The 72,089-nt window shown below is 39.9% G+C and overlaps 2 protein-coding genes across 6 annotated transcripts; both read left to right on the top strand.

The window, feature by feature from the left end:
• The first annotated feature begins 29,967 nt into the window (after positions 1 to 29,967).
• Positions 29,968 to 46,741, top strand: LOC127509665 (uncharacterized). Of its 3 annotated transcripts, XR_007929339.1 has the most exons (9): positions 29,968 to 33,153; positions 36,026 to 36,160; positions 36,277 to 36,360; positions 36,726 to 36,824; positions 36,954 to 37,034; positions 37,455 to 37,550; positions 43,198 to 43,296; positions 44,978 to 44,994; positions 46,025 to 46,741. XR_007929339.1 is itself a non-coding variant. In XM_051888547.1 (8 exons), the coding sequence occupies exons 2-8, from the start codon at positions 36,354 to 36,356 to the stop codon at positions 46,127 to 46,129; spliced, it is 504 nt and encodes a 167-aa protein (XP_051744507.1). In that variant the 5' UTR covers positions 36,012 to 36,160; positions 36,277 to 36,353; the 3' UTR covers positions 46,130 to 46,741. The 3 variants fall into 3 exon arrangements, 1 of the variants encoding a protein (XP_051744507.1); XR_007929340.1 differs by lacking the exon at positions 44,978 to 44,994; XM_051888547.1 differs by lacking the exon at positions 29,968 to 33,153 and having other exon boundaries at positions 36,012 to 36,160.
• A 1,592-nt stretch (positions 46,742 to 48,333) lies between these two features.
• Positions 48,334 to 54,676, top strand: LOC127508432 (histone acetyltransferase p300-like). Of its 3 annotated transcripts, none has more exons than XM_051886331.1 (5): positions 48,334 to 48,476; positions 53,373 to 53,447; positions 53,666 to 53,765; positions 53,875 to 53,992; positions 54,119 to 54,676. In XM_051886331.1, exons 1-5 carry the CDS (start codon positions 48,431 to 48,433, stop codon positions 54,206 to 54,208), a joined length of 429 nt encoding a protein of 142 aa, XP_051742291.1. In that variant the 5' UTR covers positions 48,334 to 48,430; the 3' UTR covers positions 54,209 to 54,676. The 3 variants fall into 3 exon arrangements, with proteins under 3 accessions (XP_051742291.1, XP_051742289.1, XP_051742292.1); XM_051886329.1 differs by lacking the exon at positions 48,334 to 48,476 and adding an exon at positions 50,700 to 50,885; XM_051886332.1 differs by lacking the exon at positions 48,334 to 48,476 and adding an exon at positions 51,535 to 51,679.
• The last annotated feature ends 17,413 nt before the right edge of the window (positions 54,677 to 72,089 follow it).

Below are 72,089 nucleotides of genomic sequence, written 5' to 3'. Positions count from 1 at the left end.
TTATTAAAGATGTCTTAAGTCTTCGCTACACTTACTGTTCTGATCCGCAAAGGATGCTTTGAGCGGTTCGAAACAGTGAATCGTTTGTGACTCAATTGATTCGTTTGATTCTGAGCTTCACAATGCTTTGTGTCCCCATCAACAGTTCAAATCAAAATCCCTCCTAAAAAGGATCCCAAAGTCTATAAAGTCTTTGGTTTGAATGCTTCACGCTTGCACGTGTCTAGATGCTAGCAGGGTGCTAGCAGCTTTTAGTCGAGGTAAAGGGTTTTAACTTGCAGGGTATACGTGTAGGGTTGCTGGAGAGCTAGATTTGGCTACACGTGGTTTGTTGTTTGCACAACAGTCTGTGATGTGGGTGCTGTTATCAGACTTTTAGAGGTGTCTGCTCTAACACGCTCTGTTGTCATGTGCCGCCAGGAGAACAATGCCAGCTTGCAACACAATCAGAATAGAGCAGAATTCTAACCGTGCTGCAAGTCCGCATTGAGAACTCCAGTGTGGCCACGCATAACTCACAAATCACAACAGCACATCACTTCACAGACAGTGGTGAATTGCTAGGTAGCTAAGCTAGAATTTACACCACAAATTCATTGCGTGTGTTTCATATGGGCGGTCCAGCGCATTAATATGAATACAGTGACGTGACGAATAGTAGAAAGGTCTTAATTGGTGACTGAGGAGCATCGCCCAGAACACCATTACAAACGCTGTAGTGAGATTTCTTCGTCACACAGGTAAATGTATGCTGCTTAATCTGGAATTCCGTCATCAGAAAAAGGCTTATGCATTTAAAGCTGAAAGTGGGGATTTCTTCGCCCAAGATCAGGTTAATTTATTTTAATACCCTTTGTACATGCTGCTAATCTGAGATTCCATCGTCAGAAAAAGACTTATGCATTTAAAGCTGAAAGTGGGGATTTCTTCGCCCAAGATCAGGTTAATTTATTTTAATACCCTTTGTACATGCTGCTAATCTGAGATTCCATCGTCAGAAAAAGACTTATGCATTTAAAGCTGAAAGTGGGGATTTCTTCGCCCGAGATCAGGTTAATTTATTTTGGTACCCTTTTGTTCGCGCTGCTAATCTGAGATTCCGTCGTCAGAAAAAGTCTTATGCTCGTTTAGCAACTGAAATTATGATTTCTTCGATAATTTCAGGTTAGCTTCTTCGTACAGTTTAAACATGCATTATAGCATAGAGGAACTTTCTGCCGTTCAAGGGAACGTGCATACAAGCCATAGTTTTGCTGATTTTATCAGCAATTTCTATGAGCATGTATAAGATGTTAATAAAGATTATGTAAAAACACATGATTGATTACTGGGTCCGTCTGCAAACAAATGCTTAAAATGATGCCTTTCATTCTCCACCAAAATGTAGCGAATTAACTCAAAGGGGAAATATTAATAATTATTCATAACTCATTATGATTATAATTATGATTAATTATGAATATGTAAATCAGTTAATCAGATTAACTGGATGTAGCTACATTAATATTACAATCAATTAACCTGTTCGTCCAGTGAACACTCAGTGTTGATTGTTTATTAATTCTAAGAAATGTTCATTTCCAGGTCATGGAAAAACAACATTCGTATTGTACAGTACTACTCAGAGCATGTAGTCAGGATCTAAATCACTTAAGAGGCAATTTATTAGCAGACGGAGTCAGAACCAAACATGTATTGTGCACAATCTTTATTAACTAACTCACAAACACATAACTAAACTAATAGACACATAACATACACAAAGGTCACACACACATACATTGGTAAGAATGAGCAATGATATGATAATGAGAGTTGAACCGGAAGTGAAACTGTTGATAGAGCTATAGGAAAAAGTCATAGACAATCTGGAAAAGAATCATCAGTTTCCTCAGTAATAAAACACCTTTGCTGACAAAGGTAAGTTTTACAAATTATTACTAAATCGCTGTTTAGTGTTCAAATGTACGATACTTGCAAGATGCCTTTAGGCTGAGGAGCATCGGATCTGCCGGCTGGGTTGTAATCTTGATGGTTCGGTCCGAAGTTGTTGCCAGTATCTTCTGCGTTAGATGAAGTACTATGAAAACTTACAGATGAGCACATGGCTGGGTTGTAGGCCGAGGCCTGCAGGCCTAGGCCTACAGGCCTGTAGCAAGATGGGGGTCTCTTCAGTCGTCCAAGAAGCAAGGAAAGAGAGGGAGTGGCATTGTTCACTGGCTTTTAACCTCTGGTCAAAGTCACACCTCTTAGTTGTTGACCGGACCAATGAAGATGTTGTATTTCCGGGGCGATAACACGCCTCCTGTCAGGGCTTTTATGATCGAGCAAGATTTACTGGCTGAGTTTTGAAGAAGAACTATTAAAGATTCTTGTAATACTGATGTGCTGCACAGGTATGGACATACCGCATACACAAGCATTTAAATCTTCTCGATACGAACCCATAGACACTAAACATGGCATAATTGAAGTTACCTTAAATGTATCATAAAACATGCAAATACAATGAGTGCAATACAACAACAGCAATAATGGATACCATTTCCTAGGGATGTGCATGTTCATTTATAGAACGGTCTGTCTATAAATGAATTCAGGAAAGTCTGTGTTCTGTGGGGAAAATGCAGGAAAGATGCACGTTTCTGTGTCTCTTCTCTGCTCTTCCATGTGGCAACCACATTCTTTAGCGCAATAAAACTTGTAACTGAGAACTTCTCAGGGGATGGGGGACAGGCCCCAGAGTGCCTTAAACAATTATTGGTTACCTATAACAAATAATTGTGTCTGATTTGTCTCAGTCGTTACAGTGGCCTGCACAATATATCGTTCTAGCCAACCTATCAAACTTCAGTTTGCCCAAAAACCCCTTACTTTTTATGATTACATACTCAGGAAAAACTATACAGGAACACAAGGTCAACATATTTAGAAATATAGACCCTTTTCTCTTTCCTGCGGCTTGAAGACCAAAGACTCCTTCTCCCATTTTCTTTAACAAGGAGGGATGGAATCTAGGGTTCTTTAACCCTTTAGAACCTAAAGCTAAAATAGCCCGTTTTCACATATTATGTTTTTTTTATTATAAAATTCTCAAACAATGTGCTATCTTCAAGTGCAAGGTGTCATTTTTTTCAGAAAACAACTGGCTTTCAATAAATTACAGTTATCGACCATTAATATATATGGCGAGTTTGTAAATAGAATTTAAATAGACTAAAATAAAAAAAAAAACAAGAATAAATTTTATGATTTTTATTTAGAAAAAAAGAGAAAAATGATGATCGAAAGAATCTAACACTTCAAACTTGAACATTCAACTATATTACATATATACAAGTCTTTTTGTGACACTTGGTTGTACAGTTTTCATTCAGGAGAAATTTTTTTCATACACGCATACATATAACGTTACTACATATGCATGCATACATGCATGCATACATTTACTGCACGGACACATTATACAGATGCACACACCAAATGCGAAATGCGAGTCTCACTTAGCCTCCTCCCAAGTCTTATCAAAAATCATCCCAATCGACTGTGTACTCCTTCGCCATGTTTTTGTTTGTTTCTTCTATTATTTATGCGATCCAAAACTCCCTAAACTGCCGCGCTCCATATCTCTCCGTTCAAATCCTCCTTCCACCTGCTCTCCCCGAAAGCGGCTGCCATTTGCTGACGTAGGCACGAAATTACCGTAATAACCCATATATTGCCCATATATAAAAGCCCATGTTGTGAACTGTCTGTAGCAATTTGAATTATTACGATAGCGCAAACAGTTCAAGAGTTACGGTACCATGAATACAGCTTGGTTGGATGTGTCGCCGACAACACATCCGGTTTTAAAGGGTTAAAGCCTAAAAGAGCCTCTTACACTATCAAGCCAGAAGGCGGGCCTTAGAAATTATTAACAGAGGCCCAGCCGCCAGCCTGACTGTTAAAGAAGCACCTGAGTATGTTAAATTAAACCAAAACCCAGGAGGTGGAGGAAGAAGGGGCGAGGGCAGATGTAAAGTTGAGTCCAGCCGTCTCTGCGCCTTGCTCCGAAAAGGATATACTGGCCATACTGAACCTCTGGCCCTGTCTCAGAGCCTCAGCTTGAGATGGACCAGCCTCCTGACTAACTACATGCTCAGAAAAACTATACAGGAAAACAAGGTCTTATTTTAAAAATAAAATATAGACCCAGCTTACTTTCCTGCGGCTCAAAGACCGAAGATTCCTCAAACTCCTTTTTCTCTACATGAAAGGATAGAATCTAGGGTTCTTTTAAGCCTAAAAGATCCTCTCACTATCAAACCGAAAAAGCGGGCCGACAGAAATAATCAATATGGGCCCAGCCATCAGTCTGACCATAGAAGTATCTGAGCATGATATATATCTATAAAATATATATACATGCATATAAATAATAAATATATATAGGAGGTGGAAGAAGAAGAGGAGAGGGTAGATGTAAATCGCCCTTTTGCAGCTGGGGAATCGATTACAAACGCAGCGGTGTTTACAATCGATCACTCTCACTCACAATCTCACTCTCGCTTCTTCCCCCTCCCGTCTGTCTGGGCTCAGATACAAATCTGAACGGCTAGGGGTTTTTCCATGCCCTCTCGATCTAAAACATAAAGACCAGGAAGGAATGAAAAGCTTATGGGAGCTGCAGCGTTCATGGACAGAAAGAAACCACTCGTCGAGCCGTCCGTGTGCGGTCCCTTTCTTAACGCGCCCTTAACAGACGTCACTGTCATCCAACAACTCATCCTCATCAGCACCGGGGAAGCCGAGAGAGAATACAACTCTCTCAAGCTTCCCAAACAGTTTTCTTACTGTTTTGCTGTCATTTATTGATAAAAACTTATGTTTAAACGTTTAAGGAAACACAAGACAAAGGTTTAACAAGTGTAATATTACAGGATACAAGAACCAACAGGATGTGTACATTTTTGTATTTTTGTGTTTTGATTAAACTCGCACTTGTTTATGGATTTTTGACTGACTTCTGTGATGAGTAAGAACCCATTTTTCCTGCCACTGTAATACCAGTGAAGTTAATACAGGACTTTGCATCTACATAAAGTAAGAAAACTTCTCTTTTTCGTCCGAAACGATCAATATTTTTGTTTTTAACGAGAGGATTAACGAGTGATTCATGCATCATCAGACACGATATTTGGAATTTAATGGACTATCGCTGCTGAGATTCTCCGATGGCATTTGGATTATACACACTTAGCTGATCGGACTCTGCTGAACTTTCACAGCTTTTTGGACATTTTGGGGATATTATTGAACTTAGCTGCATCATGGACCCGCCATGTTTGCGCCGCCACACAGCATCGCAAGAGGGCGAATTGAAGCTGAAAGGGCAGAGTTATTGGCACAAGCTTATGCTTTGAAGCAGAAACAAGAGCTTGAGAGAGAGAAAGCTGAGCTCAAAGCAAAGAAGGAAAATTTAGAGCTCCAAAATGCTATTGCTGCAGCTGAAGCCAAACTTCAGGTTTTGTCCATATAGAACCAGCTCGTAGTGTTTCTGATGTATCTGGTAGTGCAGCAAAGGCTGCCACAACTGCAGAAAACCATAAAGCTACAAAGTAGTATGGCCAAAAGTTAGCACCTGACGCTGATGCAGTTCCAACAGTCAGTGATGGGCAACAGGACTTTGCTAAATCAGAGCAACCAAGGACAGATGTGAGCATTCCTGCACATGTTGATACAGGAAGTTTGTTCAACATCATGCAACGTCAAAATGATATTGCTGAGATTTTTATAAAACAGCAGTCTTTATCTTCTCTCCTGCCTATAGATATTCCAGTCTTTAGTGGAGACGCACTTGAATTCACATTCTTCATTCGAGCCTTTGAACATGGAGTAGAGAACAAGACAACAAATAACAAAGACAGACTGTACTTCTTAGAGCAGTTCACCATGGGGCAACAAAGGTACTGGTACGCAGTTGTCAACACATGCCTTCTGAAAGGGGCTACAAAGAGGCTAAGAGACTACCAACATTTTGGCATTGAGTACACAATCGCCACCGCCTATACAGAAAAGGCTCTGAATGGCCAGCTTTAAAGCCTGAGGATAACAAAGCTTTTTGATAGATTTTGCTCTTTTCCTTACTGGTTGTCGCAACACGGTTGACTGTGGAATATGTTGAAGAGATGGACAGTCCAAGCAACATGTGTGTGATTGTATCAAAGCTTCCTTTCAAACTAAGAGAAAAGTGAAGGGTAGTTGCCTGTGAGCTTCAAGAAAGGACTGGCTTAAGAGCAAGATTCTCTGACTTGGTTAGTTTTGTAGACAAACAGGCAAAGATTGTTCCCATCCACTGTTTGGTAATATTAAGGATAACAAAATGGCAAAAGACAATCACAAATTCAAAACAAACAAATCAAGTAACTTTTGCAACAAGTGTGACACCTGTTCCAGAACTCAAAAAACAAAGAACAAAGGAAAAGGATGGAGCAAAAGCAAGCCATGCAACCCTCTGCTTATGCTGTAATAAAGACCATGGATTGGATGTTTGCAATGTTCTGAAGCATAAGCCACACAAAGAAAAACTTGACTTTCTGAAATCTAAGGGCTTGTGCTATAGTTGCTTATTACCAGGTCATATGAGTAAAGGTTGTATGCAAAGACTAACATGTCAGAAATGCTCACTAAAGCACCCAACCATCCTCCATCTCCCAGAAAAGAAGCCAGCGCTTCCAGAATCTCAAGATGGAGAAAGCTTCACAACTGTCACCGAATCATGTACAGTAACCAGCGAAACTGTGGCTGTACTGGGGCTGGTCATTTAGTGTGCTTATTGGCCACTGTACCAGTTAGGGTTAAGTCCAAAAAAGGCATTCACGTGGTTACGACCTACGCCTTCTTAGACCCGGGAAGTTCTGCGGCATTTTGCACAGAACAGCTTCAATTCAATTTCAATTTCACATTTATTTGTATAGCGCTTTTCACAATACATATCGTTTCAAAGCAGCTTTAAAGAGAATGCATTTCAACATTTCAATTTGGAGAATGCAGTTAGCTAATAATGTAATAATTTAGGCAATTAATATACAATCACTGTTAGCAATTTAATTGAAGGTAGAAGCAAAGAGCTCCTGGAAAAATTATTACATATTAACAATAATTAGGATATATAGAAATTTGCGAATGTGCGTGTTGATCCAGATGTTGCATCTTCTGAAGTCCTCGCAGGAGTTGCCGCTGTCTCTTCAAAAGTATTGGTCATCTGAGGTCTTCTTAAGAGGCTGGATCCAAACGGGCGTCCCGAGGTAAAACGGAAAAGCAAATGGAGAATAATTAGCATAGCTGCTGTTCATAACATTAAGCAAAGATAGTCATGTGCAATTGATCTGATATGAGATGCATTATGTGAATGCTTGGCTGAAGAGATGTGTCTTTAATCTAGATTTAAACTGGGTGAGCGAGTCTGAGCCCCGAACATTATCAGGAAGAGTATTCCAGAGTTTAGGAGCCAAATGTGAAAACGCTCCCCCTCCTTTAGAGGACTTAGCTATCCTAGGTACAACCAGAAGTCCAGAGTTTTGTGATCTTAAAGAGCGTGAAGGATTGTAGGGCGATAGAAGATCGGTTAAGTACACAGGAGCTAAACCATTAGAGCCTTATAGGTCATTAGCAGTACTTTATAATCGATACGGAACTTAATAGGTAACCAGTGTAGAGATGATAAAATTGGTGTTATATGATCATATTTTCTTGACCTGGTAAGAACTCTAGCAGCTGCATTTTGTACTAATTGTAGTTTGTTTATTGAGGAAGCGGGGCAACCAGCTAGTAAAGCATTACAGTAATCTAGTCTAGACGTCATGAAAGCATGAACTAACTTTTCTGCATCAGAAACAGCTAATGAAGACACTAAGGCTAACTGGTAGGAAAACAACATCCTGCTGCGTACTATGGGACAGGAAACGTCTGTTAGTACACATATTTTCACCGAACTGAAAATACCTTGAAGAGGTGCGTCTTCCTCAGATTGATGCAGGTATTGGCTTACTAATAGGAACAAATGTACCCAAGATTCTTGAGCCTTGGAAAGTCATCAACAGCAGAGGAGATGGGCCTTATGCTGTCAAGACCATCCTGGGCTGGATTGTAAATGGACCTTTTTCTATAGAGAGAACATCCAAACTAACAAAAACACAGGATGGCCACAGGTGATGGAAAACAGGATTTCAGTGGTAAGCCTGGAGAACCTAAGTCAGCAGCAAATGAGTTATGATTTTCCTGAGTGTAAGCAAGCTGAAAAATTGGAAATGTCTATAGAGGATAGGCAGTTTATGGAGTCTGTATCACAGTCCATAGAGCTTGTTGATGGACATTACTGCATAAAGGATGTAGCATTTCCCAACAACTATGCTGTTGCTTCTCTGCGTGCTCAATTTCTAAAAAGGAAATTTAAAAGAAATTCAGCTTTCCACAAATTGTAGTTTAATGGAGGACATGTTACTCAAAGGTCATGCTGAAAAAATCCCTTGCAAGTGAAACTGAAGGAAACCCTGGCAGAATCTGGTACATCCCACACCACGGGGTGCATCACCAACAAAAACACAAACTTCGAGTGATGTCTGACTGCGCAGCTACCTACCAAGGAAAATTGCTCAACTCTCAACTGTTACAAGGACCCAACTTGAATAATTCTCTCATTGGTGTGCTGACGAGATTCAGACATAAGCCAATAGCCCTTGCAGCAGATGAAGAAGGGATGTTTCATCAGTTCCTGCTAAAGACAAAGACCTGTTGAGATTCCTTTGGTAGCCTAAAGGTTACACTGCTCAGGAATTGGAGAAATACAGAATGACTGTTCACTTATTTGGTGCCACATCCTCCCCAATTGTGCAATCTACGCTCTGCAAAGCTGTGCAAAAGGTATCCGTGCACAGCACAGACCAGAGGTAATTCAGACAGTCCTTATGAATTTCTACGTGGACGACTGTTTGATGTCTGTGGCTACTGAACAGCAGGGTATTGCTCTAATGCATGAATTAAGGGAGGTGTGTGCATCAGGAGGATTTAATTTGACCAAGTGGATGTCCAACAGTCGTACTGTACTTGCATCTATAAGTGAGGAGAACAAAGCAAAGACAGTGAAGGACTTGGATCTGGAGAAGGACAAGTTACCATTGGAAAGAGCCCTAGGGGTTCAGTGGTCTGTAGAGATGGACACTTTGCAGTTCACAGTAACCCTACAGGAAAAGCCTCTTGTCCACGGTCAGCTTCATTTATGATCCCCTTGGAATACTTTCTCCAGTTATTCTTCCTCCAAAACAAATACTGCAAGAGCTTTGTAGAACAAAACATGATTGGGATGACAGTATTCCAGAAACTCTCAGACAGAACTTAAATGACTTTCAGGTTGAGAGATACATAAAGCCACTTAACTTTGGTGAAGTCACTTCAGCACAGCTGCATCATTTTGAGCTGGGTTATGACACTGTGTCATACTTGCTCATGGAGAATCACAAAGGTAACCAACATTGTGTCTTTGTTATGGGTATCCCTTACAAAAAAGAACTGCAGTATAGTGAAGTACAACTGCAGTACAAAGTAGTATAACTGCAGTATAATTAAGCACAACCATAGACTTGCAGTATAATGAAGTATAATCACAGTACAACTACAGCACATTGAAGTTCAACAGCAGTAAAACTGCAGTAAAAGTTGTCTTAATCTAAATAACATGAGATTTGGTGACTTTGTGGACACTTGATGTATTAAAGGCTCCTTTAAGAGGGGCTTTTATTTTGAAACCTGTGTCGTTGTAATTGTTCTGGTAGTGAGCTGCATAGTTAGTTGAGCTGCTGTGTCTGTGTGATCTGTAAGCAGTAAAGACGTAAATTCCTGTTTGTTCGTTATCATTGCTGCAGATGTAACATCAAGATGTTAGTCACTGGCCCCAAAGTAAGCCTTTTTGATTATATTTGTTTTAACTGCGATCTGAACAATGTCATATGCATCTGTATCTGTATGCGCCACGATTGGATCCATATATGGGCACTGAATGTAATTAATGAAAAATGATCGCTTCTGGCTTGTATTGCAGCACCCGAAACTGTCAAAATCCTCACTGGAGAGCAGTCCAAAAGTCCAAAAACACACAGAAAAAAACTCCACAAGTGAGGCGGCAGTATACACCAACAACAGTATGGTAATAATCCACAAGTGCGGTGAAACCCGGGCAAAAATGTGTGAAGCAAACACAGACGCTGCTAGACGCCGGTAAGCCAGCTACCTACATAGCAAAGAGTTCTGTGTTATTGTCACGTGATGACTAGGATGCACAGAACATGTGGAATCTCGCGAGACTTCATTCATACGGGGACTCACACACACACCAAGGCAACAGTACAGAAAACGGGGCGACAATTAAAATAAATGATCAACTATGCATGAGTGTTAATCAGACAAAAGTATAAATGTCACCCCCTTATGTAGCACTGCTACAAGTGGCAACAATATAACCAATGCATAAAATATGTAAATGGTGTGTGTGTGTACATTTACATGGAGTTCTTACAATTCATTAAGGGTAAACAGACACAATGAAATTTTACTATAAATTTTTACCATAAAAATTATTTTCCCAAAGCATTCATTTTCTCCTCCTCACATATTACACTGAGATAAGGTCACAATAAATCTGATCTAGTTCATACATATTTGGTATGGGCAAAACAACAAGCCCATATGAGTCATACTGATCAGTGGAGTAGAGTGTCCCATCACAAACAAACCTCTGAATGTACGCGTCTTGATTTTGTTCTGTATGCATTCCAGAATTCTATAGTAAGATACGATGAGACAGTGGTAGCTCTTTCACATGACCAGAAATTAGGTGGTAACAATATAACTGATGCATAAATGATGCAAATTGTTTGTGTGTATGTGTGTGTGTGTGTCTACTAAAGACGGTGAAAAATTAGCTCTGAAAAAGCGTGGACACAGATATTTTTGCAGCTGACCTTATTGCATATGCATTTGTTGGAGTTTACTTTTTAGATGTAAAAGTCTTAAACCAGATGCTAATTTGCGCTTCTCTTGGTAGATTGCATTGGTCATTATGGAATTGATCCGGCTGCGTCAGTGTGTTCTTTAATTTGTGCTTTATCAGTAGATCATGCGCTGAACTTTCCACTACCATCTGAACTTTTATGGTTTTGTGCTCACACTATTTTTCCCTGTTTAGTAAATCTGGCCCTAGATCTCCAAAGTCTTTACAGTGTGTTTGTGATAATAAGAAATGGCAAAGCAACTAAACAGGTGTCATACTTTACCATCCTACAGGGGACCAAAGGCATTTTGTTTAACAAAATCACTATTCACTGTATAAAATGGTGACCTGCAATTGTTACCTTAAAGAGCTATTTCTGCTTGATTTAACCCATAAAACTTTTTTTGGTAAAAATGTATGTATTTAGGTTGGTTCAGTAAGGTTTTTATTGACTTGAACAAAATTAGTTAGTTTGTCATTACAATAACAGGTTAACACAACAGGTTACCATTTTTTTTATTCATCATTCCATGCCCATTTCCACACAAGTTAAATGGTAAAGTTAAACAGCAGCAAAATGTGCATGTTATAGTGATTTCATTACACAAAAGGACACTGGTCTCCTGTTAGATGTTGTAGCGAATCAGTACAGGTATTTAATTAATTTATGGGTGAAATATATGAATATAATAAATCATAAAGCTTTATGATTAATTATAATACATATACCGACCCGAGAGGGAATTATACATATATTGTGAATTAATTACAACGAATTATAATCAATCACATATATGATTAGTTCTGGTTTGATAATAATTTAGAGAAACTATTAGTTTGTCCAGCAAACCGTTAGCTCCTCATAGCCGATTATAAAAGGAAGGTTTTTCTCTGGCCACGAGAAAGACTTCCTATTCTAGCATCAATGCGTAAAGCAAGGATACTGGATCGAAACGTTAAAGTGACCTGGGTTTGTTGCATGAGCAAAAAAAACAATCGAGCATGAATATAATGTATTTAGATATATCGAAACTACGGATACAGAGACTATACTACTAGACATACACAACCAATAACAATATATAGAAAGCGAAAGTAAAGTCAAGAAACAGAGTTGATCAAAGGAATGGCAACTACTAACAGTTAAAACCTTTGAGAGCCCCCCAGCAAGGAAACCTCAGCTTACACATCGAGCTTAAAACGCTTTGGAAAGAATGGTTCTATACTTGCATAGGTTCAGGTGCTGTGGTCGTTTCGTGTTTCTGCAGGAGTTTCGGTGCGTGCGGCTGAAAGCGATTGGGTCCTTTTCCGAGAAGGTGTTCTTCGGCGGGATTTTCAAACAAGGGTTTAACTTAAGAGTAAGATAACCGGAAAGGAAAGAAAAAGAGTCCGTCTCCTAGGAGATGAAGAGTGAAGACTTAGGGCGAAGGATGAAGAGGGTTTGACAAAGAAACTGGTTGCCAAAAGATGGTCGTCCCGAAGAGAGGGGGCGCGTGAGGGAAGCGCGGTCGCCCGAGACGTCCGGAGAGACGGTGTGTTAAATGGCGAGAGGACAATCGAGAGACAATGAGAGATGCGTGGTCGTTGTGTTTTAAGGGACAACAGGCCAGAACGCCTCCTGGGATACATCAGCCAATGATGAGGGTGCGATTTTGGCGGGCAAACTCTTTCTTTGTCTCCATTTATGACCTATTTGCATGGTTTACGAAGTGTCCGATCTGAGTACATTTTCTTCAAAGTACCATTAAAAATAGAAGAATGCATTTTACAGTCATGTGACATACATTTTCAATTAGAGCATAACGAAAGCTTTACAATGAGACCAAACTTGTCAGATGGCAAAGACATAAAAGGTGAGATACAGTTTATACTTGAGTTTTATCGTTTAGAAGAAAACTAATACAACTACAGTCATAGCTAAGCTTATCATACTAGGGATAAATACATGCACCTTTAAATACAGCGACGGGTACATATTGGCACAGTCATATTTGGAGGATAATGTACATTCACAATCTCCATGCGTGTTTGTGAGTGTCTGTATGTGTGTGTGTATTGGGGTTGTGGCCAGTGGTCTGTGACCATATGTCCTTTAGTCCCACCAGGGTGACTCTTTGAAGTCTCGGGGCTGGTGAGAATGTGTTCTGTTTTTCTTTACTGGGGTAACAAAGGTGCCAATGGGGCAATTTGGTCCCGGACTTGCCGGAGCCGATTCGTGATTTACATGCACAGTTCAGGAGGCTAAAAGCATTCTGAAGATTCTAACTTGACGGGCAGATCCAATTTTGAACAGACACTACAATGTTAAAGTGGTGAAACCTGTTTGGTTGCCTTTATATTTAGCAATATTTCATATTCTGACTATCTCTGAATGTAAAAGCAATGTTCATAATAAAACTAAAACACCAGATATTGCCATAAAAATACAATTTAGAAAGATTTTGAAGGTCAAAACTCAGTTCTATGTTGATTGTTGCATTGAAAATCTTCAGAAAATGGTTCAGCTAAAGTGTCAGAGTTAAAAGACATTGAGTACACATACTTTAATTGAGATAACTGACAATTTTGCAACAATGCAGAAAGTCAACATAAAATTTTTAGATCTAACCTCCAAAATCTTTACAGTGTGTTTGTGATGGTAAGAAATGGCAAAGCAACCAAACGGATTTCATAATTTGCCATCTAACAGGGGACCAAAAGCATTTTGTTTATTTAATCAAAATTCACTGCATAAATGATGACCTGCAATTATTACTTTATAGAGCTATTTCTGCTTGATTTAACCCGTAAAACTTAGTTTTGTTGATATAAACTGATGTATGTAGGTTGGGTTCAGTGACGTTAAAAAATATTTTTATATTTATACCTTTACATTTAGCAATATTTTGTATTCTGTATATCTCTGAATGTAGCGGCAATGTTCATAATAACACTAAAACACCCGTTCTTGTTATTAAAATACACTGTAAAAAGATTTTGGAGGTGATCTGAGGTCCTGAAGCTTCGCGTTCTATCCACGTACAGGCGCAGAGCGCGGATGGGACAGAGCAAAGCCAGGGCTGGGTCTGCCTCCTCCGAAGGGCAGCACTTGCAGGTTCACTACCTGATCTCTGAAGGGAGTGGTAGGAACCTTGGGCACATATCCAGGCGGGGTCTCAGGATGACGTGAGAGTCACCGGGCCCGAATTCCAGGCACGATTCATCGACCAAAAATGCGTGCAGGTCCCCTACCCTCTTGAGCGAGGCTAATGCAACCAGGAGGACGGTCTTAAGGGACAGTACTTTTAACTCGACTGATTGCAAGGCTCGAAGGGATGACCCCGGAGAGATGTAAGTACCAGGGTGAGATCCCAAGAGGGTACGGAGGGAGGGCAAGGCGGATTTAGTCTCCTCGCCCCCCCTCAGGAACCTGACGATCTAGATCGTGCTTCCCCAAAGACTTACCATCGACTGCCATCACTTAGAACCTCCGCGTCCTGTCCAGGGACCACCATGGAGTTTCCACAGGTCGGGATGCGGGTGCCAGAGGGTGCCCCGTCTCTGAGTCAGAAGGTCCTTCCTCAGAGGAATGGGCCAGGGAGGTGCTGTCGCGAGGAGTGTCAGATCCGAAAACCAGGTCTGAGTGGGCCCAATACGGAGCCACCTAGCAAGACCTGCTCCTCGTCCTCCCTGACTTTGCACAGGAGCTGTGCGAGAAGGCTCACTGGGGGGAAACGCATACTTGCGTAGGCCCCGGGGGCCAGCTGTGTGCCAGAGCATCCGTGCCGAGCGTGCCGCCGGTCAGGGCATAAAACAGCTGGCAGTGGGCAGTCTCCGGGGAGGCGAACAGATCTATCTGTGCCTCGCTGAAGCGCTGCCAATTCAGCTGGACCACCTGGGGATGGAGTCTCCATTCGCCCGGAAGCGGAGGCTGCCGTGAGAGCTTGTCGGCTGCACGGTTGAGCACGCCTGGGACATGAATGGCATGAAGCGACCTCAGATGCTTCTGACTCCATAGCAAGAGATGGCGGGCGAGTTGTGACATGCGGCAGGAGCGTAGACCACCCTGGCGGTTGCTGTACGCAACGGCCGCAGTGCTGTCCGAGCGGACCAGTACGTGCTTGTCTGACAGCAGCTCCTTGAAGCAGCTCAGTGCAAGACATACTGCAAGCAACTCGAGGCAATTGATATGCCAATGCAGTTGAGGCCCCGTCCACAGACCCGACGCTGCATGCCCGTTGTACATGGCACCCCACCACGTGGCAGAGGCATCTGTGTGGACCACAACATGCCTGGACACTTGTTCGAGGGGAACTCCAGCCCGCAGGAACGAAGGGTCTGACCACTTGGTGAGAGTGCGAAGGCAGTTCGGTGTCACGGGGACACAGAATGTACCGCGCTGCCACTCCCATCTCGGGACCCGGCCGTGGAGCCAGTGTTGAAGCAGCCTCATATGAAGCAATCCGAGTGGCGTGACTGCGGCTGCGGATGCCATATGCCCCAGGAGCCTCTGGAGTTTCAGTGGGGCCGCTGTCCTGCGCTTGAGTGTACTCAGGCAGTTCAACACTGACTGGACGTGCTCCTCGAGTGAGGCACGCTGTCTGGGCGACCGAGTCCAGTTCCATACCGAGATAAGAGATCCTCTGCCCGGGGGTGAGTTTGCTCTTGTCCCAGTTGACCCGAAGACCCAACCGGCTGAGGTGAGCTAGCTCCCGCGAGCTGGCCAGGATGAGCCAGTCGTCGAGGTAGTTGACAATGCGAATGCCCTGATTCCTTGAGCGGAACAATGGCCGCCTCCGCAACCTTCGTAAAGACGCAGGGCGACAGGGCAAGCCCGAAGGGTAGGACCTTGTACTGATATGCCCAACCCTCGAACGCAAACCATAGGAAGGGTCTGTGTTGAGGCAGAATCGAGACATTAAAGTACGCATCCTTCAGGTTGATCGCTGCAAACCAATCCTGGGGACGGATGCATTCGAAAAGGTGATTCAGGCGAACTGAATCACATAGCCGAGTCTGATAGTGCGAATGAGCCAGGGACGGGACGGGCTGGGGAGCGCTATCCAGGCTTCCAGACACCGAGCCAGCGGGACCAAAGGCACCACAGGCGTACCGGGAGTGGGGCAGCGAAGCAGAGTGCTGGGACCTGACTTGGACGGCATAGCAGCCCTCTCTTTGTGAAAAGGTGGGTACCGCTGGACTCCAGAGAGCCAGCAGAGGGACAGGACAAACACACAAATTCCCCCCGGCCCTCTTCCGGGGGTGGGAGAGATGCTGGCATCCTCGCCCGCAGAGCTGAATTCCTCTCCTCCAGGTCGCCCGTCTCAGGGCCGCTTCTTCGACCTTTTGCCACCTGGCTTGGCTTGAGCGGGCTGGGCGCCACGTCCGCGACCGGCTCCCTGCTGTTTGGCGGGTGTGGGGCTGCTGCTTTGCCAACTTAGCAGAGGCGGAGGACGACGCAGGCGTGCGCCCTCGGCGACGAGCAGACTGAGGCTGTGTGGCCAGCGGCAGGGTGAAGGCAGCAGCGGACCGCCGGGGCAGGACATGTTTGATGGCCTCAGCCTGCTTCTGTGTGACCAAGAACTGCTGGGCAAAGCTCTCGACTGCGTCACCGAATAGGCCGACCTGAGACACGGGGGAGTCCAGGAACCGATAAGTATCGGTTCCTGGACTCCCCCGTGCCCCAGGGTGGCCTTGACCAACAGCTGCTTAGGGAGCTGCTGGTCAAGGCCAGCCTGGGGCATATCCATAAGCGCTTTTGCCTGATACACCTGCAAAAGGGCCATGGCATGCAGAGCGGAGGCGGCCTGTCCACAGGCTCTGTAAGCTTTCTCCGTAAAACCTGAGGAGAATTTACAGGTCTGGGATGGGAGACGCAGTTCACCGCGCCAGCCAGCGGCCGTTGGACACAGCTGCATCGCAACGGACCGCTCGACTGGGGGGATCCCAGGGTACCCCTTGGCCTCTCCGCCATCCAAGGTGGTGAAGGCAGAGGAGGGACCAGCCCTGGCACGAACGCTATAGGGCGCTCTCCAGGACATGGTCACCTCCTCATGCACTTCCGGGAAGAATGGCGCTGGGGCGGGACGCTGAGGACCAGCGTGGGCCTCCCCAAGATACCAATCATCCAGCCGAGATGGTTCGGGACGCGGTGGAGGGTTCCACATGAGCCCGACCTTCTCGGGGGCCCGGGAAAGCATAGCCTCCGTAGAGGGACCAGGACTATCCAGCGGCAGCACGACAGGCTGCAGTGTTGTAGAGGGGGCAGGGGGCCTGACCGTAATCCTCAAATCACCCTGCCTACATGCTGACGCACCATCACCCCGGCCGAAGCCAGAGAAAACGGCGGAACGGGGCATAGGGGAGGGGACCCCTGCTCCCTGAAAACCCGGGAAATGAGAGTTTCGATCTCAACACTGAGATAGTCATGTTTCCACAATGAGAACATAAAACTATCCACAAAAGCTGCTTCAGCATGCTGAACACCCAGACATGTGATGCAGCGATTGTGACCGTCAGCGGGGACCAGGGAACGACCGCATCCAGTAACGCACAGACGAAAAGACGCAGGGTTCGTCTGTGAAGCTCTTTTAGAAGGGGAATCAGCTCTGATCTTTTGCCGAAGCACACAGGGATCAGCCGCGATGTGATCGGGTACACCACTCTCCGATCACAAAGCAGGGAACCGGCCCAAATCGCAACCGTCAAAGACAGGTGAGTTTTTGGAAATATGCTGTAAAAACAGCAGTTGAGAGCACACAGCTCAGGCTCCTCTGCAGCTCGCGACCTCGCTGTAAAGTGCCGTAAAACCAACACAAGACCGCTGAAAATCTCTTCAAGGCTTTGTGAGTTTAACTCCAAGTCAAAATAGCTGAGAGCCAAGGCAGGAACACCACAGTTGGCTCCGAAGCGAAAGACAGAGTGCGATTGCATCTGCTCCCCTATTTATACCACCTGGCGGGGGCGGTGCGCAATATGCAAATATCGCACACCAATTCCATTGGCTTGTTGTAAGTTTACTCGAAGCAGATAGGGCTCTCTAGCGATATCCCAATTCGTCGGTCACTACTGACGTATGTTGAATGTGACCGACTGAAAGGGAACTTTGGTTGGTTTAACAAATAAAGTGCCAGTGTTCAGTTCACATAATTTAATTGAGCCAACTGAGCATTTTTAAATGCAGCAAGTTTTGAAGTTTTTGGCTCAACAGTGGAAACACGGCTAGTGAGTCTCTTATATGATGGGCAGGAGGAACACAGTCCAGTCCTTGATATCTTTTTAAATTGGTGCAAGAAATCAAATCTCACTCTAAACATCTCCAAAACAAAGGAAATGTCTATTGATTTTAGAGAGCAGAAATTATTTTTAATTAACAGGCAGCCAGTACAATCAGTCCAAAATTATAAATATCTTGGTGTACTTGACAATAAGCTTAAATGGGATATGTGAACTGATCATATACTGTAAGTATGAAGCCACAACAGAGAATAAATTTCTTAAAGAAATTACTCTTCTGTAATGTCCACAACATTAGTTTTTGAACTGTTGCCGTCTGGCCGACTGTATTTTTTTCCCTGTTGTATTTAAAACAGATTCAAATGGTTTTTCCTCAAGCAATTCATAGTTTACAAATTTTAACAACTGATGGTTTGGTCATTCTTTTTTTTTTAATTTGTATATTGTATATATTTATGCCTATTGTGATCCCTGATACCTGTTGTGAACAATATATAATTATATAAAGTTACATAATGGACTTCACTGCCAGTTCACTGTTCACACACAAAACAACTCCATTGCAGGCTATGGAGGTCCCCTGTTGGCAGGTAGACATCGGTCAGAGTTGCAGGTCCCCTCTTGGCATATTTTTATAAAGACCTTAAAAGAAAATTTTGTATGTCATTTTTGTTTCTTCAAAATGACACGAAACACCCTGCCCCTCTTGGTCCCCTCTTGGCCAGTGTAGAGTGATAGTCCCCTGTTAGTAATATAGGCGTGTGTGTGTGTTGTTGTGTGTGTGTGTGTAGTGGTGTGTGTGTTGTGTGAAGTGCTCAGAGCTTAAACCATAACTCCTTAAGTGAGTACACTTGGCCAGTAAAGTTTTTGTCTTTTTTTTAAAATCTGGTAAGGTAGTATTTACATTGTGGAATAATGTAAATGCATACGAGAAAACATTTACAAAGAGAAAGCATGTCATTTTGACTGAAGGTTACAAGGTGAGTAACAACAACAGCACAGTGGAGGTATTGTATGATGATGATTATTATGATGATGATAAGAATAACTACATGGAGATGTGACACCAGGTTTAGCCTGAGGAAGCCAACACCAAGACACAGCAGACAAGGACACAAGGAGTACAGGTGAGTGTGCAGGTAAGCGATACAGATGCGTGTTTGAGAGCAGGTTACTTGAATAGGAGATTGTGGAAGATCAGAGGAGTATCACAGGAGATGGCTGGAGCACAGGGAGATATCAAAGTAGATGGCTGGAGCACAGGAAAGCATCAAAGTAGATGGCTGGAGCACAGGGAATTATCGAAGAAGATCGGCTGGAGCACAGGGAAGCGGCTGTATTGCATTATAATTTTAGTACTACTTTAGCTGTATTGCAGTAATACTGCAGTTGTATTTTAGTTCTACTTCAGCTGTATTGCAGTAATACTGCAGTTGTATTGCAGCTTTATTTGAGTAATACTTCAGCTGTATTGCAGTTGTATTGCATTTTTATTTTACTAGTACTTTAGATGTATTGCAGTAATACTGCAATTGTACTCCAGTAAAAATTCAGATATCTATTATTATAGGCTATACTGCAATATTGCAGGTTTTTCATGTCCAAAAAACTGCAGTAATCTTTTGTAAGGGTAAAGCAAGGTTTGCTCCAGTAAAAGAAGTTACGATGCCACGTCTTGAGCTCACTGCAGCTACAATGGCTGATAGAATGGATAATATGCTGAAATCTGAATTGGACTTGATTCTTCAGGAGTCTGTATTTTGGACAGATAGTACTTCAGTCCTAAAGTATCTCAACAATGAAAGCACACGATTCCGTACATTTGTGGCCAACAGGGTAACTGCAATCAGAGAGCTCTCAAAAGTGTCACAATGGAGGTATGTGAGTTCTTTTTCCAACCCAGCTGACATTGATTCTGGCTTTGTCAGAAAGGATGGACCTGTAAGCCATGAATCTGCTTTAAGGAAAGCATCTACAGTAAGTCCTCTTGAGGCAGAGTGGCCAAAAACGCCAAGTAACACTCTTAAGACATCTGGCAATGATCTGGAAGTTAACTCTAAGACACAATGTAACTGCAAATTCTGAACTTGAAAAGGAAATGGAATACTTCAAAGCTTCACTGTCAGGTGTTACATTAACACTCAGGGGTCGGCTGGCCGCGCCGGCGATACCACCATGCTTTTTTCTTATCAGTATGAAAGAGACTCAAAATACTCCATCAATGTTGCACATACAATTAAGAGTTATACACCATTTTAATCTGTGAAATATCTTCTTTTATTTGTGTAACACTCAGAGTAAAAACAAAATGTTGTGCCTTTTGAAAATAAAGAAAAGCTAACATGATGCGTGATCTGTCGTCTCCCTCTGAACGAAGTCCAATCTGATAGTTCTCAGAAAATGAACTGTAACTTAGTAAATACTAATCGCAAAAAAATTAGACTTATGTCTAAAGAAAGGTTGAAATGTCAGGTTTTAAATTGTGTAAGTCAAATCGAAAACAAAAATTCTCTGATTATGTAATCTGAATGAAAAGATACACATGTCAGACGTCCCGTGATTCAGCTCATTATCCGCTAATGCGGCCATGGCCACGGAGCAAGCGCTACTCAGACGCAAATTCTGAGGCAATACATGTATACATCGTCGCAATCGTGTATTTATTATCTTGAAAAGTGTTTATCTGCATGTTATAGTGATCTCTGGAAGCCTCTGTTAGTTCCTGGAATATCACATGATATGCCTCTTCTTTTACAGAGATATTTGTGGATTAAAGGTGCACAGAGCACCCTCCGGCTGCAAGTATGAATTGAAAACACAGTATTCAGTGCTCATAGTGATGACAATAAATATTGAATAAATATTACTCCTCTGTATAGAAAATTGACATAAACATATGAGAATCCATCAGTATTTCTCCAAATGTGCATGCTTTTAAGCATATTAAGAAATTACAGTCAATATAAGATTTTAAGAGTCAAAATGTGAAGCTTGAGTCTTAGATCTTTTTAATGATGTATAGTTTGTCAACTGCACATTAACATTTAGGCTATATAATATAACAAATATATTAGCCTCTATGAAATGCCATAGAGGTAGGAATGTTCAGACGCTTTGCATCACAGAAATACATTATATTTTAAAGTATATTAAAATAGAAAACCATTATTTGGTTAGAGACTTAAGACTTCTTTTTAAAAAAATGTGTCCAATCTTTTGACTGGTACTGTAATTTAACATAGGCCTATACAAAATTTTCTTCACATGATGTGCAATAATACGTGCATGCATGAGATCACAAAAATCATGTTTTTTTTTTTTGTCAAGAGTGGACATTAATCCTCTTATCAGCATGATCACAGAGGGTTTTTTCACAGCCTACCTGACTGAAAGCTCATTATGCAGCTCGTTATGTGAATCTTTTGTCTTCTCAGGTGTGAATCACGGCATTATTCATCAAGATTCACACCTCCGTGCATACTGTGTTTCTTGACAAAAAATGTCCTTAGAAAATTTAAATCTCTCTATTGTTTTATATGAATGAGTAGGCAGGATAATTTTTACATCATTTTTAGTCTACAACCTCCAATACCCAGAAGTCTTGTGAACACAGATTTCTTTTTTTTTTTTGGCCTTATTTCAGTGACTTAAGTTTTTTGTTTTTTCAATAACCACGCATAAACGTTATTCCTTCAAAAACACAAACATGTACATACATGTTCCTCACATATTATTGTAGCCTAGTTCATGCTGAATACAGTGTAATGACACTTTTGTCATTAATATGTTTATGAACAACTGAAAAAAGCACAAATGTCAGGGCATGTCAAAACTTCTCCAGGGCCCCAAAAATCCTCAGACCCCAGAGGGTTAACTGTAAATGACACTGAAAATGCTGAGAAATAGATCATTCGCTACAGCCAAACAATCATGTTTTCTGAGGAAATCAAAGCCTTCCAGGCAAGGTAAAAACTGGAACGCAGTAGCGCTCTTTTTAGGTTGTCACCAGTTTTACAAGACAAAATCCTAAGATTAGGTGGCAGACTAAGCAGATAGGCTATGCTTGAGGAGTCCAAGTATCCGCAATGTTAGCAAAGGACCACCATGTTTCACATCTGATCTTAAGATCAATTCACATAGGTGTAGGACATAGCAGCCATAATCACATGTTATCGAAGTTGCAAGAAAAATACTGATTCCAAAAGTGCAAACTGCCATAAGAAAAAAACTTGTCTCAATGCACCGTTTGTAAATGCCAGCGCAGCATTACAGACAAACAATTTATGGTTGTACCTTCCCTGTGACAGACTATTGCCAGACCATTCACAAATGTAGGGCATTGATTATTTTTGCCCATTTCAAATAAAAAGAGGAAGGGACACTGATTAAAAGATATGGGGTAATCTTTACTTGCCTGATGTTAAGAGCTGTTCACATTGAGATTGCTAGCTCTTTGATATTGACGTCGCATTCATGCACTGAAGAGATTCGTTTTCTAGAAGGGGTCAGGTTCAAACAATCAGGACTGACAATGGAACGAATTTTATTGGGGCAGAAACGGAGTTTGCGGAAAGGGCTATACAAGTTTGATAATGACAGGATTCAAACCACATTGCTTGCAAAAGGTGTACAGTGAATTTTCAAGCCCCCAAATATAATCTTCACTGTATAAAGTAAATAAAGATTAATCATTATTAATTATTAAGTTACTATTCAGTCATAAGCAATGAGTGATTTCCTTGTCTTTTGTTGTTTGATTAACATTAAAAACACATTCAGACAGCAGAGAATGCAAGGGCTGCTGGTCTCTTTAAGACATAATACACGGATCAGTACACAAGTTCTGTTTCGCGCCTTGCACTTGAATGTTTAAATTGGCAAGGCTTAAATGAGTTTAGTTTAACCCTCTGGGGTCTGAGGATTTTTGGGGCCCTGGAGAAGTTTTGACATGCCCTGACATTTGTGCTTCTTTCAGTTGTTCATAAACATATTAATGACAAAAGTGTCATTACACTGTGTTCAGCACGAACTAGGCTACAATAATATGTGAGGAATATGTATGTACATGTCTGTGGAATTTTTGAAGGAATAACGTTTATGCGTGGTTATTGAAAAAACAAAAAACTTAAGTCACTGAAATAAGGCCAAAAATATATATTAAATCTATGTTCACAAGACTCCTGGGTTTTGGAGGTTGTAGACTAGAGTTTTTGTTACAAAATGATGTAAAAATTATCCTGCCTACTCGTTCATATAAAACAATAGAGAGATTTAAATTTTCTAAGACATTTTTTGTCAAGAAACACAGTATGCATGGAGGCATGAATCTTCATGAATAATGCCGTGATTCACAACCTGAGAAGACAAAAGATTTGCATAATGAGCCGCATAATGAGCTCTTTCAGTCAGGTAGGCTGTGAAAAAAACCTCTGTGATCATGCTGATAAGAGGATTAATGTCCACTCTTGACAAAAAAAAAACATGATTTTTGTGATCTCATGCATGCACGTATTATTGCACATCATGTGAAGAAAATTTTGTATAGGCCTATGTTAAATTACAGTACCAGTCAAAAGATTGGACCACATTTTTTTTAAAGAAGTCTTAAGTCTCTAACCAAATAATGGTTTTCTATTTTAATATACTTTAAAAATATAATGTATTTATGTGATGCAAAGCATCTGAACATTCCTACCTCTATGGCATTTTCATATAGGCTAATATATTTGTTATATTATATAGCCTAAATGTTAATGTGCAGTTGACAAACTATACATCATTAAAAAGATCTAAGACTCAAGCTTCACATTTTGACTCTTAAAATCTTATATTGACCGGAATTTCTTAATATGCTTAAAAGCATGCACATTTGGAGAAATATTGATGGATTTCTTATATTTATGTCAATTTTCTATACAGAGGAGTAATATTTATTCAATATTTATTGTCATCACTGGTGAGCGCTGCATACTGTTTTTCAATTCATACTTGCAGCCGGAGGGCGCTCTGTGCACCTTTAGTCCACAAATTCTCAGTAAAAGAAGAGGCAGTATCATGTGACATTCCAGGAACTAACAGAGGGCTTCCAGAGATCGCTATAACTGCAGATAAACACTTTCAAGATAATAAATACACGATTTGCAACGATGTATACATGTATTGCCTCAGAATTTGCGTCTGAATAGCGCTCGCTCAGTGGGCGTAGCCGCATTAGTGGATAATGAGCTGAATCACGGGCGTATGACATGTGTCTCTTTTCATTCAGATTACATAAACAGAGAATTTTTTGTTTTCAATTTGACTTACATGATTTAAAATCTGACATTTCAACCTTTCTTTAGACATAAGTGTAAATTTTTTTGTGATTAGTATTTACTAAGTTACAGGCATTTTCTGAGAACTATCAGATTGGACTTCGTTCAGAGGGAGACGACAGATCACGCATCTGTTAGTTTTCATTATTTTACAAAAAAAAACAACATCTTGTTTTTACTCTGAGTGTACACAAATAAAAAGAAGATATTTCACAGATTAAAATGGTGTATAACTCTTAATTGTATGTGCAACATTGATGGAGTATTTTGAGTCTCTTTCATACTGATAGAGAAAAAAGCACGGGTGGTATCGCCGGTGCGACCAGCCGACCCCTGAGTGTTATACGCAGATATATAGCAGCATGTGCTGAATGTGTATCCATCGACAGAAACATACATTAGCCTAACTCTGTCTGTCTGTTTTATTTATTTTCTACAAACCATATATAGATGCGTATGCGTCGTCAGATATGAGATGAACCGTGGTGCACCGAACCGAGTGTGCAGAACGGAACGGTTCGATTTTTTTACCGAGAACCGTTTCACCCCTAAAGTAGACCTATATTCCAGACGTAGGTGGTGCCAGGTTCAGTACATGGCTGACCTATTTTGGAAGTGCTGGATCAAAGAGTACTTACCAGACCTGCAAGAAAGACAAAAGTGGCAAAGCCTAATGAAAAATCTCAAGCCTGGAGACATTGTATTGGTTGCTGATGATTCTGCACCGGGAAACTCTTGGGTAATGGGACGTGTGCTAGAACATTCACAGACAACAAAGGTCTTGTGTGTCAAGCCCAATTGAAAACCAACACAAACACTCTTTTACTAAGCTTTGTTTTACTTTTAGAGGCAAAACTTACAGTCTCTTACACATAATCCTAATGAAGGATCTATTATTTTTTATTGCCTAAATTCAGGTTAACATCTTATCAGGGCTCCAGACAAAAAAATTCATTAAGGAGCCATTGGCTCCTATTGTAATGAGGGGTCGACAGAATGAGGATCCATTTGCAGCTTTTTTTAATAACAATCTTAGTCGTACAAACAGGGTCGATGAACAGCAGACAGGGTAGATAAGACAGTATCAGAGAAGTAAGGCAGGCGTGGGGGTCGAGGCAGGCGGCAGGCAGTAAACAATAGTCCATGAAACAATGCAAAGGGTCAGAGGTAGGCAGCAATAATCCACACGAGAGAAAACAGTCCAAGGTCAAACACAGTAATCCAACAAGAGAAAAATAGAACGCTTAGATATGTCAGCTAGGGAAAAAAACAAGACTTCGCAAAGTGTGTGTGTGAAATGGCCACTTAAATAGTCCAGGTAATGAGGTGCAGCTGGGCTCGTGATCAGAGCCAGGTACAGGGCTTCTGGGAAATGGAGTGTGTGAGTGAAAGTCAATATTCCCGTGATGGTGACCTCTGGTGATGATCGGGGGGAACCACAGAGGCCGGATTCATTACAGAGCCCCCTCCCTGCGAATGGCTCCTGATGTGAGAAGGCTAATGTCACCGAGGTCTTCCACGAGGACGAGGGGCAGGTCTATCCGGATGGGTCAGATGAAAGTCTGTAGTTAGAGTGGAGTCCAGAAAGTCCTTTAGCAGCGGCCCAAGACCTCTCCTCTGGTCCATACGCCTCCCAGTCTACAAGGTACTGTAGAATTCCACCTCGGCACCTGGAGTCCAGGATCTCTTTGACCCTCTCTGTCGATGATTAGAGGAGGGGGTCCCTGGGTCCGGGCCTCTTCTAGATTGTCCACCCCTCTCGGAGCACCAGTGGCTTTGAGCAGAGAAACATGAAAAGTGGATGAGATACGGTACTGGGATGGTAAAGCCAAACAATAAGATACAGGAGTTATTTGTTTAACGATTTTGAAGGGACCCACGTACGTGGGACTGAGTTTGCGGCAGGGTAGTCTTAACCGGAGGTCTCTGGTGGAATGCCAGACCCATGATCCTGGGGTGAACTCTAAACTGGGACGTCTATGGCGATCAGCTTGATCTTTTTTGTCTCCTGACAGCAAGTTGGAGGTGATTGTGAGCCTCATTCCAGGTGGCTTCACTTCTTCTGAGCCAGTCGTTGATGGTGGGTAAGTCTGAGGGTTCACCTGACCATGGGAAGAGGGGTAGCTGAAAACCGAGCACACACTGAAAGGGGGTGAAACCAGTGGATGGCTTGCGTAGGGAATTTTGTGCATACTCGGCCCAGAATAGAAACCTACTCCAGTCAAACACACAAAAACAGAGCCCACCTGGCCTGTCAGTGGTTGAGTCTTTTGGCTGAGCGAAGATATTCAAGGTTGCGATGATCAGTGAGGACGTATTTGGAAGAAGGGGTATTTGGCTCCCTCTAGCCAATGCCACCACTCCTCGAAAGCTGTCTTCATTGCAAGAAGTTTGTGGTTCCCCACATCATAATTCTGTTCTGCTTGATTGAGTTTACAAGAGAAATAAGCACAGGGGAAGAGTTTGGACGGATTACCCTGACGTTGCGAGAGGATAGCTCCAACTCCAGTGCTTGAAGCATCAATCTCAACCATGAACTCAAGTTCAGGATCAGGGTGATGTAATATGGGTGCCGTGGAGAAATGTTCTTTCAGATGATTGAAAGCCCTGTCGGCCTCTGGAGACCAAGTTAGACAACCTTTCCCTCCCTTGTTCATTGAAGTAAGAGGGGCTGCGATGAAGTTACAAATGAATCGTCTGTAAAAGTTAGCGAAACCGAGAAATCTCTGCATCTCTTTGATGGTTGTGGGACGAGGCCAGTTTAAGACAGCTTGCACTTTACGATCATCCATAGTTACTCCATCAGGACTGACCACATAGCCTAGGAATGTCGTGGAAGTTTGATGAAACATGCATTTTTCCGCCTTGGCAAATAGGCGATGGGAGATCAGACGTTGGAGAACTGCCCTGACATGCTTAACGTGTTCTTCAAAAGAGTTGGAGTAGACCAGAATGTCATCCATGTATACTATGACCCATCTGCCAAGCATGTCACGGAATACATCATTGATAAAAGCTTGGAAGACAGAGGGACTGTTGACCAGCCCCGAAGGGCATAACCCGGTACGCGTAGTGCCCACATGTGGTATAGAAAGCTGTCTTCCACTTATCCCCCTCCCTGATGTGGATCAGATTGTAGGCATTGCGTAGGTCAAGTTTGGTGAACCATTTAGCTGAATGGAGCTGTTCGAGTGCAGGGGGTACTAGAGGAAGGGGGTATTGGAATTTGACCTTTTCAACCTTGCTAAATAAAACATTCAAGCGATTTGACAAGATTCTATCACAAGAACGCATTAAAGTGGCACATTCAGTAAATGCAAGCTGTTTTGTTTGACAGAAAGAGCTGCGAATTCCGTCTCTTAACGCGAGTGCCCACTGCAACGCATCCTCACTATGTTCGTCATTTGCATGTGATTTTTAACCTTGCTAAATAAAACATTTAAGCGTTTTTGTGACACAGAGATGGCTCGCATCTCTAATAAAGCTCACGCTCTGAAGCTTGTCCATTCTCGCTTCTATCAGTGCTTCAACGACATCATGTCCAAAATACATGGCGAACCTCATTCAAGCGAGCACAAGAATGCATCAAAGAGCTTTTGTTTAAGTGTTTGTGTGTATGACTGTGTTAATGATGTGTGGCATCTGTGCAAAGATTTGTGCATTAAAGAGGCACGTCGTGTCGCCGGCTCTGCTGTCTCTCTCAGCATGAGCAGATGAGAGAGAGACAGACACACGAGACAGCTGCACGGTGCGATTTATATAACATTAATATACAGTGAAAAGCCATCTACAATCTCAGTATGGATCGGGTGATTGCATGTTTTACACAGTTTATTGAACAGGTTAGTTGATCGCCTGATACGATGTTAAACACACACACAGTTCACGAGCTGAGCCGCGCCTCTTAAAGCGGCAGTGACTTCAGTTCCTTCATAGAAGTATTCAAGCAGATATTTAATCTCCGGAATTAAGACAACGATTAATCGTTTCAATAATCAGTAGATTAATCGATTATCAAAATAATCATATGTTGCAGCCCTACTGTTGATACATGCAGGTATTTTTAAAAATATCAGTACAAATGTAAAAACATTTACACAATAATTAAATGATCAATGTACATGTTAGTACTTAGTAGTTAAAGGCACCCAATATAAAGTGGAGCAAATAAATAATCAATACATTAATCGATAAAAGAATCAACAGATCATCACAACAATTGTTTGTTACAGCCTTAAATACAAGAAATTCCTTCTTTATTTCTTTGCGGCCGAACAGACATGTGCATTGGCTCTTTTGCCTCAGGTTGCCCATCGAGGCTTTGCCAAGCCAACATACTGATATTCTACTTAAACATTATTTTTCTTCTGTTCCTAAATTTTCTGACTGCTACTCCTCCTAGAGCTTTAATGCTACAAGCACCAAACTCGCCACAGACTTTGGCGCTAGTGTCTAGTTAGTTGCTATATCTTTTTAGACAGATCAGATGTACAGATTTTTTTAATATTAATTTTTTAAAAGTCAGAATTTTTCCATAGACTTACATAGACAGAGCAAAAATGCGCCCTCTAGAGGAGCAGTACCGTCCACTGGAAGAAGCTGGATAAGAAATCATCTTGTTTTCAGCCCAGTCAAATGACAAATAATGTTACAAAGAGAGCACTTCACAAGTTGTTTGTTAATGTCAACTGGAAATATTGATCGGATGACGTCTTACACCTTTTAAATAAAACATTCCAGCGATTTGACAATATTCTATCACAGGAACAGATTAAAGACTTACATTTAGATTTTGGATGCGTTTTTGAGTGACACAGAGACGGCTCGCGTCTCTAATACAGCTCGCGCTCCGAAGCTTGTCCATTCTCGCTTCATCATGTCCAAAATACATTTCATTCAAGCGAGCACAAGAACGCATCAAAGAGCTTCTTTGTTTGTATGACTGTGTTACTGTGTTAATGATGTGTGGCATCTATGCAAAGATTTGTGCATTGGAGGCACGTCGTGTCGCCGACGCCTCTGCTGCTCCCAGCATGAGCAGATGAGAGAGAGAGAGACACGAGACAGTTTCGATTCTGTTCTCAGTTTGTCAAGATTCATTATATCTTTGTTTATACCATCTAGAATCTCAGTATTGATGGGGTGACTGCATGTTTTAAACAGTTTATTGAACAGGTTAGTTGATCGCCTGATACGAAGTTACCCATTTGAAGAATCGACAGATCCATCAATCATCACAGCAATTGTTTGTTACAGCCCTAAATACAAGAAATTCCTTCTTTATTTCTTTGCGGCCAAACATACATGTGTGTTGGCTCTTTTGCCTCAGGCTGCCCATCGCGGCGTTGCCAAGCCAACATCAAAGTTTGTTTACGAACTTTATCTTCTAGTTATTATTTTTCTTCTTAGTCAGAGGATGATCTGTAGTCTTCCCAACTCATCGTAAGTTTCACTTTCCTCTAAAATCTTCTATGGAAATTCACTTCAATTTGTTCTTCTACATCAGCTACTGAACCATCTCTTTCTAATTGTGTTCTGGGCTTCCCACTTGCCCATCTGTTTTTTTTTAAACATCCTGAAAGTCTTCTACACCATCACACAAATCTGCAGTATTGTCTGGAAGAATCACATTTGCAGTGTGGATTTCTCCACGTTCTCCTTCCTCAAAAGTCTCATTGTCATTTGTTTCAGGAATTTGCTTTTCAAGAGTCCTATTATGCTCTTTTCCATGACAATTTTTTCAAAAGTTTCAAACTCACTTTCCGTCTCTCTATTCGTTTCATCATTCAGATTTGATACAGAAAAATGCATGTTATGATCGTCATCATAATGGGTACCTCTCTGATGTTGGGTCACAGGCCTATTCATGGAGGGCGGTAGGTCTTGAGATCCTAACCGTCTGCCCAATAGGCAGTAAGTGATCTCTGAATGATTCTTGTATGACCCATCCCACTCTCCGGCTTGACCATATATACGGGCAAATCTTGGTATTTATTCACCACCACATACTGCAATTGATTCCATCTACTCTGCAGTTTATGCTTTCCACGAAGACCAAGATTCTCCACCAACATGCTGTCACCTTTTGTAAACGTCGGGTTTCTCACTACTTTTTAGTAAGCTTTTCTTATGTGCACTTTAGTCTCTGTTTCTTCTGCAAGATCATAGGCTCATTTCAAATCTCTTTTCAGTCCTTCTACATATTCAGAATGAATTAATCTCTCTTCCTCAATCTCAAAACAAAAATCCACCAGTAGCCTAGCCTCCCTAAACAAACATGAGGTGATATAGTAAAATTCCGGTGAATGGCGTCACTCTTCGTACTATTGTATGCATGTACAAGTTGACTCACACAACAACTCTACTGCTGTTTTTGTGTAGTGTTTACAGTTCCTAACATCGACTGCAACGTTCTATTGAAACATTCTGGCTGATAGAATGTTGTTCAGGATTTACAAATCCTTAAACTTCAAGAGTTCTTGGATCACTCTTCCTTCAAAATCCTGACCCTGATCTGAATCGATTCAGGCTAGTAATTCTAAGCCAACACCTTGGCTACAGTGACTGCTTTTTGATCATTGGTAGGATATGCTTGTGCATTTCTACTAAAGTGATCTTTGACAACCAGCATATTACTGAACCCTGCTGTATTGGTCTCCAGTGTCAGAAAGTTGATTCACCAGTTCCATAGGACCCCCAGAAGTTTTCTATTGCAATGGTGCTGTACAAGTACACGGGCAGCTTCCATGAAACACAATGGCCACAATTTTTCACACAATTTTCTACCTTCTGTGCCATCCGCGGCCAGTAGACCCTGTCCCCTGATCAGACTTGTGATGCATTCCAATCCCAAATGGCCAAATCATCATGTAAAGCTTTAATCACTTGTAACCAGAACTTGTCAGGTAACACTAACTGAAATGTTTAATACATCCTTCACAACTGTGTGCATAATCCATCCTTGAATCTCAGCTTCTTACTCTCACATTTCATTAATGTTACCTCTTGAGGATACTGACTCAGAATAGATAGTTTTGCATTCACAAACTTCTTTACCATTCCTGTGACATCATCCATGTCTTGGGCATTCCTCAAATCACCTCTAGTGAATTGTTCCAACTGCCCCATTCCAAGATTAGCTGCAAAAGCGTAGAGCTTGGGAATACCTTCTGCAGGCACTACTAACCTGTGAACTAGTCTCTCTGCATTAGCTGAGTTTCCCAACTGGATACAATTGCATATTTCACCTCAACCTCTGAAAGAGTGTGTGAGTTATTTCAAAGCCTTGATAGTAGATCCGCATCAATGTTTGTATGACCAGGACGATACTTTACCTCAAAATCATAAGTCGCCAAGGCTGCAAGCCATCTATGCCCATTGGCATTGAGCTTTCCAGTTGTCAACACATAAGTGAGTGGAATGTTATCCCTCACAACAGTAAATTTCACACCATACAAACAGTCGTGATATTTCTCCACCACCCACCCACTTAATAGAGAGAAATTCAAGCTGATGGATATGCTACTTCTGTTCAGCAGCACTGAGCGCTGAGGTAGCGAATGCAACTGGATGTAACCCCTCAGGTTACACCTTATTCAACACAGACCCCAGCCCTTTCAAGCTGCAAGACCCTTGTGGGATCAGAGAACGCTAATACTGGTGCATGAGTCAAACAGTCAGTGATCTTATGGAAGGCTTAAGTGCAGGAATCAGTCCATCTAGAACCAAATGTTTCTGACTTGTCATGATATGTCTGATCAGAGAGAGACTTTTGTTTCTTTCCTTTCCTAACCGGAGGATACCCCTTGGTAAGCTCAGTCAAAGGCTTAACTATAGCAGAGTAGTTCACCACAAACATCTCTGAGTACATTTATTCACAGTACATTTTAATCTAACTTTATCAAGTTCTGAATACAAACTTTATTTAAATCTGAAACCTGTAACAGATTCCCACATGGGCTACAATTCAAAGTTCACCACAATTAGTTTTCTACAAGCTGAGGTATATACAGTGTTAATATGAGGAAGGTGCACCGTGTCATACACACAAATACAAAAGACCATCATGGTGACACACATGACTCTAAAATAATGCAATAGGCATTATTTAAGCAACATAAGATGATAGATGATAATATGACTTGTTCTCAAAAAGGGTATTAAAACAAGTGAGCAAATTTGGACACTCAATGTGCCGTGTCATTCAAGCGTGGCCCCTTTGTTCTCTTTTTGTTTGACCTGCAAAGTTGCCTCACACATCACAAATACAGAAAAATGGCAGTCAGTGCATCTGTTTCAAACTTGGGTGAATTAGTAGTGTTTTCTGACACGTGCATGTATTTTGTGGTTCTATGAACAAATTATTTCAGAATCACACCGCTGATGCACTGTAATACTGTACATAAACAACATATATGAGATGGAAAGGGTGTCTTTAACTCTTGTGATGTGTTTTTTTTTTTGTTTTTTTTTTTTTTCTTCCAGTTCTGTTTAAATTTGCCTTGAACAGAAGTATGAATTATGTGGGGTTTGAAGGTGTCATGATTATAATCTTCTATGTAGCGGCGCTTCTATTCAAACTCATCTATATTATTTTCTGTAAGTATTAACATCTTATTCATCAATTTCAAATGTCAAAACATTAATGATAGGATATAACAATTTCTTGATGAGATCACAGTACTTCACAATGACAGGTTTTGTTAGGTTTGATCGCTTTCTCCCTCCTTTGTTTTTGTTTTCTTTCTTTCTTGTGGCCACTGTGCTCAGCTGATTGCACTTCTTTCTCATTTTTTCCTTGTTTTCTTTGCTATTTATTCCTTTGTCTTTTCTCTTTTTTTGCCAGTGTTTGCTCACAGCTGCTTGGTCAGTTCAGTCTGATTTTGTTATTTTTAATTTTTTTTTTTTTTTTTTTTTTTTTTTTGTTCTCTGGTGTTGTGGTTATGTGCTTCCAACTTTGATTTGTAATTCCACCATGCCTGGTCTTGACCTTCTTGCTCATCTCAGTCATTTAATTTTCCATTCCTGCAGCTGTAAGCATATTTATTGGCTGATTAAAACTGAGCCACGCTTATCTGTGGATGCCTTGGTGAAACGGGTCACTGAATTTTCCAGCTGACTCAGGCATCTCTAGCTTTCTGACCACGAGTTGGTGTCTCAGTGCATCAGACCATCCTTCCAGTCTTCTTGAGTCACGAGTGGATAATCCTCCAGTTTTTGCCGGTGAGCCCACTCAGTGTCATTTGTTGTCTAATTCAGTGGACAGACCTACGCATCGGAAAGATCTAAAGTGGCATTCATCATCTCCTTACTGGCCTGAAGAACTTTATCTTTGATTGGGGTGCCACCATCAAGGTTTTGATTAGTTCACTTTCAAATGAAAATTAACCCAAGATTTACTTACCCTCAAGCCATCCTAGGTATATATGACTTTCTTCTTTCTGATGAAAGTAATCAACTTTCTTCGTACGTTGATTACAGAAGGCTGTCTGGCAGAAGCTAAATATTTTACTTGTTAAATATGGATATTTCTTTTTACATAAACGCATCGCTTTGCTTCAGAAGGCCTTTATTAACCCCCCGGAGCCATGTGGAGTACACGTTTATGATGGATGGATGTGGATGGAGGCATTTTCTTTAGCTCATACTAGTGACCCCCTGTTCACTACCATTATAAAGCTTGGATGTGTCAGGATATTTATTAAAATATCTTCGATTGTGAACTTGTCAATGACATGCTGAGAGACATGATAAATAAATTCTTCTTTGTGTACTTGGACAACACTGTAATCTATTCTTGTTCCTTCAGGTGCACATCCAGCACATCAGGCAAGTGCTGCAATAGATGCTAGAGAAACAGTTACTTGTCAAAAGAGAAGAAGTGCATTTTTCATGCCCAGTCAGTTCCGTTTCTTGGGGACCATTATTTCAGTGGTAGGGATTTGCATGGACCCTGCAAAGGTAAAGGCCATTTCTAACTGGCCAACATCTGGCTCTCGTAAAGATCTTCAGCAGTTTCTGGGATTTGTCAGGGTTTTTTTTTCTGCATTTCATCAGGAATTTTAGTCAGGTGACTTAAAAATCATTTGGTCTTTGTCTATGCAAGAGGCATTTGCTAAGCTCAAATCCAAATTTTCATCTGCTCCCATTCTTGTTACTCCAGAGCTATCCTTTCATTTTTCGGTGGAAGTGGAGGCCTCAGAGGTTGGTGTTGGAGTGGGCCTGTCTCAACTATCCCATCGTGATAAGAAGCTTTATCATTGAGCTTATTATTCACACCGTTTGTCTCCCGCAGAATGGAATTAAAACATTGGCAATCGAGAGCTTCTGGCAGTCCGTCTGGTCTTGGAGGAGTGGCATCACTGGCTGGAGGTAGCGGCTGTTCCATTTGTGGTGTGGACTGACCACAGGAACCTGGTATATATTCGATATGCTAAACACTTGAATTCCAGACAGGCCTTTTTGGTGTTGTTCTTCAAGCACTTCAACTTTTTGCTGTCTTACAGACTAGGTGCCAAAAATAGCAAGCCCAACATATTGTTCTGAATTTGATGCCAGCCTCACTCTATCTAGTGGCAATTCTGTTGTCCTTACGAAGGTAGATCGCTTTTCTAAGGCGATACACTCCATCGCCCTTCCCAAACCTTGCTCTGGAGATGGCCTGGGTGGTCACTGACCATGTCTTCTGTAATTTTTTTCTTCTGGAGGATGTGGTCTTTGACGGGCCCCAGTTTGTTTCCCATTTTTGGAGGGAGTTCTGTCAGCAGATTGGAGCCTCCACAGGTTTGTCGTCAGGCTTCCATCCTCAGGTCAACGGCCATACTGAAAGTGCAAACGAGGCTCTCAAGTGGATCTTTCAATGCCTGGCCTCCCCTAACCCATCCCCCTGGAGTCAGCAACTGACATAGATAGAGTATACCCACAACTCCTTGCTGGTGCCCGTTCATGTGCTGCCTGGGTTATCAACCTCCTTTGTTTTCTTCCCAGGGGGCTGAGGCTGCTGTTCTCTCGATTCTGACTTTTATTCAGTGTTGTTGCCATACCTGGAGGAGGGCCAGGGAGGCTTTGATCCAGACCAGGGAATCCAGAATTTATAACATTTACATTTTATACTTTATTGAGCTGTCCTCAATAAAGAGCTGCCCTCAATAAATTGAATCTTTACTTTCACTTGCGGGTATTTACATCTTTTACTTTCAAAATGCAAATGGGTGTCAGTATTTCTTTCATATTGTCTACATTGTTTTTGATGTGTGTAAAATTAATGTTTCGATGGCTGTTTGTAAAGCTTTTCACCTGCATGTCCCTGTGAGTTTATGACTTTGATGTGTGTTATTCATGTTTATATCATATTCAAGGGGAAATGGTGAATGATTGTGTGAACTGAGTTCAGTACTTGTTTATCATGACTTTAATTTAAAATCAGATCAAACATTTGGATTATTTTATTAATTTTTGTTTTCTTATACAGTGTTGGCTAAATTCAGTGGGAAGTTAAGTGAACGGATAATTTCTATATTTGATATTTTGGCTGGTATAAGCTTTGATACTCTACCTTCAATACAATTCATCATCCTGTTTTATGCCTTTGGATCTGCCAGAGGAGGTAAATGCACCTTTATGAACTATAGATTCATTTATGAGTGCAAGAAATCAGTATCTGTTGATGTCTGTCAGTAAAGTCCAGTATCTTTATTAATATAATCACTCTTCTGTTCCCAGGAAACTTCATTGTTGTAGTTTTACCAGTATTTCTCATAGTGACTAGATACAATTGGGATGAAACATGTGGTGAAAAGATGGGCTGTAAGTATTTGAATTATGATCTAATTCCAGATGTAAACACACAAATCATGACATCATAATGTGACCCATACATGATTCAAAATGCTTGTATCTCTTTCATTTTTATTTAGTAATTAATTTAAAAAATATTCATTTCTTATCTTTGATTATTTTGAATATATTTGTAGTTTCACACACTAAATCTGTTATCACTTGTTGTGGACATCTGTGAGATGTTTTATATTATGTTTGATGTTCAGTGTATCATCTTGATTTTACAGTATCATCTTGATTTTTTTTTTTATTTTTTTTTTTTATCATCCAGTTAGTATTTCAAACCCAGATATATATGCACTTTTTCTATGAATATAAACCATGTTTTTCAGGTTCACCTTCAGTCAGGAGATCCATGTGGATAATTCTCATGTTATTAGTCAATGTTGTAATGGTTTATTTCTACAGCATAACTCTGGAAAATGAAAAAGGTATGAAAATACAAACAATGCTGTAACAATTGTGAGTTACAAAAGTTACCGAAGAGCTTTGTCAATGAACAGGCACTTTAAAGAAACTGTTACTGTGATAATGAAGTTGATGTGTTTGTTCATGTTCAGATCGTAATGGATGGGCCTGTACGATTGCGTTTCTTCAGTTACTCTGGGCAGTTATAAACTTCGCATGGTCATTTAATTGTGGTAGAGTATTAATCACCTGCATCTCACACTGATGTTTTTACCCGGTCTAGTTTATTCTTTTCACTCCCTTTTATTTTTCTCTTCTGAAGAGAGTTTGAGTGTCAGCATTTACCATCCCAGCAACGCTTTATTTTGAATCTCTTTTGAGGTCAATCTGTGTGAAACATGTTATGTGGGTGTATTTGTGTGTTTGTATATGCAAATATGTTACATTAATGTCAGGTTTTAATCAACATTATCAAATAATATATTTGAAAAACAGACTGGTGAGGATTTAAAATGATGTGGGGATCATTTTGAAGTAATTCTGATATAATTCATTTTTCTCCTGTTATGTACTGTTCCTGTATCTCTGTAATGGTTAATGTGGACTCATTTCCTCTAAATGATGATATTAAACTGTATTATTTGATCTTACAGAATTGCACCGTGTTGTACCCGTGTATCTGTTTGGATCAGTTGGTGTTGTTTTACTGAACTCCATTACACTGATGACAGAACTGATACTGAAAACAGGTGAGCGAACACAACACTTCAACACCATACATTTCAGTCTGAATACAGTAATATATTTACATAACCTATAACCCACAAAGCATGTGGTATATAAAAACCGAACAGTGAAATTACTTAAATGAAATGACCTTTTTTCACTCGAATAATAATGAAAGTTCATTGTATTTAAAAGAAAAAAGTTGCATGAACTCAATTTCATTGTAGTAAGCTGAACTTGATTGAGTTGAGTTGCAAGCAGATTTCTAATTTCCAGCATGCTTTGCGTCAGACTGTAATAAATAAATAAATGTTGAAATTAAGTGTTATTTTGTGTTTTCGATTAACATAGGGAGACATTAGTGTTTAATGTTGTGTTATGTTGGGATTTACAGGGGGTTCTGTTATGTTAGTTCTCTTTCGAAAGGGAACTCGCACTGCGTCCTAGAACGCAACTGGGGAATGCCCTCGCATGGCCGGTGTCTGAAACAATCTGTCCAATCACTACAATCCTACTGGCTGGCGACAGCCTATGACGTAATTCAGGTGTAACCAGGAAGTATAAAAGGGGAACCTGGAGAATATGTCATCCTCTTTTCGTCTTCAGGCACTGTTTGTCTGTAGCGATCTGTTCAAGGTAAGACAATTGTTTACTATGGCTGAGAAACGTTTCAAGCTCTGTGCTAATCCGTGTCCTGGATATTTGACACTGGAGGATACACACGACTTGTGCGTTCATTGTCTGGGCGAAGAGCATGCACGCTCTGTTCTCGAGGAAGCAGTTTGCGTGCACTGCAAGCGTCTTCCTATGAGGACGCTCCGCTCTCATCTGTCCATCTTCTTGAGAGAGGAAGAACAGTCACCTGTGCCTGGCGGCTTGGGCCCCGCTCGTGCTGAGGCAGAGAGGCGGCTTAAGTCGTGGGGTTCACAGGTGTAGCTCGCCGAACGCTTTGAGAGGGGTGTCACTGTCTCTCGTGATTTGGCGGCTCGCGAGAGTTATCTGCTCGAGGAGGATGCCATTTCTCTTGCATCATCCGGTTCAGCAGACAGTGCTCTTTTGGCTCCTAGCCAAAATGAAGAGCAGTCGATGGCCGAGGCTGGCGATGAAAGTGTTAGATCTGAGCCATCCTGCCCCGCGTATGAGGAGCTGCTCAACGTGATGGGGCGCACTTCAGATAGATTAAAGCTGTCGTGGGAGCGCGTTCAGGAAGAGACTGTTCGTGGTAGATTGGACGAACGTTATCTTTCTGGCCACCGTCGTGCAGCCCCTGTGAGCCTTCCATTCCTTCCCGATCTCCATTCTGAGATCGAGAAAGCATGGAAGAACCTGTATTCAGTCCGCATCCATCGGCATGGGCATGCGAATTATGCCAATGTTGAGGGGTTGCGTGAGCATGGATATGTGGCGATGCCTCCCATTGACGAGACGTTTGCGAACTATCTTGTCATCTCTTAAAGCTCCGGCTCTGCCTACTACACCACTTAAGACCACCTCGCGTCTGAATGGCAGAGCATACGTGGCGGCGGATCAGGCTGGTGCTTCACTGCATTCCATGGCAGTGCTTCAAGCTTACCAGACTGGTCTGCTGAAAGATTTAGACCAGGGTCAGGGTCTCTCACCTGAGGCGGTAGCTGAGTTGCCCCACACCACAGACCTGGCTCTCTGTGCCACTAAGCAGTAGATCGATGGCGGCAATGGTGGCAACGGAGAGACACCTGTGGGTGAACTTGGCAGATATCGGGGAGAAAGAGAAGGGCACTAAACTTTTGGCACTTTCGTCGAGGCGGTGGTTAGAAAGTTCAAAGAGGCGAGGGCGCGCTCAGCAGCATTTAAATTTGGTTTACTGTACCAGTCTGAATCTATGCCCAGACAGCCGGGGGGACCTGGCCCATCCTGGTCTGAGGTCTAGCGTCACCACTCGGGCCCCTTCTCCTCAGAGGAGCAGGTCGCAGAGAAGGTGAGAAGTTAGGAAGAAGCAGGATCTTAGGGAAGTTATACAGCGCAGGCGTTCTGAACGGCAGTAAGTATTTCTTCCCTTTCTGAGGGTTTGCACACTCTACCACCTCCTCTTCTTCTGTCCCTCTGTTCCCTTCGTCCCCACAGGCGCTTCTACATCGGTCCTGAGGCTGGGTCGATGATGAGTATGTTCCCTGAGCTAGAACTTTTTTGACGGTCCGGTCCAGGTTCGAAGAGAAACACAGCCTTTAGACTGCATGAGTATGGCAGGCCACTTTTACATTTATAAGTTGGCTCTTTTTTCTCTGTATGTCTCAGGTTGAGTTTTTTGTAGGTAGCCTCTATTTTATTAGAGCCGTTGCTTTTGCATTGACCTCAAAGCTCCCTGATTAAGGCTTTTTGGGGGGATTATATATTTTTAATGAGGTAATTATAATTTTAGGGGCTTTTTACTAGGGCCCTGGAGCTCCCCTTTAAGTGAAGGTTGGTCGTGACACCTTTTATAATTCCTACTCTCTTATGATCTTGATTTGTAGGTTTTATTGGGGTTTTTCAGAATGAATTTTTTTTTGTGTGTGGCAAGCCATTTTTATGGTTAACACTTTTTCTGGAGTCACCTTCCTGGTTGAACTCCAGCAAAGCTCACGATTTAAGTAGCTGGCTGTCCTTAAAGAATTTTGGCCTCCTTGCTAACCTTCCCTTAGGTTGTAGTGAAGTGGTTTCCTCTCATTTTGAGAGTCTAAGGCGATATGATGAAACCTCCTGCTCCCCTGAGCTCCAGATGTACAATGACTTCAGGTATGGCCGTTCTCTTACATCACCCTGTGATGCGTGTTGGTTTTCTTTTGCTTCCGCCCTGTCTAGGGTTCGGAATGCGCTGTAATGCGCCGGCATTTTTCTATTATCGCCGCTCTTTAGGCCACAGGTGTTTTACCTGTTCGAACATACCTGCCTCCTCTTGCCATAAGAGTCGCTAGGTTGGGTTTTTTGTTCTTGTTACCTTTCGAAGTCATGCTAGGTGTGTCGGCCGTACCATTGGGCCGCCCTTATTTCTGGCCTAGGCGTATTTAGGAATACATCTGTCTGACAGAGGCAGGTTTTGCTGTTGCTTTCCGTCTCCTGGCCTGCAGTGGTTAGAGTAGGCCTTTTTCTGCGAGAAAAGGCCTCTCCGGCCCTTATACTGCGGCTGGTGATCCTTGTATGCCTCCTCTATGCTAGAGTTGTCTCCGGCCGGGGCCCGCCCTCTGCATTGGGCAATAAATGCGAGTAGCAGGCTCTCGTAACTTCCCTTTTTTCAAGGTGAGTTTGTGGCCTCCTCTATTTCGGCCTTGGTGAACGTTGCTCCTGTTAATATTAGAGTAGATTAATATTAATATTAGAGTAATATTAGAGTAGATGCGATATGTTGAGCCTCAGTTCCCTTTGGTGTGTGGCATAAATTAGACACTTAGGATCCTGCAAGGCTAGCAGGATCCTATCAGGCCTCCTCATTTAGCCCGGCTGCATGTTTTACTCCCCTTGCTTTAAGGGTTTAAAGCTATTTGCTAGGTATTTAGCCCGTGTTGGCAATGCCAACGAGTATTACAAGCCTGCTTAGCCCTGGTGGCTTTTTTTCTCTTGAGTTGACTGCTTTTGAGTCGTTGGCCCTCAGGGGCCTCCTTGTTGGCTATCCTTTTGGTATCCAATATCAGGTCGCTAGGCTCTCTCTGGTTCTCTGGTCTGTGTTTGGTTGTAGGCTCCCTTCTGAGCCTCCCAGCCATCTGCTTGGCTTGGGCTTACTCGTCTCGGTTGAGTCTGTTTACTCCCCTCTAGTAGGGATGCCCGTCTCTTTCCGGTAAGGAGTGGTTTCTGCCTTTCTGCAGTCCCTCTCATTTGGCTGCCCTTCGTGGGTTTTAAGTAAGGGACTCTGTTCAATGAACAGACAGGTTGCTGGTGGACTAGGCCTCTTTTTGGGCTAGGTTGGCCTCCCTGGTGGCTCCAGGGGTTGACTCTTGTCCCCCTGAATGTGACTGGCCAGAGCTCTTCTCGAGCTTTCTGGCCTGACTCCCCCCTTTGAGGCTTCAGCTCGGCTTTGGTTGTAGAGAGTTTTGTCACTGACAGCCTGGTGTGACCAGAAGGAGTTGAGTGCTTGGCTTTTCTAGCCTCTTTTTCTCAGCCATATGGCATGCACTCCTCTCTGCATGACGGCGTGGGTATTTCGTTCCCCAGTTGCGTTCTAGGACGCAGTGCGAGTTCCCTTTCGAAAGGGAACGTCTCGGGTTACGACTGTAACCCTGGTTCCCTGAGAACAGGGAACGAAACACTGCATCTCGTTGCCATGCCTCCATTGTGCCTGCTGTCAGTCCCTTCAGACGAAAAGCGGATGACATGTTCTCCAGGTGCCCCTTTTATACTTCCTGGTTACACCTGAGTTACGTCATAGGCTGTCGCTGGCCAATAGGATTGTCGTGATTGGACAGATTGTTTCAGACACCGGCCACGTGAGGGCATTCCCCAGTTGCATTCTAGGACGCAATGTCTCGTTCCCTGTTCAGGGAACCAGGGTTACAGTCGTAACCTGAGACGTTTTGTAGGGTTACCATTGTAGTGAAGAGTAGAGCCTGTGGTTACTCCTGTGCACCACACTGGCCTTGCTCCGCCTCCACAGCTCTCGGCCACGCCCCACTTGTCTCAAAAATTTTAAGTTCTACTAACTTAAAGGGTTCACCCAAAAATGAAAATAATGTCATTTATTACTCACCCCTTATGCCGTTCCACACCCGTAAGACCTGCGTTAATCTTGGGAGCGCAAATTAAGATATTTTTGTTGAAGTCCGATGGCTCAGTGAGTCCTGCATAGCCAGCAATGACATTTCCTCTCTCAAAATACATTAATGTACTAAAAACATATTAAAATCAGTTAATGTGAGTACAGTGGTTCAATATTAATATTATAAAGCAACAAGAATATTTTTTGTGCACCAAAAAAAACAAAATAACGACTTATACAGTGATGGCCGATTTTAAAACACTGCTTCATGAAGCTTCTGAGCATTATGAATCTTTTGTGTCGAATCAGCGGTTCGGAGCACCAAAGTCACGTGATTTCAGCAGTTTGGAGTTTTGACACGCGATCCGAATAATGATTCAACACAAAAGATTCATAATGCTCCGAAGCTTAATGAAGCAGTGTTTTGAAATCGGCCACCACTATATAAGCCGTTATTTTGTTTTTTTGGCGCACAAAAAATATTCTCGTCCCTTTATAATATTAATATTGAACCACTGTACTCGCATGAACTGATTTAAATATGTTTTTAGTACATTAATGGATTTTGAGAGAAGTGTTATTGCTGGCTATGCAGGCCTCACTGAACCATCAGATTTAAACAGAAATATCTTGATTTGTGTTCCGAAGATGAACGAAGGTCTTACAGGTGTGGAACGACATGAGGGTGAGTAATAAATTATATTATTTTCATTTTGGGGTGAACTAACCCTTTAAAGAAATGAGTTAGTTTCCTTAAATGTTTTGAGTATTCTGAACTTATTGAGTTTTACAGTGTACATAAACATATTTTATTCTTAACTGAGTACAGGTAATACTGAAGTTAATTTGATCAAATTATTCTCATCTGAAATTGAAGCAAAAATATTTCACACAAACATAAGACAATCAGCTGATGTGATTACATTTAAATAGATTTATTTAATTTTCTAATATGTTATCCTCAGTGAATGGTTATGGTGCAGTTGGAGATCTGAGAGTCATCGTCTTTTCCTCTGAATTCATCTTCACTTTATTTCTGATGATTTTACTGGTATTTGAGCCATGTGAGTACAAAATGAATTTTATTAAAATACAATTAGACTGATTACATTCACTTCATATGTGTTAGCATCCCTCTTATTTGTTTATGGGGTCTTCATTTGAAAATATGACACATATGAGACCAATCTGTCTGTCTTTTGGATGTCACTTACAGGAAATAAATGATCAATTATGTATCTTGATTCATGAATCTCACACATAGACTGTGACATGTTTATTGACTTTGAGCAGCTGTTTGACTGAACTGAGAGACTCAAACACACTTGAGCTTCAGTTTGATTCACTGAGAGCAGCTCAGTTTATACAGATGAAGTAAATAACATTATATTACTCATTCACAATCATTTAAAGGTGCGATAGAATGGAAAACAGTATTTACCTTGGCATAGTTGAATAATAAGTGTTCTGTACATGGAAATGACATACCGTGGGCCTCCAAACACCATTATTTCCTCCTTCATATGTAAATCTTGTGCGTGCAAAAGACCACTGAAAAACAGGCGAATCTCAACATAACAATGACTGTTGCGTAACAGTAGGGATCATTATTATTTATGCCCCCCAAAATTTGCATATAACAGTCCATATTCTAGGCAAGGCAGTATTAATGTCTTGGAGCTGCACAGCCGAATCATCATACGTTCTTCAGGTATTGTGAAACAAGCAAGCAAGCAAGGACAATATTGAAAATGGCAGATGGATCGATAACTGTTCATGATCCATGATATCATGATATATTTAGTGATATTTGTAAATTGTCTTTCTAAATATTTTGTTAGCATGTTGCTAATGTACTGTTAAATGTGGTTAAAGTTACCATTGTTTCTTACTGTATTCACAGAGACCAGAGCCATGTCGTTCATTTTCATTTTTAACCCGAAAACACTTGCAGTCTGTATAATTCATAAACACATCTTCGTTCTTATTGAGTCTCTCCAACAGTGTGTAGCTTTAGCCATGTTAGCCGTGCAGCACGCTATCAAACTCATTTAGGATCGAATGTTAGCAAACATCCACAAAATACATGCCATACCTACGTGATCTGATATGCTGCATCACGAACAGTTCGTAATGATCCATTTTGAGAGTTGTATTTGCTGTGTGAACTTCTGTATTATTTATGCAATGTATTATGGAGTCGCAAGCTTGGGGCGAGCACGAGTTAATTTGCATTTAAAGGTACAGCACCAAATCAGTGCTTTTTTTTTTTTTTTCTCCCACACCAAATAAAGGCAGTTAAAACACGGTATAATAAAAAAAAATCTATGGGGTATTTTGAGCTGAAACTTCACAGACACATTCCGGGGATACCTTACACTTTTACATCTTGTGAAATGGCCATGCTATGGCACCTTTAAATACTGTTTATTGTGGTCATTAAAGACATGGAGATTTTCTATTGTTTTTATGAAGATTATTACTCATGACTTCATTCATCTAGCCCTCTAAACACTCACACTGTGCTCAGATACTGAACACACCATTAAATTCATTCAGATGTCTAGCCCTTATATTTGAAGCTCAAGGTCAGTTAATGATGTTTTAATTTATTTTTGTCTAGTTAGACCCATGAATCATCTGTTATACATAGTGATCGGATTTGGCAAAACACATCAGACTATGTAAATAATCCTGTAAGTCTTGTTTCCTTCACTGTCTTTAAACTTACATGGATCGAAACAGGTCTGCAGTCCCCCCAGGTTAGTATCATATTTGCTGAATTGACCTGCAACATCTGGAAGCTTTTCATTTCTTATTACAGTGCATTCAGTCATTTTATCTTGTATCTTTGGCCAATATGACATTATACTTGATGCTGAATCCACATTGATATATCAGTATAAAGAAAAAAGCGAGTATTAGGTGTCTTTGTAGAAATATGTTAAGACTGAAAACAGGTAGATGTAGTGCACTACTTTCTCAATAGAAAAAAACAAAAACAAGTGTGTAATGGTGGACACTTTATTCACTCAATGGTCACAAGAAGTGAAATCGGAAACACTGCTAAAACTAGCGAGTGAAATGTCCATTTGATTAGAAACATAATTTCCTTCAGCTTTTAAAAATGAAGAATGCTTCTGTGTAGTAAAAAGAGTTGTGTTTTGTATGAGAGGAGATGATGCTTCATACACTATAAAGTAGTGCGTAGTACATAATTTGAAATGCAGCTATTGACCTCTTGTCCTGTAATAATGAGCTGATTATATATAAATCAGGTGTATTAGATAAGTGAGACATGACATCTAAAATGTTCAGTGCTTGAGACTCAGGGTACATTTACATGACAACGATGTACTAAAAACTTTTTTTCCCACTTACAGGCGACAATGTGTCAAAACGATCCCTGTTCACACGGATCCGTGAAAATGCTGTATTATTCATGCCGGGCCAGTAGTTGGCAATGTTACTTTGTAAAGAAACACAATATGCTGTAAATTGGACACATAATATGCACACTCATGACATCACTGTTTTCACAAATTCACAATTTTTAATTTACATGATACGATAATATGATAATTGTTCTCAAAATCTTTGAAAAAAAAAAAATCATTTTTAGGCCCCCAAAAAGCCATTGTCATGTAAATGAATGGCCAAAATGGATAAAAAGTTTTCCATTTTTAGAAAACTGTGTCATGTAAACAGCCCTTCAGTGCAGGACCAGGGCTGAGAAATACTGCTGTAGATGTTGTTGAAATTACATTTTAAAATGTCTTATCCTTATCCCAGAATGCAGCCAAGTCTGATGAAACTCAAGACAATGGATCACACCAGGAGCAGGACACAACAGAAACACATGAAATGAACTCTCTTGATGAAGGACAATCAGCTTGATTCAAGGGAATCACAAACCTATGCAACAATGAGAGAAAAAGCCTATTTATTCAAAAACACTGAGTGTTTGCTCAAATTTCTGTGTGCATTGACAGCAATTTAAGATCATATTCTTCATTTTAAATTATGCTATTCAAAAAAGTGTTGTTGCTTTTTAAACAAAAATATGCAGGGTGTATTTAGCGTGTCATATGGTAGCACGTTTCTGTTTACAGCTGTCACTGAATACTAAATAGAGAGTGGAAACTCATTTTACAATGTGCCTCTTACAGGTTGTGCAATATATCTCACAAGAAAATGTCATTATGTTCATCTCATCTCACAAAAAGTTTTTGTTATGTTCATCTCATCTCACTTGCACAAAGACATTCAGTATTCCTCAAAATCAATAGAATTTTGTGCAAACCTGTAATAATTAACTATTGAATTACACAAATATACTTTATGTATTTAATCTCACTTTATTAACCAATGTTTTTGCTGCTGACCTTGAATGATCTAATTCAACCTGTTGTGTAATATGCATAAGAATTGAATTACTGCCTTATTGTTTGAAGTGTTTGGCTAATATATTAAGAATGTATTAAAAAGAGCTTTGCTGGATAAAGCATGTATTAGCCTACCCCTGAATGATGTGTTGCAAGACTAGACACAAGAGACAGCAAAGGAGAAGAGTCCTAGAACAAAGAGGTGAATGCCTTTATAGGAGGGGAATTCCAAAAAGAAGATGACCTCAAGAGGTCAGATTGTCTATAAAGGCTGAAGTGTAAAGATTACGGCAGATGCTGCTTCGTGACCACCTGAAGAGCTTCTCCGGCACCAGAACCATTGCTGATAATGCCTTGACTGAAGAACTTCTTGATATTTATACTTTATTTAATACTTGTAGATAAAGACTTCTATGGGGTGGGTGAATCTACCATTGACTTGAGCACTGAAATAGTTTGTGGCAGGATACCTGGCGGTGTTGCCGTACTATGTTTTATGCACAAAAAGTTTGATCAGCTATTTAATGTGGTCAGACTGGATGTTGACTGTGCTATAGTTTTGAGTTCAGTTGTGGTGGGAAAAAAAATCATCATTCTGAACATCTATACACCCTATGAGAGTTCCCAGAATGAAGAAAATATCTTAACAGGTTGGCTTGTGTCATGTTGGTTGTTCAGGATAATGCTTCCACATGTTTTCTTTATTGTGGGTGATATGAATGCAGATGTTTCTGACGATAGTCCTTTATTTGCCAATCATTTAATGCAGTTTTGCTCTGATAATGGGTGGATTCTCTCCAGTAAAGTGTATTGACCTGTTAATAGCTACACTTACATTAGTGAGGCGTGGCACACAACTTAATGGCACAGCTGATGCACATGATTCTTTAGAGGCCATGAGGATTAATTATGAATTTGCCACTACTGATCATGTGTCTTTTTCTTTATCTATAAATCTGGACAATTTACCTACTCTTTTGTCTGTGTGTAGGGAAAATAGACTGGTCTAATTTGACTGAGAAGGATGTTAAAATACACTGTGTTTAGTCTGACACTTTGTTGAGTAATATTGATTTAGCAAAAGACGCAGCAGTATGCTGAGATATTAACTGTAAGAACCTGCAACATGCTATTGAGTTGTGTTCCTTGTATGAGGAGCACATACAAGGAACTTCAAGCAGGCCTCTGTACAAGATCAAGATGTATAAAGCCAAGCCAGGTTGGAATAAATATGCTAAAGAGCTTCATGCTGACGCTAGAAAGGCTTTTAAAGCTTGGGTAGGTAGACATAAACATGGTCCCTTATTTGAATATAAGAAACGGGCAAATGCAAATTTTAAATATGCCCTATGTTTCATTAAGAGGAATGAAAATACAGTGAGGTCTGACTCACTTGCAAGGAAACTGCAAAATAATAATCCAAATGATGACCATGCATGTCCTTAATAAGGTTTTGATTGAATACCAAACCTGAAATCAATTCGCATGCTATTTCACTATAGAGAGAACAGTAGAAGTAGCCTATTTTGACATGCTGATTTGATTATTTCCTCTCGGATTGATCAGTTTCAGTGTGATCATACAGTTAAATTTATCGCGGTGAAGTGTTTATATGTCTACATTTCATTAATAATAATCTGACTCGACTCAGCACCTGCATGCGCATTTTTAAAGTGAAAGTAAGAATGAATACGTGAAAGGAAGCGTTTAGTCTGCCGCATTTCACGGCCAGCACCGGATCCGTTAGCAAGGATATTCTCATTTCTGGCTATTGACATTATCGTTTTGTTTAATTTGCATAGGCTATTTGGAGATGCCGAACTGCGTTTTAATGTTAGCACTGCTGATGATCACTGATGGTAAGTATTTATTTATGCTAGCTGCTATTCAGGGGAGACAGATACAGGGAGGAACAGCTGCCATATCTTTAACTCGTCGAGATGAAAAATGTATTATAAACGACAGGATTCATTTAGTTCTTTATTCAATTGCTTCTTATTATTATTCTATTAGGCTATTGTTAAAGGAAATTATAATAATCCACACAAACGCACTTGTTTTCCTTGTGTTTACGCTGGAAGGCGCAAGCCCCCACAAATCGATCAAAAACATTCGGTATAGGCTATAGGGTGCTTCTCAAACGGAATGCTGCATCCTAGTGAGGCCGTGTCCGTCCAGTCTTTCAGAGGCTTGTAGGTTAGCCCTTACGGAACAAAAATATATGGAAATACTGCAAAATATAATGTGATGTATTACACAATACATTTCCAAATATGGGCTTAAATATCAACATACTGAGGTGACAAATTTGCTAAATACTTTCCCAGTTAACAGGACATTTTTATGTTCTTGGAATGTTACAAATCGACGTTGCTAGACTGTTTGATTGTTAATCAAAATTAAGTTGAAAGAACGTTTCAGGAACATCATACCTTATAAAACACGTTCCTCTAACTTCAAGAAAACTGGACATTTTTTTACTTTCCCAGAACCAACACTGGATATTTGGAGAACGTTCTTATAACAAAATTCTGCTATGACATTATATATTTCTCTATATGTGTTTATACTGCATGAGTAAATATATCTGCAATATATTTATACACATGCAGTACCATATCTGTTCACAGTAGATTATTTTCACATATTTTTCAATATATGAAAAGCAGCAGTTCCTTACGTATTATTCAATATATTGTAATATATTAACACAATATATTATTCTGTATATTTTAAAATATACCATTTAATTATTTAATATATTGATCATTCATATATAGGGAAATGTATTTTCGTAAGGGAGAGTCCTCCTCAGCATTAAACACTAGAATGAGACGGACTATGGCACACATGTTCCCGTCCCCGCGGTTGTCACAAAAATACTATTAAAACAAAAATATTTTGTATTAAAAGTATTAAATTAACTGGATTTTTTTATTAATGCTGTAAATGACTAAGTCTACAGTCTCCCAGTGGCTTACATTTTTGGCAATTTACATCATAACAAAAGATAACATTTAGAGGCCTCGTCTCCAGAAAAAATATTTTTGTCTTACTTTTCTTAGTGAACTAGACAAGCTCATGGCCGACTTGTTTTCCATCAGTCCTTTTTTTTTTTTTTTTGTGAACTGGAATATGTGCAAAGAATTTTGGGTGACTAAAGGTTGAGAAGGATACACTTGATGCATCCTTCAAAACAAGCTGAATGAAGGCTGCCTTATAAGGATCCTTCAAATTGAGACAGTCTTCTGGGTTTTGACATCATGGCTGCAGAACTATATTGAGGAGGTATACAATAAAATTATAGTTGTTGATTATTTATCTAAACATTTAATACAGCTTATGTATACATATTGTACTTGGTTTTGAAGTTTAAAACAAATAAAATGATACATTAATTGTGTATAATAATTCCAGTTATATGCTTTTCTCACTTTAAAAGTGATTCTGGTGAAAACATGCACAGTTTTATCCAATGAGCAATAGCTTTCCAATAGATGATGATTAGATTTCTATTTACAGCTCTTATTATGATTTATTTCTCTTATTTATTAATCTAGTTCACGATCATGAGGAAAGTTTTTGGTATTTCTGCTCCCTGTGTTTCTTAAATAGTCTGTGTGTAAACCAGATGCTGGTTTATTTTAATAAAGCAAACATGCTGGGATCTTTACGTGTTCCATAATGTACAGGTAACTAGTAGTTGCTTTAATCTAATCTTATATTGTTTGCTGTGTTGTGCCTTTTGTTTTTCTCAGGAAGTATTTCATGGTCAAGTGATTTAACTGGATTTACAACATTGTTCTTAAACAAAAGGTAGATCTGCCATTAACGCATGAACACAGTTTGTAGGAATTTTTGGGTTTCAAGGAGCACCAATATAAATGCTTGTTCATGATGATGATGATGATCTCTGTATGTACCCATTTACTCACACACACACACATTTGATTGCTTTTATTTGGATCTGAAAGACATTACAATGAAAACAAGATCCAAATACTCTGGGAAGGGTCTTTGGCAAGGTGACAGATCTACAATTTATGGCTCACATACTTGTACAGGTTCAAAACAAAACAATGAAATTATACCAGATTCATCAGATGAGAGATATAGAGATATAGTTGAGTTCTTCACTGATGAAATCGCCAAAGGAAACTTCTCTCTCAGACTGAAGAGTGTCAGAACTGAGGATAAAGGAGTTTACATGTGTCAAGTGTTTGCTGGAGGACTTTCAGCCAATGCAACTGTGGTACTGGAGAGACTGGGTGAGTGAGAGATAAATTATAAAGTTGTCATGTTTTGTAAAATGGAACTTTTAATGACTGCAGTTATAATTGTGATTTTTCTCTGTAGTTTATAAGCACATTTTTACAATACAAAAGCATCTTAAAAGTACCTTACAGTGTATAAGTAAACTTAAATAGCCAAAATAGACTGTAACAAACTCATTTTCATTAATTACTGTTTTCTTAATACATGAAAGTGAAAACATTCAATACTATTATATTTTTACATTTCTAGTGGGGTAAATGTTTTCTTACATATAGGTGACTCGTGTAAGTTAATATTTTCAGTATTTAATTTTCCTTGAATAATGTGTAAAAATAGCATGCCTAATTCTCATCATTGCTTTGTGTATCAAAAACTGAGAGAAATAATTAATATGCATTGAATTTCAAAGATTTCATTATTTTCCCCTATGATTGTGATTAAAAAATATTAGCATTGTGTTACTGCCTGAAGCAAAATGTGGAAAAAAATAAAAACAGCAAATAGACTTTCTTCATGCATATCAGACAGACTATTTTATCCCTTTAGTAGAGCAGATGTTCTGTGATTCACATGTTCTACTGTGAACGTCAAAAGAAAAAAATAAATAAATAATTACGGCAGTGATTTACGCTCCACCCCACATTTGTCACGGGGTGTTTAGGTTAGGGACTCACAAACTCCCACAGTAGAGTCTCTGAACAGAAGCGAAAGTTCTATCGGTTCTCCTGCTGCTCACTGTCAACAAAATGGACATTCCCTTTGAAGAGGAAATGTTGCAAAACTGCAAGTACACCCTGAGAATGATTTGAAAGAGTTTAAGTCGTTATTTTACCACGGTTTTGTTAGGAGAGATAAAATGTCGATTACAACCCAGTTTACTCCCTTAGGCTATGTAGTTTCGAGTTTAATGTGATATATACGCAATAGGAACGAAACTGTACCATCTTTATAAAGTAAAATGAATTCGTAACATCCGCCGACAAGAATGCCTAATGTACATTTTTATTTCGGTGAAGCCACTTCCGGGATCTTTTTCTGAATTCGATTTCGAACCCAGAATTGCGTTCTGTGGGCGTTTCGTTCTAGTTAAGCTAAAATGGTTAAGGTTTAGCCTAAATGTGGTTCTTCTTCTTCTTCTTCTTCTTCTTCTTCTTCTTCTTCCTCTCTCTCTCTCTCTCTCTCTCTCTGTCTTTGTGTGTGTGTGTGTGTGATTCACTTTGTTTCTTGAATACATTTGATTTTATATTATTACGTTGTTGATTTAGAATAAATTCAGTATTTGATTTAAATATACTTTGATGTTATATATTCTGATATTTTGATATTAATGATTTAAATTTCCTCTTATTTCTGACCTAATCAGGTGACCATATAAAATGACTAATTGATCGTAGTATAGGAGGACTCTGATGAAGGTTATTAGCCGCAACATGTCGGTATGTGGTTGTATGTGATTCCCCCCCCCCCCCCCCCCCCCATTATAAAGCCATGAGTAGATAAAGGCTTTTTACATTTTAATCTTTGGCCTTATATGTTTGACCTTGGCCTAATCTAATGAGCACCGAGATATGAAGATGTTTACCCCAGTACTCTTTGCACTTCTTTAAATATTTTCTTTCATTAGTTTCTCAGGCTTGCATTAACATTAGCAGCCAGTTGGTGGCCCTTCATAGCGCTTCACTAGGTCCACAGAGGTGGAGCTGGACTGGGTCATGTAGGTCTAGGGAGGAGGAGCTGGAGGTCCAGCTAAACCCATGTTCTGCTGTTACCACCACTTAGAAATCACAGCTGACTTTACATTTAAGCACAACCACAGTGACAAATAGCCTAGACATATCTTTACACAGAGCAGACCTAAATTTAAGGCAAAACGACCATTAGAGATGTAACCTACACTGCATTCTGGGAAGTGAGTGGGTGTTGCAATGCTGGAAAATAATACATCTTTGCTTTTATTTTGGATGCTGTAAGTAACTTTAACAATCAAAAACTTTTAAGTCTTATTTGTATCAAATATTAAGCCTATTATTTAAGTGGTAAATTGTTTTAATCCAGTGAATATTAACAAATAGTTTGCATATTAATTGTCTGCTGGGCATTTTAAATTTATAAGCATTACTATATTATATAATTATATAATTATTATTACAACTTTTGAAATGTTTTTGCAGTGTGTACAACTTGTCAAACAAAGAACCAATGTAAAGTCTTCTTAAAGTCTTTAAAACCCATAGAAATCACTTTCTAATAACTAACTAATATTTAAAAACATCTGTAAATGCATAACTGATCACTAGAACCGCAGCATTGCTCATGGACATTAAAAACTGCTTGACTGACAAAAACTGGAAAGCACCGGGGCCTGTTTTCATATGGACTTAGGCTAATTCAGTTTTATATATAGTTGTGAATCAATCACGTATTTATTTATTTATTTATATATTTATTTATTTGAATGTAATTTGTTCTGCTGTTTACAGTGACACTGAGCTCTCCTGACACTGACATTCAGGCTCCTCTGTCCAGTCAGCCAGCTGCGCCCGCCATCAACAACGGCATGTACAATATTCATCATTAACCTTGTCAAAAACCTCATCTTGCATGATATTGATTATAGTGAAAATAAAACTGCACACAAGTGCATCAGGGTTTTCTTGTCAATAAGTAAATACAATTTGTCTGATCATTTCAGTGAACATAATGGGAAAAAGAAAGATATCTAGTGACTTGGAGATGCTACTTTTAATCCTCCGAAATGTTTAATCCTCCACAGGGAATCTCTCTGCATCTGTACCGCTGTCGGTCCCTGGCATGAAGAAGCCCTGGCACGAGGACGTCACTCAGGACCTGAGGAATCACCTAGTGCACAAGCTGTGAGTCCAAGAGGAGCAGACTCACATCATGTCGTCATAATAATGGGTGTCTTTGGTTGTTTTTGAGCAATTTTTAGCCCCTGTGACCTTTTGAATGCTGCTCCTGCAGGGTTCAAGCCATATTCCCGACCCCAGACCCTGCAGCACTGCTGGACAGACGCATGGAGAACTTGGTCGCTTACGCATGTGAAGTGGAAGGAACCTTCTTTGAGTCTGCTGACAGTAGGGTAAAGCACCTGAACTTGCTACATTTCAACCTTTTTTATTCATTTGTTTGTTTGCCTTTATTTAAATGAGAAAAGCTGTTCTGTGTTTTTGGCCCATGTTTTTATATCCAAACGTCTTGTGTTCAGGCTGAATATTACCACTTGCTGGCTGAGAAGATCTATAAGATCCAGAAGGAGCTGGAGGAGAAGAGAAGGTCCAGACTATCATGCCCATAAGCACTCAGGATCCTTAACAGCCTGATGCTACGGGACCTGAACAAGCCATCGACAGCCACATTAGTTTGGGGCCAAATCAGTCATGTGACAGGCAGAATTTATGTGACATGCATGATCTAATTTGAGTGTATAATAGCAGGCAGGGTGTGTAACTTCAAGAGAGCAAACATACATATGTGTTCCTCTTGATTTATGTTGTTTCCATGCTTATTTTATCATTTTTCTTATGTATATAATGTACATACATATATATTCTATTCTTTACATTACTTTTCTGATTGTTTTTTGCTCTTTATACTGTATATTGTTGTTTAATGTTATATGAAGGTTTTCAGGATCACAGGATGATGTTGTGAAGCAGTAATTCTCTGTATTCTTTGCTTGATATAATAAAACATCAAGTCAGATGAAGTCAAACTGAGCATTGAGAAAGATGCAACTAACGTTAATAAACATTTTTTACCATCACTTGGTCTCCTGATTCCTCTGTGCTTGGGCTGATAGAAGAGTTGACTGTTCCCTATAGCTTTGGATAAACATTTTCTAAACATGTTTTTCCTGCAATAATTGTATTAAACACTTGTTAGCATTATTATTGTTGTGAATAGATGTCATTCACATATGTTCATTTGAATGATTTATTTCTCCACAGAATGAAGCAAAAGAAAAGAGAAACTGAGGAATCTAGAAATAAAGACCATTGGGTACAAATTGAAGTTTTAGTAATGTTCTGTCATTGAGATCTTTCATCTTAATCATTTATTGTAATTGCTGTTTAAAACAATATTGTTTCTTGAGCACAATAAACAACAAAGCTGACTTTTATTTGCATAATTTTTGATTATTAATGATAAAGATGCTGTAAAATCCAACAGTGATTCTAACTAACACTTCTTAGTTAACTTTACTTAATGTCTTAATTGTAAACATCTAGTAATCTGTACTATTCACATACTATGTCTTTTTTAATCAGAAAACAGGTTAAGATTAAATGATTTGTTTGAGTACCATTTTGTCAAGCAAAATAAAATAAAAGGTTTTTGAGGCAGGGCAATTCTTAATAGACTTTTCACTCATTTCCTCCACTTCTGCAGTTATTTTTCTCTGTTTGCATTCACTGATTTCCCAAAGTCATCTTAAATGTTGAATTATCAATACAACTGAAACCTTTGAGTGAACATCACGTAAGCTGACTTCATAAACATGTTGATTTTCCTAAAATCTTTTTGTTTGATCACCATTATGGTGATTAATGTTCCCTTTGGTTGTGCACTTGGAACTTCATTTATATTACTGTAATTCTCTTTTTATTGATACAGCGATGCAAACAATCGCAGTTATTTGATTTCAAAGGAAGGGAAGTAATAAATGTCGAACTGATTCAGTTATATACCTGCAAGTCATAATGTTAAGAGATCATTTGTATGCCATGCATAGCCCTTTAAAATATATGTGGTCCAAATATAATAATGTAATAAGGTGAATGTTATATATGTTGTTGAATGCATTACTGCTTTAAACAATTAAAAAAAAGAAGGAACTTCTCAGTATATATACACCTGCATGGCCTGGAAGAGAGCCAGTCTCAGTCAAGTGTGAAAAAAGTAATGTAACTTTACATAAACTAAGTAACATATTTAGTTACTAAGTAAGTACATATTTACTAAGTAAGTAACATATAGTTACTTTTTTAGGGAATAAAGCAATATTTGTAACTTTTAAAAAACTTTTAAAGTGCCTTTCCCCAGCATTGTTAAGATGTACAATATCTACAATAAAAGGCTGTTTACTTCATATTAATCAGCAATGCTAAAGTATAAAGATGTCATTTAGATATTAAATTGACACATATTTTGTACCCAGAATGCTGTGGCGTTGGTTGAAACTTCAGCCAATGGATCGAACCAGAAGCAGAAAACAACAGAATTACGAAAAATGAATCCTCTACTGAATAAACAAGATTTTTTTTTTTTTTTTTGCTCAAACATTTTAATGCTGTAATTTAAGATCGATATTATCCTTCATTTGTAATTCAGACTTTTTTAATGTGTTTTCTTGGTATTAATAACTGTAAATACATGCAGAATTGTGCCATAAAACCTTTTTTATTTATGCAATAGTGATTTGCCTTTAGCAGTACAAATGAACTTCAGCAGTACAAATGAAACATAGAGAGAAAAAAAAATGTGTTAAGAAACAACCAGCTGAGTCTGGAGATCACAGTGTCCGGATCACATTCAGGTCTGGGTCACTTGAAACACTGAGACTGAATATTTATAATTGGTGTGTGTGTGTGTGTGTGTGTGTGTGTGTGTGTGTGTGTGTGTGTGTGTGTGTGTGTGTGTGTGTGTGTGTGTGTGTGTGTGTGTGTGTGTGTGTGTGTGTGTGTGTGTGTGTGTGTGTGTGTGTGTGTGTGTGTGTGTGTGTGTGTGTGTGTGTGTGTGTGTGTGTGTTCTTTTCCCCCTTTGTAAGGACCTGTTTTTTTTTTGTTTGTTTTTTTAAATCTAAAATAGCAAAACGTTTTGTGTTATGGGTAGGTTAGGGGGATAGAATATACGGTTTGTACAGAATAAAAACCGTGATGTCTATGGAAAGTCCCCATAAAAAATGGAAACCCAATGTGTGTGTTAAAAAAATATATTACCTTATAATCCATTAAATGGACAAAGGCACATGCGTATACACAATGCGTATACATTAAAATCATAAGTCTTTTAAACTGTTGTTCATTTGTTCTCTAGGGTGGACATTTCATAGATTTTGTTTTATAAATGCTTAAATTTATTTGCCTGAGCTTGATCAAAATCATTTTTCAAAGGTTTAACATCTGCCTATTAGGATTACACAAAACGTTATTTTTAAATCTGTGTTTGATTTTCTAAATGTTTCTGTTGTCGTTTCCAGAAGGCACCAAATACAAGGGCTGCGTTCAGCCCCGACAAAACGTTGCAAAACGTTTTTTAAATGGAAACGGTGGTGCGTTAAACACCCTGTTCTGATGACGCAAGAGTTGCAATTATGGCCATTGTTCTTTTTGAAGAATTTTCGGAGCCTGATGAAATCGGTATAAATACGTGTTTAATACTGCAAAATATAAATAAACTTGCCTCGCAATAAAGCTAAAAATATAAACAACTACATCATCATGTTAATATGCTATATTTTTACTATAAAACTCTTATGACAAACATGTCTTCTAATCAGTGTTGGGCAGTAGCTACTAGTTTAACTACATTTCTCAGTAACGTGGTGGTAGCGTAGCTGTTTCCTGAATCAAATAGCTTTTCAGTAGCTAAGCTGAGTAGTGCGGTAGCGTCTACAAAAGCTAACGTTACATTTTCCCAATCATTTCTGAAACTCAAGCTCAAATCAGAAATGCAACTGCTAAGAATCACTGATCCTGGATTATTCGGTAAGAGACACCACCGCCAAGCCGACAGAGGCACTTCTGTATGACGGTGACTTCTTCTTCATGTTTTGCGGTGGTTGGCAACCAGCTTTTTGTTGCATTACCACCACCTTCTGCCCCCGGACGGTGACATCCTTGGGCTGACATACAAAAAATGTATTTGATGGAAAGATGGCAGAGGGTGAGCAGGACGGAGAAGAATTGATCCCGAGGGGGGAGTCTATGGGATTAAATTCCCGCCAATAGTATTGCGGTCACTGATCAAAAAATAATAAGCATGAATCAAAAATTTTAAAACACATGTAAAAATATATAGCACAAACTGAAACAAATAATGCAAAATGATCAGAATAGCAAAGCGTGAATTGAAAATTTAAAAGTGCATTTAAAAAACAAAAAAACAAGCATGAAACAAAACTTTAAATACATTAAAAATTATATTGCACAAATCTTAAACTTGTGTTTGTGTGTTCTTAAAAGTTGTTTTCCTTGGTTTTATTACTCTGTACTTTGTGCTCTCTTACATTTCCTGCTCATATTTTACTCTTTTGTATGCTTGTGCTGTTTTTCACTTTGCTCTTCTTTCCACCTTCCGCTCTTGCTTTTCCAAATGTTGCAGTTTGAGTTTCATGTTAATTAGGGCGGGCTTAAGCATCACCATTGGTCCACTAGTTCTAGACTGACAGAGGAAGATGACATCACTTCAATGCATCTCACGGCTACTGATGCTCACACTCATACCAAAGAGCATAGAACCCAAGAGGAGAAACTCTGATGCTTTTTGGGTAACAGCCACTAGGTGTCGCTTCGGTAACACGGCAGCCATTTTGGGGTGAAAATGCCAACTGGACAGCAGAATCCATCATCTTAGGCATCCAAAATCGGCGAATCTCACCGCTAAATCAGGAACACAATAGAAAATTTCTCAAATTCAGTAAATTTTATGACACCTACAGTAATGTTGTATTGTCTTAGCCTATATATGTTTTATATTATCAGTTGTAGAATCCAACCATTACATCTGAGGTAACGTAGTTAGCCTACTTTATTGAGTATTTCCATTTTTTGCAACTTTACATATTTACTATTAATAGTAAATTAATATATTAATAATTAATAAAGTGAAGATCATCATGTTTGTAGCATGATCCAGGGGATTAAAGTGGAGTAAATCACTCCACTAGGTCTGAAATATATACGTTTTAATCCCCTGGATTAAGATACAAACATGATTTTATAGAACATGATGCATTGCTGTGTCTGTTATCCCATAATTCCCACTTTTGGACACAGTGGCTGTGTTTTTTTGTTTACTTAGTCTTGCTTTAACGGACATTAATATAAGACACCACTAAAAACAGTTTACTGTCAAGATGTTATATTCTGTTATATATTTATTTTCTTACATTCCCAATTTTTCTGATGCATGTCTTATTAATTGTTTATGATGCTAATACTTAAACTTCAAATAATTTCAACCCAAACTGACATGGTTTCTAGAGAGCAAAGGTTTTGTGGAAAAAAAAAAAAGTGGAAGACTTAACACAAAGTCTGTATAATAAACCGTTAAAAGGATTTGATGATCACTAGTCTAGTGTTTGTGCGTTATTCTGTGTTGTCATCATTCAGGTTTTCAGCTAATTTCAGCTTTAATGTACTTTTTTTTTTTTTTAACAAAGCAGCTGATATTGTCATAGAAACTAGTGGACTGCCGAGTCGCTTTCACCCCAAAATGGCAGAAACACAGGGCTTTCCATCTCAGACAGTCTTCACTTACTGTTAATGAATGTAACTTACCCACTCTTTTTGCTGAACAGATAGCACAAAGGAAAACTGTTTTCCATGTTAGTGATTTAAGATCTGTCTGAGCCAATGGCTCAAACGGGGATTTAGTCAATGACTGTAGAACCATGGGGAGGTCCCAGGATGGTGATCGCAACCTTGTTCCCGGATAGAGGCGACGTGCCCCTTTAAGAAATTGAGACACCAACATGTGTTTACCAACTGATAACCCTTCCACAATACTGTGAAAATGAGAAATAGCTCTTACCTGTTGACCCTTCTTCTGGAATCTAAAAGCGACTGGAGAAATCATAAAAAAGAATCAAGACCACAATTAGTGGAATCCAGGTTCTTATCCTGACACCAGTTAGAGAACACATGCCATTTGTTTGAGTAGTTATCCCAAGTGGAAGGTGCTTTAGCATTGTTTATGGTTTTCATTACTGCTTCCTCTAGCTGATAAGAGGAGGGCTGAGTAGAGGCCAAACCCAGAGTTGTAGCGTGGTTGGGTTCGGGTGCCAGATCTCACCCTCCACTTGAGAGAGAAGATCTGCCCTTATTGGTAACTGCCATGGATGGCCCTGTACCAGACGTAAAAGAAGTGGGAACCAATGTCTCTTTGGCCATTTCGGGGCGACCAGTAAGATCCTACAATGTCCCAGATTCACCCATTTGAGCACATGCGGAATCAATGGCAGGGGAGGAAAACCGTATAACAAACCCTTTTATGTATGCATTCAGACGTCTTAGGTCTAAGATAGGTCGGATTCCACCATCTTTTTTGGGCACAAGGAAATAGTTCGAATAAAACCCAGTGTGCTGTTCGCTGGGTTTTAGCTGAGAAATTGCCTTCTTCTTCAGAAGGGTTACAATTTCTTTAGATAAATTTTTTGCCTGGACTGAGTCCTTGACCACAGTCAAGTGGATCCCCGAAAATGGGGGAGGTGTCCAGGCATAGTTGGGAACAGATTCCAGCAACTCTTCCAGGATTGCTATGCAGTACCTCCATGGGGACCCGAGCCCCTGGAGTTCCGTATCCTTTGTGGTGCATCTCTGATTGAGGTATGAGAGTGAGCCATTTGTGTGTGCTGTGGTGCTTGTCTGACACTTCTGCTGTTGTCAAACCTCCAAAAATTACTATTTGTGACCCGTTCTGGCGAAATGAGTAGGAAGTCACAACGTTCCATTTTAAGATACGGGATATGTGGAAAAGCAATTAAAAAAATCGCATTTTCTTTTTTTAGCTAATTTCAATGAACAGACATTCAAAAATCTCCCAAAGTTTCGTAATCCAGATAACTGAGTAAAGGTATTTAAATGACTATTAAAGTTGACTTTCTCAACTCCTCTCGTCACTTCTGAGCATTTCCTTATATTCCAGGTATCCCCTGAAACGTCACTATCTCTGCTCTCCAAATATGGTGTTAAACGTTGTATAAAACCAATCAAAAAGCTTAGAAATGTACACAAACAGTGACATAAACGCTGATCATTTGTCAATGGGAAGCACGCGATTGGTCCAGCCATCCTCCTGTCAGACTAGCAGCGCTCTGTGTAAACAAGCTACCAGATCTCCTCAGAAAGATAGTTCAATACTGTGCAGTGTAGTATAGTCAGGGCTTGACATTAACACCCGCCAACCCGCCAAATGCAGGTAGATTTCAGCTGTGGCGGGTAAGACAGTCACTCCTACTAGCCACTTTGGCGGGTTGGAAATAATTTCAGCCTAATGCCTAATCAAAGGTAGCCAAGCTCGTCGTAGCACAAAATTACAATCCAATCACAATTAATTATCGATTAACTTGCAGTTAGTGAAGGCGGGATCGGCGGAATTGCATTGAATGACACAAAACAGAAGCGCTCCCTTATGTGCGCGCTCTCTCGCGTGCGCGCTTTCTCTGTTGTACGCACGATCAGTTCGATCAGATGAGTGGCTAGTAACTTTGGAAAACCACTAGCCACAGTGGCTGGTGAGCAAAAAAGTTAATGTCAAGCCCTGAGTATAGTGTAGTGTAGTATACTGTGTGTAGTTCTGTTTATTAATTTGTCAAAATGTCAAAAAAGAGAGCAAAGTCGCCAAAGCGTTAAACTCACTTGAGGCTTCTAACCTAAGCTCTGCTGCTGGTCAGCAAGAGTGACTAAGGCTAGTCAGTGATTTTTTTGGATCTGGAGATGTGTCATCCTCTGATGAAAGCGACAGCAATGTCAAAGGTCCTTTGGATGCAGAAATGGAGCATGAATTTGTCACCCCTGAGGAAGAGGATCACGACGATGATGAAAACGCTGAACAGTAGTAGTTCTGTCATTCACTCTTCCTCTAACATACAGACAAAAACTCATTCAGTCTCTCACTCAACCACTCTCTCACACGCTTTCTGTCTGTGACTGCGTGTACAGTCAAGGATGCAGACACACACACACACTGACACACCCTCTCTCTCAAGCAAAAATGTAGCACCTCTGTTCAATCTTTCTGATTTTAGTAAATCTTTGTAATAATGCCTTTTAAAATATTTATTCAAATTAATACTTTAAAATAATTTGAGCTTTTTAACAGAACATAACCATAGCCATAAATTATGGCTAAGGCATTACCAGATTGGGCTGTACGTGTGGCTGAGTTGTAGGTTCGACACACTAAGTTATTAGTCTTCTCACACTCTTTCCGGGGACACCGTGGGTCATCAGTCACCTGGTCTGGGCCCAAGGGTGTTAAGGATGCCATTTCACGCTCCACCGCTGGCATATACCTCCCATGCCCGTTTCTGCAGCATACTGAATATTACCAAAACATCTGTAACCAGCATTGAACTGGGGTGCAGCTTTGGGGTTATTCCAAGCTTTACTTAGCATTTGTGAATAGTCTTCAGTAACAGGGATTGAAACAGCGGGTTGGGACTGGGAGACCCCAGCCCACACTCCTTGCACCACTGGTGCAGTTGATGTCTCAGCCTGCATTTCCAGACTTAAAATCATTGCAGCGCTAAGAATTTGAGTAAAAATGTCAGGTTGTGTACTATCCCTATCATTAGCAGAAGACTTGGACTCACCTCCTTGATCTTCTTCACTCATATCCTGATCATTATTACCAAAAAAAAAGAGTCATGAGCATGGAGAGAAACAGTGTCAGGAATGTTTCCTCTTTGTCCCTGGTATGAAGGGCGATCGTCTTCAGAGACAACAGATGGAACTGAGTGCTGTTGTAAGCTTAACCCCATATTCTGGGGTCCAAAGCGATCCATTTTCCCAGCCAAATCCCGTAAAGTTGCTAGAATTTGCATCTGGGTGTCAGCTTGAGGGTCTGAAGCCCTTGACCTTTTTTCATCAGAACAGCCAGGTCGATCCCGACCTTCAGTAGGAGAATGCTCCTTTCTCCGTTTAAGGGAGTTTGCATCCACAACTGATCCTGATGCCTGGGCTCCTCTATCACAAGCTGCTCACTCAAAAAGGCTAGCTCTTTGCACCCTCTCTTGTACGGAAAACTCAGCTGCAGCAGGACATGGCTTTTCAATGTCCTCCAGCAAATAGGCCATACCCAGACATGATGGACATTCCCGATGTCCATCCCGAGGATGCATGGTATCATCACAATAACGGCACAGTGGTTGGCTCATGATTGTAAGACAACTGTGTACAGCTGTAGTATGAATAATACGCGAGAATATAAATACTCTACTCCTGTACCCAGGAGTTTGACACAAAATAATATACAAATGTGTGTACACACAATCCAAACATATAGCAATAAACGAAAGGAATAAACTTAATTTCACTCAGCCACTGCAAACAGTGGAGTCACGTGATTAAGTTTATAATTTTTTTTTTTAATTAGGAGGTGTAAACACCTGTTCTATGTGTGAACACACGGAACAAAACAGGTGATAAAGTCCCCTCTGCTGTGAACAGCAGAACAGTGGGTAAATAAATAATCCAGCAAATAGTCCTCTTTTAAACTGCTGTTAATAGAGCAAAACAGTTACTCACCACATCCGTACGCTTCACAAAGCGTCGGAATATAAACCCTACAAAACAAATATTAATACAAATTAACTCGTAAATTTGTAATGTAAACAATACCAACCACTCACCTGAAATATAGAAGAAAGGGGCAAAAAATTACCGCAATCCTCAGGGGCACCAGGGGCCTGCACTATAGTGACGGATTGAATGGGTAAAGATTTCCAAATATCAGCGTATACACGCTGATTCTCCAAACCAGTCTCAGAAGAGGCGAGAAAGGCAAAAAGGAAGTGTTCGGTTCACCCGGATGTTTTATAGGATGTATATTTGTTAAATAAACAAATATACAGTATGGCGTGCGACCCCATACTGTATATTTGCCTGCATCTCGACCTGTCACTGGCATATACGTCCACCTGGCAATCCTAATGACAACCTGTCACAGTTGTGCCTGTCTGACAATCCATCACTGTCACATTCACCTTTAATGCCCCTACCACTGGCCTTGGCACCGAGAAACGCGACGGCAGCGGCCTTACAACGTCACGCTTATGTGTGTCTGGCTCGTCCATACCTGTTATATTACTGTTAGATATTTTTAGTATTCATACAATAACAATACTATGCTTGCTTGTTGCCTCTTCAATTCCTGTCTTTTGCACAAGAGAAAATAACATATGAAACCTGCCTTACTAATATATTTGCTCGTGAATTACAGTTAAAGTAAGATATGCCATCGCAATTGTTTAGATCATTGTATATTGCTCGTAATTGTAAACTGCCTGCATATTTTGTCATGTATTGTTTTCCTGTAAAAAGATTTATAGATTTTGTCTTCCATGTACAGTATGTCATTGACAAGGGTGTTGGTTTATGAATTTTATCACATTTTAGCACCAAGATTATAAAATGATAAAGTTAAGCAATAGCCTATCACACCAGCAAGAGTGTTTTCCCCAATATTAGAGTGACTGCAAATGTTTATTGAGCTGTTATATACATTATCTCACAGATTTTTGTAAATATTTTATTATATCTTTTCATGTGACAACACTGAAGAAATGACACTTTGCTACAATGTAAAGTAGTGAGTGTACAGCTTGTATAACTATCTAAATTTGCTGTCCCCTCAAAATAACTCAACACACAGCCATTAATGTCTAAACCGCTGGCCACAAAAGTGAGTACACCCCTAAGTGAAAATGTCCAAATTGGACCCAATTAGCCATTTTCTCTCCCTGGTGTCATGTGACTTGTTAGTGTTACAAGGTCTCAGGTGTGAATGGGGAGCAGGTATGTTAAATTTGGTGTTATCACTCTCACTCACTCATACTGGTCACTGGAAGTTCAACAATGCACCTCATGGCAAAGAACTTGAGGATCTGAAAAAAAGAATTGTTGCTCTACATAAAGATGGCATAGGCTATAAGAAGATTGCCAAGACCCTGAAACTGAGCTGCAGCACGGTGGCCAAGACCATACAGCGTTTTAACAGGACAGGTTCCACTCAGAACAGGCCTCGCCATGGTCGACCAAAGAGGTTGAGTGCACGTGCTCAGCGTCATATCCAGAGGTTGTGTTTGGGAAATAGACGTATGAGTGCTGCCAGCATTGCTGCAGAGGTTGAAGGGGTGGGGGGTCAGCCTGTCAGTGCTCAGACCATATGCCGCATACTGCATCAAATTGGTCTGCATGGCTGTCGTCCCAGAAGGAAGCCTCTTCTAAAGATGATACACAAGAAAGCCCGCAAACAGTTTGCTGAAGACAAGAAGACTAAGGACATGGATTACTGGAACCATGTCCTGTGGACTGATGAGACCAAGATAAACTTATTTGGTTCAGATGGTGTCAAGCGTGTGTGGCAGCAACCAGGTGAGGAGTACAAAGTGTGTCTTGCCTACAGTCAAGCATGGTGGTGGGAGTGTCATGATCCCCTCCCTTTGGAGACTGGGCCGCAGGGCAGTATTCCAACATGATAACGACCCCAAACACACCTCCAAGACGACCATTGGACCGGCCAGGCATGTTTCCAGACTGAAACTCTATTGAGCATCTGTGGGGCATCCTCAAATGGAAGGTGGAGGAGCGCAAGGTCTCTAACATCCACGAGCTCTGTGATGTCGTCATGGAGGAGTGGATGAGGACTCCAGTGGCAACCTGTGAAGCTCTGGTGAACTCCATGCCCAAGAGGGTTAAGACAGTGCTAGAAAATAATGGTGGCCACACAAAATATAGACACTTTGGGCCCAATTTGGACATTTTCACTAAGGGGTGTACTCACTTTTGTGGCCAGCGGTTTAGACATGGCTGTGTGTTGAGTTATTTTGAATGTGTATTTTGGGACAGCAAATATACAACTGCTATACAACCTGTACACTCACTACTTTACATTGTATCAAAGTGTAATTTCTTCAGTGTAGTAACATGAAAAAATATAATAAAATATTTATAAAAATGTGAGGGGTGTACTCACTTCTGTGAGATACTGTAAATCAATATAGCAATAAGTTAATTTCAGACAGGACCACTTAGGCAAGTTACTTGAGCTTATTGGAACACAATTTATCTTTGGTGGTATGGTTCCTTATGAGGGTTCTTGCTCCAAAATTAATTGAACATACAAGAGCTTTAATATTACCCCCCTGGAACCATCAGCTTGGAAATACATAGACAATTAAGACACTTAGTAATGTCTTTAAAAGCGAACAGTGGTAATCGTGTAGATGTAGCAGTGGGACTTCTATACTGTAGCTTGGTTATGAGGATGAGTGTCTCTCAGCAGTGAGGTCCATGCCAGCCAGGACTTGAAAGCCTTAGTAATATGAAACAAAAGAAGACAACAACCAGAAGGTGCACAGTAATATGCTCATGCTTATAAAGGGGAGGGCAGTTTGAGCATACTTACCGAGCAGTAATGCCACGTATATATGTCCCGTGTCTAATAGGAAAATGGTAGTGATTGGAGCGATTTGACAGCTGACCGTGTCAGCTATGTTTACGTGGCCTGAATGAACTAACACTGCACTTGATTTTGAGTGTGTTTTTGCACTATTTTGATGAAAGTAGTATGAAACAAAGCCACAGCAGAACAGTGTTGCTCTCTTTGAGCAACACAGCATTGTTTCGTAAATGAATTCCTGATTTGAATGAGACGTTTGAATGTAAGACTCACTCATAAAGACAGTAACTTGCCGCCACATACTGGCCATTTAACTTCATTTCTATAACATGGATGAGCAATGTTGGTCCTGGAGTGCAGAGTTTAGCTTCAACCCTAATCAAACACATCTTAACCAGCTAATCAGTGTCTTCAGGATTATTAATACTACAGACAGGTGAGGGTTTTTTTTTTAATCAGGGTTGGAGCTAAACTCTGTAGGACAGCGGCACTCCAGAACTGATGTTGCCTAACCCTGATCTATAATTTTGTTTTTAAAGCTATATTTAAAGCATTAATCTTATAGTATTATGCAATTATATAGCTATGTAAATAAATCACTGCGTATCAAATCTACCTGGTTTCTGTAACTATCTCCTCTGCAACTCTATCATAGTCAATGCAGAAATGATACATTCAGTTTTAGAATTAATTTACCAGGTATATTAGAAGTATATTAGCTACTTTAAGACTTGATTTTCCTGCTAAGACAAAAACTGAGATCAAGCGCCCTGCAATAAAGCAATAAAACTCATCTGGAGAGAAGATCTCAAAGAAATAGCATAGGACAACACCTTGCCCTAAACTCTCCTTACACATCTACAGTATGAACGCCCCCTCCCCCTCCCCCCTCCACACACACACACACACACACACACACACACACACACACACACACACACACACACACATCCTCCTTCCTTTCCCCCTGACTGAAGTCATTGAAAGTTCTCCAAGAAGGCATATTCTATGTATAATGTATTTTGTGTATCTATTGTTTTTTTCCTTTCATGTTTGGTATCATTTTAAATGTCTCAGTGCAATTGGTAAAATGGTCTCAATTTCACAGCAGTCACTGGCATTATGAGGAAGATTGAAAACTAAGGAGAATTCTGTCCTCCTTAGAATTTCTGTCCGCCTTTTGGGTGGTGTCTCTTCAAGATATCTGAAAACCCACTCCTCTCCCCCAAAACAGGTGTTGGTGTAGTAAATATTTACAATCCTTTTGTTCTGGTCTGGGTATTTAAGGGAAAGTGCAAAGCAGCCATGTGGGATCTTCTGTAGCCAGAAACCCCCATGCAGAGATGGGTGAATGTCTGAAGACACTCACACACCACTGTGTGTATTCATTTCTTACTCCTAGAGTCATCTTTGAGCAATTGATGTTATGCATTTATTATTTCAGAATTGGCTTCTAATTGTCTAACTATGTAATTGGCATGATACATTTTTACCTGACAAATAAAATGTTACATTTGATTTACTCTAGATTCTTCTGAAATCATTATGACCAGTAGATTATTGGAGTCCATATTTCCACAAATCTGCATCAGGAGAGATTCAAACTAAAGGCTCAATGAAAGGAGCATGCTGCACATCATGTGAGACCTTCAGATTTTTGTCTGTCATTGACTTAGCAAGTTGCAGTATCGTGACTAAGAAAACTGTGTTTTTGTATGAACAAGCATGTGGCGGTTAGACTCAAATGCATTAGTAAACTCTGCACCCTCTGACTAAGATCAGAAACAGACGAATTTGTGTCGTGAGATCTGCGCAAACCCGGGGCATGTGACTCTAAGTGATATGGGTCTGTAATGAACGAATAATTGAAAGTACGGAATACCCAGAATAATCAAATATCTAAATTAATACATGACCAATGATTAATTTCTAATTAGGAACACAATCTAAGAGTAATAATCATTTGAAATTGGAGTCAGATTAAACAAGCAGCTAAAGTAAAATTGAAACTAAGTTCTAAAAAATTAAGTGAACTCCACAGGGGCACTGAAAAGATATACACGCGTTAAACCTTCGCCCAGGATTCCGTTGGATTCCGTTCATTGGGCTGATGGGGGGTTTCTTACAAAGTGGTGACCCCGACGTGATCTCCCATATCCAGTTGGTGAGTGTCTTTTCAGCTTCTTCTCTTTCTTCAGCTGTTGTGGTAAGTCCATTCTTATTTGCCTTTTAGAAGTGTTGAGGGAAAGATAGACGCATCCCATATAGATACATTTGTAGAATGGGTCGGCATACCCAGATTTAAAACCAGAGACCGAAATCACTTATTTCATTTTTATCCATGACCACGTTCTTTGCTATTCTGATTATTTTGCATTATTTTTTTAAAGTTTTGAAATATATATTTTTACATGTGTTTTTAAATTTTTGATTCACGCTTATTATTTTTTGATCCGTGACCGCAATACTATTGGCGGGAATTTAATCCCATAGTAGTCGCCGTGGCCGTACCTCGAGAAGTATATGATACTGAAAATTACTCACTTCTCTTGACAAAAGAACTTTTGTAGTTTTAATAAGGATATATATATATATATATATATATATATATATATATATATATTTAATTTAGGCTATAACTTATGCAGTGCAGACTGTTTGGTGGTAACTTTATTCAATTTCTGTATATTTCCTATCTGTTAGACAGGTAGGAAAGGCACACCTGTAAATGTTTTAACTGATTTTTTTTTTTTTCTTTTGTATGTGTATTGTAATGTATGGTTGTATGTCTTTCAGGAGACCCTTACTTTCCTGCCAGGCTGTTATTGAAAATAAGAACTTGTTCTTAATAAGTTGCCTGGTTAAATAAAGGTTAAATAAAATAAAAGTAAAACAGGCAAATATGACATTTATTATGGGTTTATGTGAGGATTGTTTTAAATTCACTTAAATTAAATGTTATATTTTTATAAGCCTAGTAAAATGTTAAAAAATTAATAGCTTTCAATTACACTGTAATGTTGAATGGCTCATGTTTAAAATCATTTTCATCCATCAGTAGCTGTATTAGTATTGGTGATACTGGCCTTCATCCATAAAAAGATGCCATTAAACAAGTATTTAAAATATAGTGTCTTTATGTTGTTTCTGAAAAATTAAAAAAAAAAAAAAAAAAACTTAAATGTAGTAAACTACTTTTCCCATGTTGCTGTTGCTTAGCTTGCTATATTTCCCTGGGGGGTAGCTTCATTGTAGTGAAGCTTCATTTAATGTAGAGTAACTGCTAGCTTAGCTCACTACATTTTCCAAGTAGCTTGCCCAACACTGCCTCTAATATCTACAATTGTTGTGTATACCGAGCTGCAGCGGACTCATTTGTAAACGACTTTACTTGGACCCATTGTCAGCCCAATCAGCAAAGGCACATGCATAGGAATGACCCTGCAGCTTTTCTCGGGCTGATGCACAGGGTCTCACCGCATGGTTTATATACATATTGCTGCTGATTGGGCTGACATTTTTGACACACCCATAAAAAAGAAAAAATGTATCTCAAACCCCGTTGCACACTTTTTCCAGGAAACATGTCGTTCAACCTGGAAACTGTAGCAAAACGTTGCACACCGGCTTGAGCTTGAACGTGCCCCAGGAATGACCCTGCAGCTTCTCTCAGGCTGACGCGCAGGGTTGCCAGGTTTTTACAAAAAACCTGCCCAATTGCTACTAAAAAACTAGCCCAATCGCGTTTCAGGGGGGTCCCTCTGTGAAAATCGCATTCCGAGGGGTAAAATCTGCATTTTTGGCGGGGTTCTCCTGGCATTCCAAAGGCTAAATATCATGTTATTTGGGGTTGCTTCAACCTGCGGACTTAAAAAACAACACGGCAACAGTGTTAAAGTAGTCCAATTCCGCGGGAAAACCGCAGACTTGGCAACACTGCTGACACGCTTCACGTAGTGACCATTATTGGAATAGTGCATTATGGGAATAGTATTATTTGTTTGTTTGTTTGTTTATGATCATTTATGAAGACTTGTTTGATTATTTTCTATTGGATTCATCAGCTTCGTTTTGGTCAGCATTATGTTAAGGTGTTGAGTAAAGCCATGCGTTTATTGCACTTGCCTATATTTCGATCACTTGACACCACCTTACGACCATTTGAAAGTGAAAGTAAAAATTAGAAGTGAAAGTAAAGTTGATCTAAGGACATGTCACGGCCACAAGCTTTTGTCAGCGAAACATCTATATTTGCGATAATTTTATAGTTAGTAGACATGATCATTTTCTTTAATTTTGTATACCGGAAGATGCGACCACCGATCTGTGTTTTGATGTCAATACTGCCGATGATCACTAATGGTATGTAAGCTATTATATTAGCTATCTATTTGCAAGAGAGAACTACATGGCTTCTTTAACTTATTTATCAGATAATTGGCTGTAGACAAATTAAGAAAATATATATCTTCATAATGCATATATTTGAGTGAAAATGTAAAGACTGTAAAGTAAATGAAGAGTTTGGTTCTAAAATGCTATAAATCCATTTTGATTAATTTGAGTAAAAAGGTGTTTAATTTGCCAAGAAAGCGGCAAGATGAAAACCACTATTGTCTGTTTCAAACTTTCACATAGCATCTTTTGGTTATAAAAACATTAAACATTCAAATCTAGATTTTGATTTTCAAAGGTTTATTATAAAAACGGATTATTATTATTATTTTTTTTTTTCAAAATGCAATAAATCCATGACAGGTTTTTTTTTTTTTTTTTAAATGCAATTAATCCATCAATATAAAAGTTACTTTTCATATTGAAAATACATAAGAAAGTAAGTTGATTCACATATATGACAGCCTCTGAACTTTGTCAATACTAATCTTATGCATTTGACTAAAAATACATTTAGTGGAACAAGCAACAAATTCTTATCAATGTTATAATTTCAGAGGTGAAAACTGACTGAACAGTAGGTTAATGAACTAATATTCATTTTCATGGTATCCCACGGCTGGCAACAAAAAAATGTAAAATAGGCCTATTAATAATAATTGAAATGCATTTTTCTTACTCTGCAAGTTCTTTGCAATAAGTATAAATAGTAATTAGATGTTACTTATACTTTATACTGACAGATACATACTATTTGCACCTCAGTATTGTTGTACATTAACAGGATGCAATAACAACATAGTGTAAATGATTATTTTTATTAAAATTATAAATACTTTTATCATTATTAAACAATTGTTAGGCACTTTACTTCCACTTTTAGAACATTTTCTTCATTTTTATTGAAAATAAATGCCTTTCTGATGCACTGTAAAAAAAAAAAAAAAAAAAAAGGGTTTGCTTTTAGGTTTGCTTATTGATAATAAACTTTCATGGGAAGTGCATGTGGATAATCTGTGTCGAAAGGTGCAACATAAATAAATGTACTTTTTACGGAGGCTCAGACTTTTTGGTGTCACTCAGAGAGTCATGTTGCTGTTTAATGATGCCTGTATTGAATCCATCTTATTGTATGGTATAGCCGCCTGGTTTGGAAATTTGACAGTTACCCTTAGATCACAGTTGAATCGGCTGGTGCATATGGCAATGAAAGAGGTTGGTCTGGGGGTTTACCCCAATCTTCAGTCTATATTCAAAAAAACTGCTTTTAAACAGGCAAGGAAAATGACTCTGGACCCATTTCATGTGCTTTATCCTGAATTTGGTCAACAGTTCCGTACTGCAAGGTTTAGATACAACCGCTATAGAAATTCTTTTGTTCCTTTGGCTACAAGGCTGTTGAGCTCTAATTCAAAGGACATGACTGTGTGAATATG

Source organism: Ctenopharyngodon idella, chromosome 3, assembly GCF_019924925.1.
Source record: "Ctenopharyngodon idella isolate HZGC_01 chromosome 3, HZGC01, whole genome shotgun sequence".
In the NCBI taxonomy this organism is placed as follows: Eukaryota; Metazoa; Chordata; class Actinopteri; order Cypriniformes; family Xenocyprididae; genus Ctenopharyngodon; species Ctenopharyngodon idella.
This window is presented reverse-complemented; position numbering and strand designations above follow the sequence as displayed.

Coding starts and splice junctions, on each gene's coding strand:
- LOC127509665 (XM_051888547.1), top strand. Junction 36,825..36,953: donor AACTCTGGAAAATGAAAAAG/GTATGAAAATAC, acceptor GTTCATGTTCAG/ATCGTAATGGATGGGCCTGT. Junction 37,551..43,197: donor AGAACTGATACTGAAAACAG/GTGAGCGAACAC, acceptor TGTTATCCTCAG/TGAATGGTTATGGTGCAGTT.
- LOC127508432 (XM_051886329.1), top strand. CDS start 50,825: ATGTGTCAAGTGTTTGCTGGAGGACTTTCAGCCAATGCAACTGTGGTA. Junction 50,886..53,372: donor TGTGGTACTGGAGAGACTGG/GTGAGTGAGAGA, acceptor TGCTGTTTACAG/TGACACTGAGCTCTCCTGAC. Junction 53,993..54,118: donor TTGAGTCTGCTGACAGTAGG/GTAAAGCACCTG, acceptor TCTTGTGTTCAG/GCTGAATATTACCACTTGCT.